The sequence below is a fragment of the Bidens hawaiensis genome, unplaced genomic scaffold (genome assembly GCF_021521415.1).
Source record: "Bidens hawaiensis isolate Kalapana, Puna unplaced genomic scaffold, B.hawaiensis_p1.1 tig00013187_1, whole genome shotgun sequence".
Taxonomy (NCBI): Eukaryota; Viridiplantae; Streptophyta; class Magnoliopsida; order Asterales; family Asteraceae; genus Bidens; species Bidens hawaiensis.
The window spans coordinates 145944-218032 of NW_027492113.1; the positions used below are offsets into that span (position 1 = coordinate 145944).

Sequence of the window (72089 nt, forward strand, 5' to 3'; positions counted from 1 at the left end):
GAGGTGCCCCCCTTCTCAGTGACGAGCTCACGGTGTCTGTTTTGCAGGTCATCAGAAGAACAACCATCTTTGCCGGACCTAACCCTCGTGGGAAACATCTATTTAACCCCCAGATTATCCGTAATCTGCCCGGGGTCGATTAGTGTTTCTTCATTGGCGCCATCCGTGGGACAAAGCTAGAACTAATTTTCAGTTTTTTCAAATTTCTGGAAAGATGGTTAAGGTTACTCCGTTGCCAAGGCCAACGAGTGACCAAGAAACCCTGGTAACCACAACCCCAACTACTGGGGGGAACACCGGCGACTACACAAATTTTACGAACACTACCCCGGTTACTCAAGCCGGGGCAAGTGCAGTAAATTTTACGAACACTACCCCGGTTATCCGAACCGGGGCAAGTGCAGTGAACAATCCTTCACTGGGATTCACCAATGCCCAGTTGGAGAGACAACAGACGAGGCTCCCCCGCCAAACACTCGATCAAGTTAAAGCGTGGGCCGAAGCACGTCAGAAGGAATTCCAAGCTGAATTGGATGAACGCTTGCGTTCACTCCAACAGGCTGACGAATTCGGACTCACTCAACAGCTCAACATGAGTAGTGAGTGCGAGTACTCGGACGATGATCGGGAGGAATCTGACACCGACGAAAACCCTCGCCATAGGGCAAAAGGGAAGCGTAAGGAAACGGACTTCCAACCGAGAAGGAATTTCGGAGACACCTTCAAACCAAGGAACGCGGGGGGAAACCCACGCGACTTCTCCAAAACCTTTAGACCAACTGCTGCAAATGCGGGAACATCCAAGTTTGCAAGGGACATTGCGGAAGCAATCGCCCCGAGAAGTGCCAAACAGATGTCCAACATCGGCACTTATGATGGTATATCTGACCCAGACGATCATTTGAACAGATTCATAGCGGGGGCAACCGTCAGCAACTGGACGGAACCCACGTGGTGTTATATGTTCCAGATGACGCTGGTTGGAGCGGCTAGAGCATGGTTTGACCGTCTACCGGTCCACCACATCTATGATTGGGCAGACTTCCAACAGAAGTTCAGCCAACACTTCAGTCAACAAAGAAAGTACACTGAAGAGCAATGGACGATCCTCAACTGCATCCGAGAGGAAGATGAATCTTTGCTAGACTTCATCACTCGCTTCAACTCAAAAAAGCTAAGTCTGGGCGCTATTAGCGAAGATCTTGTTCGCGCGGCTTTCATCAAGGGCGCGAAAGATCCAGAGCTCATCCGCACCTTAACGGGTAAAGACGGCATGCCATCCACATGGGATGCCATCATGACAGCAGCTAAACGCTTCGTGGAAACGGAAAGGCAACTGGGTAGAGATCTTCCCCAAAGCACAAACCTCTACACCCAGAAAACAAGAGAAAGCAACGTCCTTACCGCCCGACTAAACAAAAAGAGGAAGCTAGGTATTTGGCAGTCAAGGGTAAACTTTGACACCTCATCCGGCTCGCACCCTCGGTTAGGCGGAAAGGACAACATGCAGTTGTCGAACCGGAACTCCAGATGGACGCCACTCACCAAAAGCGTCAGCGAGATATTCGCCACTGAGAGGCTCCCATGGCCATAGGCTCCAATTATCCGACAGCGTCCAAACGCTGATCAAAGCAAATTCTGTGACTACCACAGGACAAGAGGCCACACCACCGAGGAATGCTTAGACTTTAAGGACATCGTCGAAGCATTTGTCAGAGATGGGACGCTCACGCACCTCGTGGCGTAATGAACGCTGAGCAGGCTAATGCGTGTTGAACCCCAGTTGGGAAAAACACGAAACTGCAGCTTCAATGTTGGAGACTACATACTGCGTAAACAACGAGATTCCGAACCAAGTGCATATCGGCTCGAAAGGCTCGATGACACTCCCATCCCAAGAACATGGAAGGGAGCTCAATTACACAGGTTGCATGTAGATCAATTCCAAACTTGTAAAGAAAAGGCACAGAGCCACTTCTAATGGAAATGATTCTCCTTATCACATTGACGCTGATTATCTTACATTTATATTTATAAACTTTCCACACTGATATGCCGGTATTCACCGCATAAATAAGTGGGGAAGTAAGCCGTTGCGTGTGGACGGCGGCAAAACCCGCATAAACACAATAAACGGCAAAAATTTCTAACAGATGAGGACAACCTTCACGCAGGTCAGTTATAGGTAAAGTTTGGTCATCCCACTAAATGAAAGTGACGGTCCTACCCGCACAATCATAATAGAGGAAACTGAACACTAACCTATTGACTACCGCGCGTCGAACGGTTAACTTATTCAAAACACTGATGCCGGTATTCACCGCATAAATAAGTGGAGACGTCGTTGCGTGTGGACGGCGGCAAAACCCGCATAAACACAAAAAACGGCAAACCTTCACGCAGGTCAGTTATAGGTAAAGTTTGGTCATCCCACTAAATGAAAGTGCCGGTCCTATCCGCACAATCATGATGGAGGAAACTGAACTTTAACCTATTGACAACCGCGCGTCGAACGGTTTACTTATTCAACACTGATGCCGGTATTCACCGCATAAATAAGTGGAGACGTCGTTGCGTGTGGACGGCGGCAAAACCCGCATAAACACAAAAAACGGCAAACCTTCACGCAGGTCAGTTATAGGTAAAGTTTGGTCATCCCACTAAATGAAAGTGCCGGTCCTATCCGCACAATCATGATGGAGGAAACTGAACTTTAACCTATTAACAACCGCGCATCGAACGGTTTACTTATTCAACACTGATGCCGGTATTCACCGCATAAATAAGTGGAGACGTCGTTGCGTGTGGACGGCGACAAAACCCGCATAAACACAAAAAACGACAAACCTTCACGCAGGTCAGTTATAGGTAAAGTTTGATCATCCCACTAAATGAAAGTGCCGGTCCTATCCGCACAATCATGATAGAGGAAACTGAACTTTAACCTATTGACAACCGCGCGTCGAACGGTTAACTTATTCAAAACACTGATATGCCGGTATTCACCGCATAAATAAGTGGAGACATCGTTGCGTGTGGACGGCGGCAAAACCCGCATAAACACAAAAAACGGCAAACCTTCACGCAGGTCAGTTATAGGTAAAGTTTGGTCATCCCACTAAATGAAAGTGCCGGTCCTATCCGCACAATCATGATAGAGGAAACTGAACTTTAACCTATTGACAACCGCGCGTCGAACGGTTTACTTATTCAACACTGATATGCCGGTATTCACCGCATAAATAAGTGGAGACGTTGTTGCGTGTGGACGGCGGCAAAACCCGCATAAACACAAAAAACGGCAAACCTTCACGCAGGTCAGTCATAGGTGAAGATTGGTCATCCCACTAAATGAAAGTGACGGTCCTACCCGCACAATCATAATAGAGGAAACTGAACACTAACCTATTAACTACCGCGCGTCGAACGGTTAACTTATTCAAAACACTTGGAAAATTGCTAAGTTAAACTAAAGTATGCACGAGCGAATCATATATTGTTTATGCGGCAAAACAAGTGCCAAATTAACCTATAATATGCATGAGCAAGTCATATAACGGTTATGAAGCAAGTCATCCAGTGAAAGTGGCGGTCCTACCCGCACAAACATTTATATTTCATAAAAAATTCAAACATTACAAGAATGGCCGGGTATCTACCCGCCTACAGAAATATAAATCTATCATAACGATGGGAAGGGATCTCAAGGTTCAAACTTCAGGACCACTCCCTCCAAACCCACTTGTACCCGCACCATCAGTTGGCTGTGGCGGTTCAAGGAAAGTCTTGAGGATAGTTAGTCCATCATCAGCGGCAGCAACTTCGTTCACCTTCTCCACCACTGGATGCGGGAAAGCAGAATACTGGTTCACTGCTTGGTCATAAGCAGCTTCAGTATCTACATCGTAAAGAGGGAAGTTGGAAGGCGGGATGCCTTGTTCAACAAACCCTAGACCAAGCAGGAAGCTAGACTTTTCCCCATCCTCATGAGAAGCGTTGAGGGCTGCGCTCATAGCATCGTCATATGATGTGTCCGTGAAGACCCGATGCACAACCTACAAAACAAAAATACAAGTATCAAAACATTTTCTAAGTACAAAGAAAAGCGTAAAGACGTTATGAAGCTAAGCTTACCTGCGATAACGCTTCTCGTAGAAGCCATTCCTTGGTAACCAGAGCCTCCTAGAGGGCAGCTTGAGCTTGGTTACGGGCGCGTTCGGCTTCACTTTTGTTAAGGTTGGCAAGCAACACTTCCTTAGCAGCAGCCTCTTCAACGCCCTTTAGCTTACGCTCAGTATGGTCAAGCATACCCTCTGGTCCAAGATCTCTTGAAGCTTCTTGGCGCTTTCCATGGCCAAGGCGTCATGAGCCTGCTGGAGCCTCTCTAGTTTGGCTTTGAGCTCCTCATTATCGGCGCGCAGAGGCTCCGCAACAGCTTCAGCCTTGGTGGCCCTCTCGGTTGCGTTCCGCGCAGTTTCCTTAGCCAACCGAAGCTGTTCGTTAACAGCTTGGGTAGCCTTGGAACGGGCCTCGAGACGGGCCTGAACTTCAACCTCAAGGGCCTTGAAGGCCTTCTCCTTCTCCGCAGCAACGGCGGAGAGTCTCCTGTTCTCCTCCCGGATAGCCCGCGCCTGAGCTACTTCTTGGATACGAGCCGCCTTTAACTTGTCGTTTTCACGACAAAGCAACTCGACGCGCGGCTGCATCCGGGCAAGGAGAATTCGAAGCTCGTTTGTCAGCCTACCCTCCTGGTAGCTTGACATAGCTTCTCCCAGTGCACCACTGGGGCCGCGTGACGCGCCCACTCGACGCAGTCCACAGCCGTCCGAAGGGTTGTTCCCCGGCGGATGTTCCACCGTGGAACATACACCTCATTCGAATCCGACACTGCAAAAACAAAAAGCAGTTAGGAAAAGATGATAAAAATATAAAAATGCCAAAATAACCCTACGCACCTGTAGGGTCGACAACAGGCCGGTAGCCGCCAAACCCATCACCCGAACCTAACGGATAACCATACAAGAGGTCGGGCAGATGGGAAGGAGGCAGAGATTGGCTAGAAGCCCCGAACATACCTGCTGAACCGGCCGGGGACGAGGTAGTCGCCGGTGCCGGAGGCACGGTTGAAGCTGCCGCGGTAGAGACCATCGGAGGTGAACTCACTGGAGGTGAACTCACAACCGTGGCCGCCGCTGCGGAGGAGCCCGCGGAAACAACCACCGCCGGCTCAGTGAAGGATTCCGTGAAGATCGCACTGACAGCCGGCGGGGATGATGTTACAGTTGGAACAGTTGCCTCAACGGGATGAGCAACTGAACCAATGCTGCACACAGGCGCAGCCGCCTGGGTCATCGCCTCGGGTAGGTTGACCAAACCTACCGTCATGGGTCCAGAGACGCTCCCTCCCGCTCTACTCTGGAATGCGGTAGCATCCACGCCTGCATGAAGACAAGATATATAAGTATAATGGCGGAAAGATATACAGTTAAAGCAAATGAAGTTTATACTTACGAGTCCTATTGAGCTTGAAGGTGCGAACAGGCGGGGACGAACCCGATGGAGCCGGCCTCTTCGCGCCGGTCACCGTCGTTGTGCTGGGCTGCCCGGAGGTGACAGCTGTCTCAACCTCCGGAACAGTGGTCTCACCACCACCAGGGTTCCCCGCCGCCTCCTCGCTCTCGGTCTCTGAGTCAGACCGGTTCCCCTGATCGGCGGTGGAGGCAACATTCGCCTTCCCCTTCGCCCCAGCCGCCTTCTTCTTCCTCACGAAGAAAGGACCATCTGCGGATTCCTCATCAGAAGATGACAAAATTAGAGGAATTCCAGCAGAGGTTTGAGCATTGAGAGGGCGAGGGTTAAATAATCTTTTACCTGGCCGCGTGGCGCTCAGTATCTCGTGGCCTGGCGGGTAGGCCTCCACAAACCGATCCGCCGTCTGCTCAAGGATGGGCAACTCGTTCTCATCAAGAGCACGAGTACCCAGCCGAGCGGGACCACCAGCATCCCGCGGATGCAGGAGCGATTGTAAGTCATTCCCCTCTGAAATAAAAAGAGAAACACTTAGAAGAAAAACCCTAAATCAGCAAAGAAGACGGAGCATACCGTAAGGGATAGAGTTCAAACCGTATTCGAGGACGATGGGAATCTGTGGCGCCTCCGCCCCAGCATCTTTCCACACCCGGCTCATACCGAGCATCACCATCCCAGACTCCGCGAAGCGGTAAACCGGAGTCTGGATCTGGGAGATCTTGGCAAACCAGTCCGCCTCCTGGTAGTTGGAGGCGTGAAGGCTGGAAAGTGCTCTCCCGTTCTTGAATGTCATCGCAATAGGGACGACACGGGTAGAGATGTAGAAGAACTCCCACTTCCAAGACCGAAGACTGCGCTCGGTAGCACAGATCTTCAAACCCTTAATCCGGGTAACCAAGGTGTACCAGCCTTGGATGCACCTCCAGGAGTAGAAGGTCATCAGGCGGTCGACGTGGGGCTCCACACCAAGAATGAGGCACACCCATTCAAAATGACGGATCTTGGCGATCGCCATTGGATGTACCTCCGTCAGGTGCACACCGTGTCTTTCCAAAACACGGTATACAAACTTCGTCAATGGGAACCTGAGATTCCCATAGACGAAGAACGCAGCATATACCCCTATCTTGCCTTTGGGGGCATCGTACACCGTCTGATGAGGCCCAGGAAACTCAGGCTCGAAAGGCTCGAGCATGAACTTCCTGACCATGTACTGATAAGCGTCGACGGAAAGAGCACACTGGCACTCACCAGCAGTACTCTTGTCATCCTTGTCTGACGTGGACGAAGGATTCTCGAGGTATACATCGGACTCCTCGACAGTAACCTCAGGATCATGAGTAGAAGACATGTTTTGGATGTAAAGAAGAACGATTTCAGGAGAATGCTCGACAGAAAAGTTAGAGTATTCGCCGGAAATCATTTAGCAGAAGAAGAGAGAAGTGAAACTGTGAGTTGAGATGCATCCTCTCCTCCCTTTATATACTCATTGCAATGAATGCGATGAATTTAATGCGGAAGAGAGAGGAAAACGCAGGTGCAATGAAACTATGACACGTGGAAAAAGCAAGCTGGCAACAGCTGTTGACAGGACGTGCGCCGTAAACTTCGCACCCACGCGCCCGAAAACTCGCGCCCACGCGCCTGAAAAAGCGTCTGGAATGACCATATACTGTCACGTCGCCATAACTTCCTGCACGTCCTGAAACTGTCAGAAGAAACCGTCGGGCAACGTTTCAACAGTTTGGACTGTTCTTATCCTTTCACCAACTCTACGAATTTCAAAAAGATTCAAAAAGATTCAAAAGTAAGAGGGACTACACCCCCTTACCTTGGTAACCAAGTAACCGTAAGACAGGTGCGGGTATAGTGTCAAGGCAAAACCCTTCACATACTTAGCACCTGCAGGGAATTGAAGCCAAGAATACCTCGGCAACCAAGTAACTATAAGACGGGTGCGGGTACAGTGTCAAGGCAAAACCCTTCACATACTTAGCACCCGCAGGGAATTGAAGCCAGGAATACCTTGGAAGTAAAGTAACTATAAGGCGAGTGCGGGTACAGTGTCAAGGCGAAACCCTTCACATACTTAGCACTCCGCAGGGAATTGAAACCAAGAAGGATCTTCTGGGCCATGCTTGCGGAAACGGAAATAACATCCCCGCATAGCGGGAACGTCGAGAACTAGATTGTTTGAAGCTCCAAGATGGAATTGGTTGTTTAATATAATTGATCACTATGTTTAAAACTACCAAAACCTCATGGAGAATCTACACAACTGGAACTCAACGCTCCTGACTTGCGAGGAGGTTACAGACCTACCCGCATCATACCCAAAGATAAAGCAGAAAAGTCGGGAATTTCTGCACGTGACATTAGGACTTCCGCGGGAAGAATCCCCATGGAAAACCTTAAAACTAAACCCTTTTCAAAACCCCTTGCTTAAGTCCAAAAGTTCACCTCACTTATTAACAATTCATGAGAAGAACATTGGACTGGGGGGACTTGAAGAGGTAGGTCCCAGCAGAGCCCAGTTGGACCCGCAAGACTCACCTCAAAGAGGGACGTCTGCGCAGTTGGACCCGTAAGACTCACCTTCAAGAAGGACGTCTGCGCAAAGACTAAACTCGCAAGACTCACCTTGAGGAGGGACGTCTGCGCAAAAACCAACTGGATCCGCATGACCCACCATGCTCAGAGACGTGACGTCCTTACGCGCAGTACGCAAGCTGTTCCCGCAGGAAAAGCCTCCCAATGGTCGACGTACTCCGCCTGTTCCCGCAGCAACGGATACTAGCCATCAGGGAAGGCTACCCGCGCAGCAAGGCTACACGCACAAGGCACTAACTCTTAAATAATTCAGTAATGTCACCTGAAGAAGGAGTGAGCAAGCCGGGAATACTCCCGCACAAAGCCGGGAAAACTCCCGCCCAAATGAGCCAGTCCGTACGCTACTGGAGGACCTTTTGTACTGTACCTGCCAAGGTATAGTACAAAAGATCTGACCAAAGCAGCGACAGCTCGCTGACAACAGTACGACTAGCAGCACGCTCTACTACTTTATGTCACTATCAGCCGCTGCCTACTCACCAACCCCTGTCGGGGCACGTCCATAGCCTGCAGTTGGTGGAAAAGGAATAGTACACAGCCGGCCTGGTCACTATCAGCCGCTGCTTACCCACCAACCATCAGCATGGCACGTGCGTAGCCCACAGTTGGTAGAACAGGAATACTATTCAGCCGGCTGTACCTGCTTGGAAACCTACCTTCGGCTATAAATACTCCAACACCTTGGAACGGTATCATCATCTTATATCTCCATATATTATCTGATATCTGCTCTAGTCATTTCTCTTAATATACACTTATATTCAAGAGCAATCTAGTCTGATTCTCACGCCGGAGGGTGGTCACAAGGAGGTACCCCCCCCCCTTCTCAGTGACGAGCTCACGGTGTCTGTTTTGCAGGTCATCAGAAGAACAACCATCTTTGCCGGACCTAACCCTCGTGGGAAACATCTATTTAACCCCCAGATTATCCGTAATCTGCCCGGGGTCGATTAGTGTTTCTTCAACCAGTGTCAAGATATTGTCTGCTTTGCCCTCGATGGATCGCCCGTCCGGAACCTCACGGTTTTGTTTTCCCCCGACGAATTGCCCGCTCAGACAAAACGTGTCTTGGCAGAGAAGGTTTAAGGAATGCTTCGTTCTCATTCTCAACCGATGTGTTCCACATCGGTTGAGAGGGAGAACGAAGCCTTGTGGGAAACCTTCTCTACCAAGACGCGTTTTGCCCGGGCGGGCTATTTGTCGGGCGAAAACATAACCGTGAGTTCCCGGACGGACGATCCATCTTGGGCAAAGCAGACAATATTTTGACATGGTTTACTTGAGCTGTTATTAGATAGTAACAGCCTAGTAAACCATGTCAAGATATTGTCCGCTTTGGCCCGCCCGCACCAGCAAAACTTATCTCCCAATCCATCGGGGCAAAACGGACAATATCTTGACACAGTTTCCTTGAGCCGTTATTAAATTGTAACAGCTCAAGTAAACCGTGTCAAGATATTGCCCGCTTTGCCCCCGACGGATCGCCCATCCAGAAACTCACGGTTTTGTTTTCACCCGACGAATTGTTCGCCCAGGCAAAACACGTCTTTGTAGAAAAGGTTTAATGAATGTTTCGTTCCCAGTCTCAACCGATGTGTTTCACATCGGTTGAGAAGGAGAACGAAGCCTTGTGGAAACCTTCACTACCGAGACGCATTTTGTCCGAGCGGGCAATTCTTCGGGCGAAAACAAAACTGTGAGTTTCTAGATGGGCAATCCGTTGAGGGCAAGGCGGACAATATCTTGGCACGGTTTACTTAGACTATTACAATATCTTAGACTGTCTTAGAAGCAATAATTGCATATAGGTTACTATTTGGGGCAATAATTTTAAAAGTTTTTGATGGAACCCCAATTTGGTAAGAACAGTACTTTGATAAAAACCCCCCAAATTAGTAAAATTTATGAAATTATTAAAAAGCTAAAGTTGTTAATATCTATTTTGTACTTTAAAACAGTTAAACATGATATACTGATGTTGATACCTCACAACTTTCCAACATAAGCAATTATTTTGAAGATGATTTTATCATTCTTGATTTTTCATGTTTATTACTGCAAGTGGAGTCTTGTATAGTTTGTTATACAACTATATTAATTTTGACCTTATATGCCACTTGCTTGTTACTTTGTACACCAACTTTATTAAAACATTTGTAACTAATTCTTGTTAGGCGGTTATCCGATGATGAGATCGATGAATGCTCCGAGTTCAATGCTGACATCATCGAAGAGAATGAAAAACGAGATGGGATTTTCGTCCGGTTCACAGTTGTCATCTGGCATGCTGCCTCGGATCCCTGAAAACGAGTCTAAAATGGAAATGAAAAGCACCCGTAACGATGGTGGGTTTGGGTCGAGTTCGTGGGATGATTCGGATATGTTGTCCGATAGTTTCTTGAAAGATTTTGGCGAGATTGATCAAAGTAGCGTACCGAGTATGAACGCGTCTAACAATCAAGTAAGACGGATTGTAGCTTCTATGCATAGCGATTTTATTTCAGTTATAATCGTTTATTAAACCGGTTTATTAATACTATTGTTTAGCTTAATGACGTGGGAAGAATTCGTCCTCCAACTACACTTGTTTCACATTTAAGCTTGCCTGCAAGTACTGCTGAGCTGGATAAATTAATGCAGTTTCAAGATTCGGTGCCTCTAAGGAGCCGAGCAAAACGGGGTTGTGCGACCCACCCGAGAAGCATCGCCGAGAGGGTACATTTTCTTAAATATATGGCGTGTCGGGTCGGTTGGATGCAAAGTGTACATAGTAAAATCCCAGCCGTAACAGAGCTATTGGTAGGGTCGGGTTGGTTGGATAACGGGTCAAAATCGGTTTGTGTCACAAGGAGTAATTTTTAGTACGAGTCAAAATGGGTTTGTGTCAAAAAGAGTAACTTTTAGTACGGGTCAAACTTGGTTTTTGTCAAAACGAATAGCTTTAGTATGGGTCAAAATGGGTTTGTGTCAAAACGAGTGACTTTAGTACAAGTCAAATGGGTTTGTGCCAAAACGACAAATTTTTAATACAGGTCAAAATGGGTTTGTGTCAAAACGAGTAATTTTTTGTGTGAAAACGAGTAATTTCTAGTACGGGTCAAAATGGGCTTGTATCAAAACAAGTAACTTTAGTACGGGTCAAAATGGGTTTGTGTCAAAACGAGTAATTTTGTGTGAAAACGAGCAATTTATAGTACGGGTCAAAATGGGCTTGTATCGAAACAAGTAACTTTAGTACAGGTCAAAATGGGTTTGTTTCAAAATTTGTGTCAAAACAAGTTTTCGTACAAGTCAAAACGGGCCCAGCTGACCTGCAAACACTAATTCTACATTTCAGTTGACCTGTTGACTTTTCGTATAACCAAATACTTTTTTTTTTATATATATTTTCAGGTAAGACGAACCCGAATAAGTGAAAGAATGAGGAAACTACAAGATCTTGTCCCAAATATGGATAAGGTAATATTAATTTAATATTATTATTAACGTTAAGCGGATAATTAATGTCTTCGAGTTCAATACTTGCAGCAAACAAACACCGCCGACATGTTGGATTTGGCTGTTGACTATATAAAAGAGCTTCAGAAAGAAGCCGAGGTATAACTTAACTAATTTATTAATTTGACCGAATGACTAATCGTGTTTTTATGGTCGGAACTATTTACAGAGGCTTTCAGACCGTCGTGCGAAATGTACATGCCCGCATAAACGGGAGCTATAACGAAAGTTTAAGCATAGGTAATGTAATGTTTTGCTTATGTAAATGAGAGTTATTATCAGATAATTATAAATAATACTATGCACCTGTATTGGTGTATAAATGTTTGGTAATAGGGAACTATATTGTTGTAACTATATGCTTTGATCATCTTAATTGTATTACATTATCTTGATAATGTTATGCAGTTAACCAATCAAATTTGTTGATATTTGTGGGTGATTTGTTAATGTTACATATAGTGTTACTAGGGGTGTTCACGGTTTCGTTTAGAACTATAAAACCGTCTAAACCAGTTATCGGTTTGTTTGTGGTTTATACTTAATAGTGTTTTCACATTCATTAATTCCATTCTACCACTCAAGTATGTTTGGGATTGATTTTGAAAACAACTTATTGGCTTATTGGTATTTTCGAAAAGCAATAAGTTTAAAAGGTATTTGGCAATCAAAAAAATCTTTCTTATTTTAGCTTATTGAAAGGTTAAAAAGTTGTTTTTTAAAAGCAATAAATCCTGGCTTTTCAACATGGCCTTTTGAGAAAGCCCATAAGTCGATAAGCTGTTTTGAAGCTCAATCCCAAACATGTTTAATACTCTTGTACCATTTTGCAAACACAATGTATCTGCGATTGTTAATCTAGCAAGTAGGAAGAAAAAGTCGTTAAATCGTACCGAAGTCAAAAGCATTGGTAATGATCTGGTTTTGTTAGATTTTAAATTTCAACAGTTTGGTTTTGATCTACGTTGATATAAAGAATTTTACTAACGATTTGGCCAATAACCTAACCGATTTGGTTAGGTTTTAAATTTTATTTGTTTGGTCTCGGCTTACTATAATAATAAAACATTAATAAAGGTTTGGCCTAAAAACCATTAAAACCTAACGATGAAGCCCCCCACCGCCTTCCTTCCGGACTCCATTTTTGTTTATTACGAACACTGTCTTTTGTTATTATCGTAAATAAACTAAACCATAAAGCAATTTCATAGTTCAGATCACATATGCACACATATACAACATTTTATATTATTTACGACGCCATTTGGTTATGTATGTACCAATCGGTATAACCAATGAATCAATAAGAACCAATTTAATCATTTAATGCTCAACGCAATTATGAAAACATTGTTCTCAAATATCTTGAAAAGTAACTATCAGTAAAAAGGTGACTTTGAGGTCTCATATCTTTTATCTTATATAATACAACTTGTACTGAATAATATAATTTTACATACTATATTGTCGATTGCGATCCTACAATGTAGATAGACAAACAAGATATTTTATCCGAGCTCATATATATTGTGTGTGCGCTCACACGTATGCGTTAAGATGTGGAATATTTGGACCACTTCTCAACTATGACATTGTCTTGTCATGAAGTGGTACTTTTTTGGACACATGTGATATGTCTTAATAGTGGTAGTTAAGATACATCTATCTTTACTAAACAATTCATTCATATCTTATTAGTTATCAGGCTTTGATTTTTCCACTATAAGCAAGGGATTATGTTATTAAGTAGGTTGTAAACGTGGCATTTTTTTATTTTATTTTATTTAGTCTTGAGTGTGGTATAAACATCTTTTTCTTAAAGATAAACTTAATAATGCTTAATCAAGAATATGCAATTCTAAGCAAATAAAGTGGGTAATGACCTTTTTCCAAAGTGTAAGATTTTTTAAACAAATATTGTAAGTTTTTTTTTAAAACAAAATACATAAATGATTTATTCTTACATTTATTTGATAATTGATTGTGTGATATAGTCAAACTTTTTAAGACTGGTTAACTCATACACCCTTTAAATTCATACATTATCTATCATTGGGCTTAAACACATTATTTACACATCTTGGTGTCTTTATATTACATTTCCTTTCATAACTAATTTCATGTTCAAATTATGTGAACAACTAAATAAACACCGATGTCGCATTATTCAAATGCCCCTGACATTTTACATTGGTCGTATGGCCCATGCACGCCTTACAACATAATAAAAAAATGGTTACACGGGTCGTACAATATGGAAAAAATAATGATACGACTCATATGAGAAGCAGGTTATACGACCAGTATGATGTTTTTAACTGTGACGGTCATATAACTCATTACCCACATAACTATTACAACCGGTATGAATGGAAAGACTCTGACGTGTAAATATAAATTAACGTTACAACTCATATGATGTAACATACGCACTGGGGTACTTTATTAGGGTGGCCTTTCTACACTCAAATTATATATTGGATCTATGTCATCATATATTAATATTTTTTGATTTTTGATTATAAAATCGTTTTGAAGTGTACTAGTAAAGAACAATATAAAAAGTTGGGCCGGGTTTGAATTAGCCCAATAATCTGAATCCAACATGTTCGACCCTATTGTAAAATTATAATACATAAGTTTCAAAGAATCACAAAAGATAATATGTTAAAGCACAAATGCAAACAGTTAATATTATTCACTTACTTAATTATAGCATCTTCAATAGGATAGTTACGGATGAAGTGAGTCGAAAGTTCGTAGAACATTTCGTACGAACACACATTGGCGCACCTCTTTTTCTCCTCTTGTCGTCTCACATAGATTGACGTTCATCTTTAAGAATTTCTTCCTAGTTTCTTCGTAGCTTCAACTCTCTCATCCACGTCAGCATGATACATTTTATTTGTGATACATATATAGAATCAAGCAAGGATAACAAAAGGGAGCTGACCGATGCATGGTTCGAGTTCGACCATTGACATACTTGTCACATTTGGAAAAATAGTTCAAGTCAAACCCGAGCATATATCTCTTCTAACATTCAAGAGGCATCATAAAAAATATTACTTGATCAAATTGTCATAAAAATTATACCTCTTTTATAAAATATTGTGTTATGTATAAAAGTAAATAAATAACCACCTTTCTCAAGCATCTTATATTTATAAAAACTTATACCACTTTTATAAATCATATATATTTATAAACATAAAACCTAATCATAAATACCAAAGTGACGATGGAGTTGAGATCGTTAGCTAAAGAATCTCGCGAAAGTAACACTAAGAAGCATAAAAAAATAGCTACGCGTCTCACAAAAATAATCTATCAGATGGTAGCAAATCGTTCATCTATTATATATGGTATAATATAATATAATATAATAATTGTATGATAAAAATAATAATAAAAATTGGATTTTGGGATGTTTATGAATTGCTAGTTTTAATTAAAGATTCATAAACATTTAATGCCTATTGATTTTGCTACAAAAATTTTAACTCCTATAAAAGTATGTTCATTTTACACGTTCAACATAAACATAATAACAATGTTCAACATGACAAGGTCTTTGATTTTAGTCATCTGTTTTTTGTGGCTTATGACCACATGCAACTTTTTGCTTCCTTTGTATCAAGTATAAGTAATTAGCTCTGATCAATTTAACAAAAAAAAAAAAAAAAAAAAAAATTAAAATGAAAAATGATATATATATTTCTAAATTTGTAGGTACGACGTTACTAACAACACAAAGAATTTGTACCGACACTCACTTTATACTCTTTTGTGACAAGTTTGAATGCGCTCGTGTATGCCTCGAGATATATAGATGGCACTCTGATAGCATATGCAAGAATCTATTTGTTTGCCGTTGTTACTTTGAATGCCCGAACAAAGCACTCGACGATTCGTCAAGCCTTTCCACTCCATTACCGCCTTAAGTCCTCGTACCATTCTCTCGACATTATGATCACAAAATATAAAGTGTTATCTGTGCTTTGATAATAGAAACCACGAGGTAAGCTTTGGTTGGGTCGATTGACTAATGCACTTTTGGTCATGTAATTTTTTTTATCTCAGTTATTTTGAATAAAAAAGTTATTTTAAATAAAACAATCAATTTGACTTTTGTATGATGTAACTTTGACTTCAAAATTTTTCTTGAATAGCAAATGAATAACTCTTAATCCAAATTCGTCCTAGACCTACAAATTGTGATTCTTATTTACCAAATTGCCCGTGAATAAATTGGTTTTGAATTAAAATCATACCCAATAAAATACCCCAATTCATTACGTCTTTTAACTGTTTTCATAGATACTAAATTTAACTTTCAAAACAATCGAGATGCAATGTGCTAAAAACAATCAAAGTGAATAAAAAACATCGACTAAATGAAAAAATCCATAACAAATAGCAATTACATGAATATGAAACATTACATTAGCATCCATGAGTTTAGGCTGAAGTAAAGTTGTACAATGCTAAACCAAACTCATATATAGTTATATCCTCTCTATAGGCTATATTGTCAACAAATATACAAAGTCCTAATTAAACCAACAAATCCTCAAATTTCACGACAAAAGACATGAAACATATGGATAAAAAATACAAGTAAAACAACATCCCTAGTTAGGGACATCAATTACATGTGTCCAAATTTAAAACTCATGATACCAGAATAAAATTAACAAGAAACAACACACATAATAAATTTAGCATAAATCAAGAACTTTTAATTCTAAGTTTAATCGATCATATAATTGAATAATTATAAAACTGTTAATCAAGCAAATTAATCAAGCAAAGACAATACAAAAGGTCTCCTAATTTTTCTCCGCCTTAGGTCGTCTAAATTTTTGGGCCGTCAATGGTTTTAAGCTATACTTAATTTAAGTCTTTACCAAACCAAACTCAAGTAGCATACTAACAACTTAGCTTACCCCACACCCCTACAAGAGAGCGAGAGACCGATGTAAAAGCATATTGAGCTCGTTCTCTATAAATATGTGACCGAGTGTTGTGAATTATATGGTATGATTATGAGTATTTGTGAGTAGAGAATAAAGAAAAGTTATATAAAAACGTTAAATTTAGAGTTACTATTCATACCATATAATTTTCAATATGTTTTCTAAAAGATTATGAATGGAGTAGAGAAAAAGGATAACGATAAATAAATGTATAAAAAATTATTTAATTGAACATAAAAGAGAAAATGTAGTGATTTTTAGTTTAATTACATAGATACTAATAACTAGGAATGGGGAAACCAAAGTTTATAGTTGGCAAAGAAAAAAAGTTATACCACACCAAATTGGTTGTTTGGACACTAGGTAAAACTATACGACTTGTATAGAAGCTATATGAGTCATACAGATCCAGAATTATGTCAGTTTGCGCTTGCACTGGATAGTGTCAGGTTTTGTTTCAGTGTCTCATATAACCCCAATATGACTCGTACAAACATTTTTTTTTAAATATTTTTTTAGCAAATTGGAATTAAATAATTATATCTTCTATGTATTGACCGATAAAAACACTTAATGTCGTTAAGTATTTTTCTGAATCTCAAATCGATGTTTAAGGACTTTTAATCAGAAGAAAGATACGAGTCAACTAATGTAATAGTTATTTCCAAATGATAATTCAAATAGATTAATTATTGTTAATTAGGAATTCAAACACCTTACTTGAAACATTATTTCGTCGTTTTGATCACCGTTTCGTTTCATTTCATAGCAAAGGTTACCACATAAATATTGTCTTTGCTCTAAAGAAACACACCAAAGTTTATAATTGGAAAAAAAAATAAAAAATAAGAATAATAACAATAATAATAATAATAAAAACAAGCTTTAAATTTCAAACCTCGAGTATCTCAACGGCTACCAATAATAAATAATAACACAATCACAATCTCCAAATAATAATAATAATAATTTTTAAATAAATACCCACCTCACCTTCCCTCCTAAACCCTACCATTTTAAATCCACCCAATTCCACCACCGTATCACCGCCGTAAAAAATGACCTCCGACGACCAATTCCACTTCCCACCACCATTCACACCTCCACCATGGATCTCAATCACCCAATTCCCAAACCCATCTCCCAGACGCCTCTCAACCCACTTCACCCCGCCGACCCGACCCGTGAAACAGCTCGCGTGGGTGTCGTTACAGGGGAGAATCATCGGGGCCGAAGAAGCGACATCTGCGAAGGCGATCGGAGGTGGTTTGAGCCCCGAAGAAGCGGTGGCGTGGGAGATGTTTAACCCGATGCAACGGGTGTTGGTTGTGGCGGTTATTGCGGTTGCGAATGCGAATGCGATGAGGAATAAGTTGGTTTTGAAGTTGAAGAAGTCGGTTGAGATTCGGGTAAGTTAGTTAGTTAATTCAGTTACATTTCTGTTTAGTTAATTCTCGGAGGGTAATTGAAATTGGGGTTTTGTTTTGAATGATTTAATTATTGGAGTATTTATAGTTCTGAAAGTAGGGTTAAGAATTCATTTACTTGATTTAAATTAGGGGTGTGCATAATTCGGTTTGGTTCGGTTTTAGGTTTAAACAGAACCACTTCGGGTATACAGTATTTAAAATCGTTCGGTACGGGTTGGGTTGGATTTGGGATAAAGTTGAACCAAAAAATCGAAACTTTGGTTTTGGATTTTTGAAAAATGTATGGTTTTTGTTTTGCTTGTGTTTGGTTCGGTTTGGGTTGGGTTGGTTCTGAGCTAAAACTGAACCAAAAGTCGAAACTTGGTTTTTGAACTTTTGATAACAGATCAGTTTGGGCTGGTTTTGGGCAAAAATTGAACCAAAAACCGAAACTTCGGTTTTGAATTTTTATTTGGTTTCAGTTTTTTGCTTGAGTTTGGTTCGGGTTGGGTTGGTTTTGAGCTGAAACTTCGGTTTTTGTATTCTCGATTACCGCTTGGTTTGGTTGGGTTTCGGTTTTCTCGGTTTGAGGTTGATTTGGTTTGTGTCGGTGATGGCTAACTTCAAACATGATTTTTTTTAAAACTGTTATCTTATTTGGTTTTGAATTCTCGATAACAGTTCGGCTAAAAATGTTTTCTTTTTCAGTTTTGGTTTGTCGGTGTTCTAGGTTGAGTTCGGTTCAGTTTTGGGCTAAAACCAAACCAAAGAGTGAAACATTGGTTTTCTAAAACTGTTTGTTTTCGGTTCTGGTTTCAGTTTGGTTCGGTTTCGGTTTTCACAGTTTTGCATTTGAACTCGAATTTGGGCCTAAATCATGTTGTTAATTAATTAATAACTGATCCGAAGTATTTGAGTTACATATTTATCAAACTCATATAAATTACTTAAAATAAAAAATGAAAATATATAAATTCAGTTATGTTTTTTCGGTTTTTATTACACACAAAATCAAAACCGAACCGTAACTCTGTAAGTTCGTTTTTTTACAAAATAAAATAAATGTATAAAACAAAACCGTCGGCTTGTGTTTCCTATTTTTGTTACTGGATCAGGTTTCTGGTTTTGATCGCTTTTTTCGTTTTCTTGCACACCCCTAATTTAATCATATTATGATTTGGCTAATAGTTTATCTGTACAGGTTAAACCCCTAAAATTTCATCTTTTGTCACAAACTATCTGCAGGATCAGGTGCTTTTAGGTATGCAGGAAAAGCTTGACAAGCTATGCGAGCAGGTTAACTATTTCAAAGATAAACCAGATATCACATCCTATAATTACGAGTCTTCGGGTTGCAAGTGCCCGCATTGCAATTATCATCAACCACAATCAGATTACAAAGAAGTAAGAAAAGAACTTAGAAATGAACTTGTTTTATTTATTAACAAAGTTGTTGATAATATACTTATTAGTTGTTACTTGTTCATTCATATAATCATCCAGGTGGATATAACTAGCAAATCTGTTTATAATGATAATGATGATTATAATAAGATTCAGTCTAAAATGGCTAACGACGATCAAGAAGAACGACGTATGTCTGATTTGTCGGATTGGGCTCCGAGTGTTAGCTCTTCAACAGATGTTCAGGTATGAATAAAGTAATAAACTGATATGATAATTACAGTTACATACATAGTGAACAGATCAAGTGAAAACTAAAAATATACGAGAAATTCGAGAAAACTACTTCCAACCAATAAACTTTTAAATTATTTTTTTAATTTCGATTTATTATAATTAGAAAAGTAAAAAAAGATAAATAAAGAAAAAAGTTATATATCTCATGAAGTTACATATATGTAACTCTGTGAGCTGTTTATTTAATTTTATTCTTTATTTATCTTTTTTTTTACATTTATAACCTTATAATTAAAAGTAATGAGAAAAAAAAAGATTAGTTGATAATAGTTTTCTCGGTTTTCTCGTAACTTTGTGGTTTTCTCATGAGCTCTCCCCTACATACATACCGAATCTAATATTATCGTGTATCTTTTATAGTGGAATATTCCTGTTGAACATGATTTTGTTAAATTGCAAAAAGAATGTGAAGAAAAGACTGCTACAATCCAAGAATTATCTGATTTTCTTAACTCAACAGAATCTCATAACTCAAGGGTACAATTCAATCCCATTTATCATATGGATTTCAAAGTTTTATATTTTGTTAATAATATTTTTTTTAAACAGAGAGTTGCGGAACTGGAAGACGTTATTCGTAGGAAAAACATGTTGATCACAAAGCTTAGGAAAGACATGATGGTTCTTGAAGACAAGGTTAGTGTTATTTAACATTTTATAGTATTTTTATTATACAAATCGAAAAGTGAAACCGATGTAACAAATTGTTACATTACATGTTTGTTACATCGGTTTCACTTTTCGGTTTGTGTAAAAAAAAGTACCAAAAAATAATTCTAATAAATTTAACATACATATGATGCATCGGAAAAAAAATTCAAAAACAAAAAATTGTTACATCGAATTCTTAAAACTCAAGGAGTTTTCAAATTATCCATCCCCTAGATATATTAAATAAAATTATATGATTAATAGGCTCGCAAGCCGGCTTGAGATCGTTGAGTGAAGCTTGGACTCATGCTCAATTATATAAAGAGCTTATTTTAAGGCTCGAGCTTGTTTAAGCTCGGCTCAGTCAAGCTTATTCACAAGCTGATCTCGAGTAGCTCGCGAGTGACTTGGCTCGTTTGCGCCCCTAATCGTTTGCCTCTCATGTGAGGGGCATCTTTGTCATTTTACTTTAAAAGGTTAACATAAGGCAGTTTCACTTTGCTAGTTGCTACAAATATATGCAACTTACTTTATTAAACTTTTAACCAAATGATGTAACTTATGATCTCTTACCAAACCATATACACTTTTGATTGCATATATTAGGTGATGCGTCTCACAAGACTGAGAAGACCATCTTCCTCAAAGTCAACTTCCAGTTCAAAAAACCTTCCTGTCATGTCAGACAATATAATCTATGACATGGACAGCACGACCGGCCCGTCTGATGATTCAGATTCCTCTGTCAAAACTAAACATCGGACTCCCATGACACATCACATAAACAAGGAAGATAATAATGTTGCTGTTTTGAAAACTCAAAAACCGACACATTCGGCTACCTCTAAGCTTACGGTCAAATCAAGTGAACAACCATTACGACCCGCGATTCCCTTGAAAGAGAAGTCTTTAAATCAACAAGCGGATTCGGTCAACTTGTCAAAGTCAAAAGAGTCAAAGTCAAAGGAGTCAAAGTCTGTTTCTGGTGGTTATAAGAGTAGAAATGTGACAAGTTCAAAGTCAACAAAATCTAGAGTGCCCAAAGAACATAGGAGGTGGGCTTGAATAGTTTTTTTTTTTTTTTTTTGGTATTTTGTGTTTTTTAAGGTTAAAATGTGAAGAAATAATTACATGGAGTTTTGGTCAAAGTTACTATGATTTTGTTTCATATGTGAAAAGTTGACCTGGAATATGATAAATGGTAGCCAGCTACTTGTAATGAATTGATGTTTCATAATTTGATATTATGATAAAGGGATGTTTCACAAATATCACTTTTTTCAATTATTAAATAAATAATTTTCACTTTTATAAGTCATTAAATTACTATTATTAGTATGATTTTTAGTGTAATACGGTGGCGAGTTTCTTGCTGGCTTCGTTTGGTTAGGTTAATGAATTTTCTTTTTGTTGGTCGTTTAAATTTTGTTTTTTTTTTCCACTTTTTTCAATCATCAAATAAATAGTTAATTTATTTAGAAGTGATACTAATCGATAAGGCTATCTAAATTGTATAAACTGAATTAAGTCGACTAGTTTAGTTGGTTTGAGATTTATATGATTTACATTCGTGGTTTACAGTTTAACGGTCTATGTTTGGAACTTTAAAATGATCTTTTAGCATTATTGTTATTATTATTATTATTATTATTATTATTATGTTTTTTTAATGTAGTTATGCATATTGGTATATCTATTATATTTTTTTAACCATATTTATAGTTTTATAAATTCTAATTATGAAAAACAAATTTGAAGGGAAATAGTAAAAATTGGATAAAATTTTACTGTCAAACAACTAAAAATTGGTGAATAATTTGTTGCTACAAGGTTGAGGAGATTAATTAATCAATCATACTCTGTGTTTTTGTGTCTTGTATTAAAGGTTGTAAAACACCATAATTAAGAAGCTTGTTAGAAGATGCCAAGGTCGAAGCCTTGGGACAACCCACCGACGATCAAGTCGGTTTATCTTTTTTGTAAGTCTTTGAACACCGTTCGCTTTATAGAAAAGAATAACCAGGTTGAGCTCACTTCCACGTGTGTGGATTCATTAAAGACATATATTATACGACACATACTGACATACGGACTTAAAATAGCGAGGAAAGAAAATCCAAGCTCAAACAAAACTCATTTATCATGTTTTAGATTTTCAATACAATAAGTTGTCATGTTAAATGTAAAGCCAGAGGTCTTGTTTAGACAATACAATAACTATTGTTAGCCGACAATGAGAAATGCTACAGAAATGTTATGTTGTCGGTACCTAATTATGTGATGTTATAACCCAAATTTTATTTGTTGTTTTCAATAATTTCCAATATCATAAACTTTTTTTATAAATATTGAAATTTATAAAATATTAAACAAAATGAGTTGAGTGAAACATATATAAAATAAATCATGATTATTTTCTTTCAACATAACTTAAGCTAGCCAATTATAAACTTGGTTTAATATAGTGTTTTTTTTATTATTACCTCACACTTTATTTTTAAATAATAATCAACTAGGATCCTTATGCTTTCATTCGTTTCATCTAACTTAAAATAATAATGATAATAATATCTATAAAGATAAAAGATTAGAGTAACTAATAAAAGTTGTCATAAACTACAATTTTGGAAAGTTAACCTTTTTTTATAAAAGGTGATTTTCTTGTATTTAGATTATTATGCTCTTTAAATTTGGAGAGTCTCATTGTCCTACTAAGGTTAGACTATGTTTTCTTAACCGGATCAACCTGGTTTCATAGTTTGGCTTGCGCGTTTCATCGGGAAATCATACCGCCGGCTGCCACTTGATAGTCATTGTGCTGCCACAAGAGCAGGATTCTTTAGCGTAACTACGGTGGGACGAAAACCCAGGTGGACTCGGAATCCAAAATGACAACCTTAAACAAGGTCTAACTCAAATATTTCATTGTCAATATGCACTCAAAATGACACAAGTGGTGATCGAATTTGAGTCTCCACTAGAGAACTCAAATCTTCTCACTACTAGGCCACAAGTGACGCAACCTTACTATTTTGGAAATGAATTTTCTAGGGACACTCCTCCTATACGCCCTCTATAGGGCTATACAGGACGTATAATGTCCTGTATACCCGTATAGCCCTATACGGAACGTATAAAACCCAGTATACTCGTATAGCCCTCCGTATAACACTCACCTGGACATATATGTTGTGTCTGGGTGTTCATAGTAGGACCCTTTAGAAACTTAACTAAACTTTAGTTATTTATTTACTTATACATTTATTTATGTATTCAAATTGTAGCCACGGTATGCACACGGACCCGCATGTAGGCTGCTCGTTCATCTTACGTCATATTAATTGAACCAAGGCTCCTATACTTTCTTTTGAATATTCTTTTAATAGTATTTATTAATTGTATTAATAATATTTCGAGAACATTGTCTTCAAAGTTTCAAATTCAATATCAATGGCGTCTTTAGTAGTCAAACTTCAAAGTCACTCTAAACGAATTCAAGTTTACAAACAATAAATTTTGCATGACTTGTTGCTAAGTCTTAATTTGAAGTTTCAAAATAAATTTTAGTTTTTGGGGTGATGTTTAAAAATAAAAGCAGTAAAGAATTATTATATGACTTTATGATACTTATATGACAATCATATATTTACTGTGTGATTCTATATGATATACAATCATTTGGTGGATCAACTCTACATTACATAAACCACAAACTAGCGAGAAGCTAGAAAACAAACAAAGCAAGGTTACAACTCAAATTTACAACAATCTTTTCAAAGCAAATTTCTAAATGATGACCGATTTTTAATCCAAAGAAAACCGTATATTTGATGTCCTCCATCGTATTGGAGATGCTAGCCGTCTTGTTTTGAAAAATTACCTCATTCCGGGTAATAATTACACCGCAAAGCACCTTATTTTTCTTAAGTCCCAAATTGGTGTGTTCATTAATGGTAAGCAAATCCTGAACCGTGAGGGCGAAAATCAGATATTAAGTAATAACTACATTACCTATTGTCTTCTTGTCATCATCTATACTTTTACCATAAGGTCATGCGTAATCAAAACTAGACAACCCCGGATATTTTACATCATGTGATTCCTAGTTAAAATTTCAAAGTTTTATAAAAAAAAGTGTAAAGGAAAAATGTCCACAACTCTCATACAATCATTATTTTATTTCCCGACGTTTTGGGCCAAAACGCTAGGGGAAAAAGTCCCACTACGGATGGTATAAGATAACATGTAGTTAGAGGCCAAACAATATCTCATTATATTAAGTTGTTAGTTTTACCGAAGAAGAGGATACTAAGAGAATACTCGAATTAAGCATTTAATTAGGTGTTTCTATCAATCTATTTTGATATAAAGTGTAAGCTTCTAACAAGTGACTATTTAAATATGGTATTTTCCTCAAATGCATCTCTATCGGCAATTAAAATTCTAACAAATGTTTAATGGACTGAAGTGACTCGTGTCTATAGACTTAACAACCCTCTTACATTATTATAGTATCACTTATTTTCACGACTAAAAGTTGACTTTACAATAATTTACTTGATCTCCTATTCTATGAGTATTCTAAAAGCGTGTTTAGGATTAAGTTTGAAAAATGTTTATTAGCTTATTGACTTTTCAAAAAAAACTATTTTGAAAAGCCATGATTTGGGACTTTTAAAAACTGCTTGTTAACCCATTTCAAAATGCTAAAATAAAAAAGATTTTTGTGATTGTCAAAGACATTTTAACTTATTGACTTTTTGAAAACACTAATAAGGCAATAAGTATTTTTCAAACTCAATCCCAAATATGAATTAATTAGTCTTAAATTTTCATTTACTCTCAAACCCGGATTTTAGAGCATTTTTATTCCTTCCACTATCTGAACATAACCATATGAATATAATAACATTTCTTATTATGTTTTCTTTCTTGTTCTCTCACAGTTATTTTCAAAATATATTAAAAAATTATAGAATGCTACAAAAAATTTTCAAATATACAAAAAAATCATTACATTTTTTCTCTCCTCCACTCACAATACTCTAAATCACTTTTTATATTCCTATTTACAAAATATAGTATATGAATTAATTGTCAATGCTCTAATATAACCATATGAATATAATAACTAAACAAATATCACTTAAATATCTCCCAACTAGACCCACAAACCATAGTTTACAACTGTTAGTTAGATATTAAAAGTTGGGTGAACAATATAGATATTTAATTTTAACATGTGAAACCTTCATCTCATTGAATATTGACTTATTGACTTATTGAATATTCTCCTATCAAATTGTACAAATGATTCTACATGTGAAACCTTCATCTCATTTCCTATCTCATCAATCATCATCTCCTTTTTGACATTTTTCCACATTCAAATAATATAAGTTGCCAATCATTTCATTTTCCACATTAATTTCAACAAAACATGCCCATGGATCGATCAAGTTCATGGGGAAGCCAATCAAGTTCCGCATCCGATCGATCACGGTTCACAAACGCCCTGGTTTTATCTATCGAATGTTTAAAAGGAAGTTCTAAAGCCGAGGAATGGACACGTGACATGTTACAAACGGGTGACATAGTCGAGGAGATTAAAATAGGTAACATGAGCATGACTACACCGTTTAAGAACGGGAAAAGTGGTGTCCAGAAGATTTTACATAGCTCGTTTAAGTCGAAGGACACGTCTATACAAGTTCGAGTTAGGCGTGGGTCGGATGAGGTTGTTGAGTTGATGGCGTGTATCGTGCCGAATAGAGAAGGGAAGAAACAGTATATGTTGAGGTCGATTGATGACCCGAATTATACCGTTGGGTTTGTTGATCGGACAGAAGATGATTGTTTGAGGATCCAAGGTTAGTTAGATGTACATAGGTTCAAAGGTTGTCCATGAGTTGACTATTTTATGTCGTTGACTATTCATATCTTCTTCTATGATGAAAAATAGTTTGATTGCTTTTTTTAATCTAAAGTATTTATTTGGATGAATAAATGGGTAAATGTGTGATAAATGTTTTGGATTTTAAATTAATTAGCTCATAATCTTTGTAGCTATTTTTTTATAATTATTTTATATGTTGAATACGGGGGTGTTTGGGATTGCTTATTTTCACCAACTTATTAACTTTTTGAAAAGTTATAAAATGTTTGGGTTTGTTTTTGGAGTGAGAAGGAAAAGTTAATAAGTTATTCCTTTGTAACTTGTTAACTTATTGAAAACTTATAAGGAGGTAAAATAAGGAATTCCAAATACCCTAACGACTAAATGTGTTCATTGGCTCGGGTTTTAATTTAATTTAGTTAATTGGGTTTGAAAGTTTTGAATGAAAACCTGATGTAGTTTGGGTCCATTTTGACACTTTCAATAAGTCCAATTCTAATAGCTCTGAATTTTGGTTTCTTCGAGTTTTCAACACATTAAAATGAGTTAAAAGGACGTATTTCGGAACCGAAAATTTGTTTGAAACTATAAAAATCGAGTAATACAATTGTACGTAATACTTTGAATGTGATATATAAGTTGGAATTACCTTTATGCACCGTGCGGCGTGCACAAATATATTATGTGGCTTGTAGTTCTCAACATTTTATTAGTTCTGAAATTAACACAAATATAGTATACGGTTTCTTGTAGTTCTCAACATTTTATTAGTTCTAACAATTAACGTTGACCCGATGACTTATCACTTATGTAGAAATTCATGAAAATTGCATTAGATTTCCTTAGCAATTGCCTAGTTACATATAAGATTAAAAAATTTACAAACTAAATTAATTAAAAAAAACAAGTTAGGACATTTAATTTCTTTTTATACCACTTCTTGACTTGTTTCATTTCTTAATTCTTACTACTTTTGTTTTTTCATAACTTGTTTGTCAAACAGTCACAAACCAAATCAACTTATTCTCATACAAACTATTGTCATTAATTTCAAACTCAAAAGTTTAACAATAATGCAGCTTCTAGGAACTCAAGAATGGTGAGTGCATTAGCAGCAGCCAAACTCCATGATGGATATGTTGCATACCCATGGCACAAAAGAATGCAAGAACTACTTTCTATTCCCAATTCAAGTTGCTTTCTTTCCATCCTCTTTCTTCCAAAAGCCTCCGAAACAACGGCGTATAGGTACAATGACATGGAGGACACACTTGCCCGAGCCAACGCCTGGCATACCGCCTCTCAGGCTTCTGGAGTCCCCATCCTTTTCATGAACATCCAAACCGAATCCCTACTTACCAAGGTAACAAACTAAAGTTATTATTATTAAACTGGTCTTATTGGTTAGCAGGGTATTTAACTATTTATTGTGTGACATTTTGATGATAGATTTCGGGAGAGATGGCGTCTTCTAGTGTGAATGCGGGGTCTCTGTCAGACTTGATGAATCTTGCGAATGTGAGTTTATATGGTTTTGAAGATTACCATGGGGTTGATATTGGTGTTGTTCGAGCCGTTAGGCTTTGGTATGCGCCTATTGGTGGAGAGGTCCCGGTTGAGATTAAGATCAAAGAAGGAGATGAGAAGCTCGGGTTTGCTATAGGTCGAACCGAAGAGGTTAGTCCCATGAACCGCTTAATACTAAATATTAGAGGTGTCTATTGTGTCTAAACGTCAGTTTTAACCGGGACACACTTAAATTCGTGTCGTGTTGTGCAGTGTTTTGAACCGACCCATTTGATGTTTATTTGCAAATATAAATAATACCAATGGACTTATTAACAATTTAAACAATCAATTAATCCAACTTCAAATGAATATTCTTTATCTCCAACTACTAGAGGTGTAAAAAAAACCCGAATCAAGAACCAGACCTGAAATAAAAACCCGGAACCGGTTTGATTTATACCCGGGTTTTTAATACCTGAACTTGTACCTACCCGTAGGTACGGATGGGTATGCATTTCGGTACTAAAAATCGAACCTGAACAGGACCGATTTGTACCCGGTAATACCCGAAAACCCGAATCGGTTCCATACTTCCATACCCGGAACCAGGTTTTTTCAATACCCGAAACCGGGTATTTCAAATATACGATCTATACCTGAAAAAGACCCCTAAAAAGTGCAACATTTCTAAAAAAATCAATCTATAACCAAAAAATACCTGAAAAACACCAAAAACAACCCGAAAATATGGTTTTTTTAATACCCGAAAATAGGGTACTCATATACCCGGTTTTAGAATACCAAGTTCTATACCCGACCCGAACCCAATGCATAGGGTATGGTTTTTAGAGACAACACCGGGCCCGAACCCGACCCGATTATTACAATGCCCGATTTTCCAATACCTGGTCATACCCGAACCCGGTTCCATACCCGGAACCGGGTATTCGAAAAATCCGATTTGTGCACCTCTACCAACTACTAGTTAAAAAAGTTGGTTTATATATTTAGCTCGAGATTGAGGAAAATCAAAAATTAAAATTTAAAATATAAATAACTTATTTCAAAAAGCCTTAAACAGATCAACGGATCATCGAGTTTATTAAAAAGGGTCGTGTTTAAGTTGACCCCTTTGTAAAACTATTTAAAACCAGATCGTTTTCATGTATTGTTACGTGTTATGTTAGAAATTGTCGCCCTAAATTACACACAACCAAAAGTAGTCCAAAACAATGCCTATAGATTTGACTTCACCTAAACATTCATAAACTATTTCACAGGGATTCATTCATGTAACTTCCATTATGGACCAAGACGAAGACTCGCCTTCAACCCGTTCGGGTCTCAGCAGCCTCTACATCGAGGCTAAAAAAGCATGGAAACAACTTATAATATCAAGAATATCAAACCAAAAGGTCCTCCCTTGGATGGTCTCGCCAGAAGGATCCATAAGATGCTACGACACCGTTTCACTTAGCCAAAAACTCTCGTTACATAGGCACGCTAAGGTACCGATCTCACTCCACGTGTTCGCGTGGGACCAAGATGTGGCTATGTTAGGCAATGCTAACCTTAGGACCCAAACTAGTGCACCCGTTGCGTTGCATTTACCTCAAGAGACTCAAACTGCACAAATCGCAAATGTGCATCAAGTTGTTCAGTTTGGGTCTGGTCCGCCAGTTGGAGGACCAGAGGTTAGACCGGTTAGAGATACTGCGGGTGAAGATTCGTTTCGGTTTCATAATTTTTCGGTTCCGAATAACTGGTTATGAGTAATTGAGTGACTTTTTGTGTTACTTTGTATATATAAAGGTTTGTTGAGTTTGATCTTATATTACTTATAAGATGATAAAACACTGATTGGTATAAAACTATAAACAATTTAAAATGATTTTGAAATTGGTGTAGAACGTAAAGGGTTAACTATTTATTGGTATCATTATACAATTACATATATATTAAAAACCATATTTTTTCTTCTTATTGTATTCACTATTCATCAAATTTTCAAGCTTCATCTCTCAATAAATATAAAGATATCAAAAGTTTAATTTGTTAGTAAATATAAAGATATCAAATTTCAATCACAAAATTAGACAGCTCATTTTCCATACACAGGACATGGTACATGTTCAATAGTTTCCAAACACGTACATCCTGTTATGTTATATTGCTATGCCATTTGAAATATATGTTCATTAGCCAAAAAAATTCCTAGCTTTTAATAATTGGCAGAGTAAAAGCTAGGAATTATTTTGGCTAATGGACATATATAATTTCAAAAGGCATAGTAATATAACATAACAGTATGTATGTGTTTGGAAACTATTGAACCTAGAGTATGGAAAATGATCAGTCGAATTTTGTGGCTGAAATTTGAAATCTTTATATTTACTAAGAGATGAAACTTTTTGATATCTTTATATTTGTTGAGAGATGAAACTTGATAATTTAATGAATAGTGGATATCTTTGATATGAGATGAAGCTTTCACAGATTCCAGAGCTCTGCTGTTGCTGCGTTGCAAGAAGCTTCTGAGGCGTATTTGGTAGGTCTATTTGAGGATACGAATCTTTGTGCGATTCATGCTAAGAGGGTCACCATCATGCCTAAGGATATGCAATTGGCTCGTAGGATCCGTGGTGAGAGAGCTTAAGATGTGTGTTATGGGTGTTACATGGCTTGTGAAATTATGGTAGATTTGTGTTAGGGTTTCAGTTTCTTTGTTTAATGAGGTCTATGTTTATAACATTTCAATTATTGTTGTGGGAATTAATGCTAATCTATGACCTTTTATTTTCAAATTGAAATTGTTAATTGGGTAATTGGGTGCATATGGTGAAATGAATTGTGTGTGGTTGTATTTTTATTTTATAATCAATTTGAACTAATTTTGTGTATTGGGTATAATGTGTGTTCTTTTTGAGAAGAGTGAAGAGGGGTGCACAAATAGGTTTATAACTCAAAATTGGTTTATGATTGGTTTTGGTTTTGGTTTTGCCTGGTTTTGGTTTGGTTAATTGATTCGATCGATAAAACCACGATGTTTGTGAACCGTGATCGATCGGATGCGGAACTTGATTGGCTTCCCCATGAACTTGATCGATCCATGGGCAACTTATTAATTAAGATGAAATGATTGGCAACTTATATTATTTGAATGTAGAAAAATGTCAAAAAGGAGATGATGAAATAGGAAAGGAGATGAAGCTTTCACATGTATTAAAAACCACATTAAAAACCATGTAACACCCATAACACACATCTTAAGCTCTCTCACCACGGATCCTACGAGCCAATTGCATATCCTTAGGCATGATGGTGACCCTCTTAGCATGAATCGCACAAAGATTCGTATCCTCAAATAGACCTACCAAATACGCCTCAGAAGCTTCTTGCAACAGCAGAGCTCTGGAATCTGAGATCAGTTTTGAAGTCCTGAGCGATTTCTCTTACGAGTCTCTGAAACGGCAGCTTCCTGATAAGTAATTCAGTGCTCTTTTGGTACTTTCTAATGGAACCTGTGGGGCTTCTTGACTCCGCCTGTGGCTGGAGCTGACTTTCGGGCGGCTTTGGTGGCGAGTTGCTTACGTGGAGCCTTGCCGCCAGTAGATTTTGTTTGGTACGAGCCATTTGTTACAAGTTTGGAAGGAGTTAATGATTTGGTTTATGGATTGACGGGGTTTATTTATAAGGTGAAGGGTTTGGATGAGCGGGAGGTTTTGGTGGGATTAGGATATGAATATTTTGGTGGGTGATATGAGGCGTTGGATTGGGTTTGATCGGACGGTTTAAAAAGGTGGTTGGTGGGTGGATTCGATCCGTGTTGTGGTCTTTTAGCCAATGAGATGTGAGTATTCAAAAGGGAAAATTTGCATTTCGATTATTTTATTACTTCGCAGTTCGAATTACATGTGTGTATTTTTAATACGGGTATTCTTCAAATTTACAGAGTTTTTGTCAAACTATGTTGTTTTAATCGGACTCGTGCTGTCTTTGGAGTGTGGCTTGGTGTTCATCTGGAAAACTATATTGTCAACTGTCATTTGACAGTCGTTGCGTCACCACAACTCTACAAGAGAATAACTTTTTGACGTAACACACGGTGGACTAAAACTTAAGTGGGGTCGGAATCCAAACTAACAACCTTGCACAAGACCAAGCTCAAAAACATCCTCCCAAATGTGAGGATCGAACTTGGGTCTTCACTGTAGAACTTCGGATGTATTATTTTTAATGGGTTATTTTCCAATAAGGTTTATGTTATTGAAAATAATAATAATAATAATAATAATAAAGTGTGTGTAAAAACTATAGTTTAGAAAATATAATAAGTTATGTTATAGGTGCGGAACCAACATAGTGAAACATATGTAGAGTGTATAGGTTGAAGGCCTTGAGTAGAAGTTATATCAAATTACCAAGTTATAATTAAAATACAGTCGTTATTAAGGGTGTCGACAAATTTCTACTTGAACACATGCCTACACTGCATATACAACATTCATTTCAACAAATAGTTTACACAACTACTTTGGATCTTTCATAATTCATCACTTGAGTTAAATCCACTATAACAAAACTAGTTTTCTATAAACCTTATAGTTTCTTTATCTTTTAAGGACCAATCAACATGTCAATTCATTACTTTAACTTTCATTACACATGATTTGGCTATTTTAGAATTCAACCTTTATTACTCACATAAAAGTTATCCTTTCAGGATTATATTATTCATTACATCCCACTGATGGTATATGCTATATACTCAATATATCATACTCAATTAAATCTCATAATTTGTTACTACAACATACACTTTCAATACATACTACCATATTAAAGCCAACGTTGCCAAATGGCATAAACTTATTTCAAAAGTAAATCAACACACTAATCAATTTGATTTATCACACTTCAAGATTAATACATGTCTTCTAAGGGCTAAGAATAGGGTATTCACTCATATGAGTTATTTTTCCGGCCCGTTGACTTCATGCAGTCAAACTCACATCTTCTTAATAATTAAGTTAGATCATACACTCCGCACTTGAATCAAACGGTTTGTTTTAATACAGCATCTTCATAAAATTCCCTTAGTACTATAGCATTAGTTGTAAGGGTGATCGGCACATCTAACACTCGAACTTGTTTCCAAGATACAATATGTTCCTTCATTTTTTACGCATTAACTCTAATCTTTGATCTTTACATTTGTTTTATGTATCACCGAAGTGGCTAAGTATATTTAGTTCAAACTTTTTTATTCGTTTTATGTATCGGTTACTCCTGAACAAATAGCCTTTTAGCCCATGCTATCACTCAATTGTTCTTCTAGATCTGCCATTGCCTGGATTATAGCAAATAAAACAAATTCCAAAATATTGAAAACAGTTTTTCAAAATCTCAAAAATCATTTTTTTTTCATTTTGGCTTGATTTGTGTCCAAAACGGACCCATGTAGGCATGTATACCTCTAATTATATATGTAATTCAAAGAAGAAAAGGATTCAAAATCATAATATAAAGTTATGAAGATAGCATAAGAGCCATCTATGTAAAATTATTTTCGCTTTTGATGAGTAACATATAAGATGAAACTTTTCTTTTGAACGAAAATGATTGAACTCCTGACCTCCAATTCCATATTTTAATCACATACAGGATGAAACTATCTCAAAAATAGTGAAACGCACCAATCTTCAAAGACATAACTGATCATCACTAATATGGACAAACGTTTTATTCAAGGATACATTTTTAAAAATTAAAAATACCATGTTGTCAACAAAGTGTGAAGTGACTTTGAGTCCTTCTTGAAGTTTGAAACCCGAAAGAAAGTAACTTTCAGTCGTATTTAGCTTCAAAGCCCATTTGGTTAGCCCATTTTTCAATCAGGTATCAATGTACCATAGAGAAAGCCCAATTTCACTAGGCAAAGCATTACTCATATTTGTGTCACAAGAACTCACAACTTACAACTATTCAATTATGACAAAATATAGTCTCATCTACATCTAGCAAAGCATTACTCGTATTTAGTTTTTTAGCAAATTTTAGTTTTATTTGGCAAATGAGTTGATAGTTGATAGGTTTAAACAATACGAACATATTAGCTGTTTCCGCTTCTGGTGTCCAGCGGAAGTGTGTTTTCTTCAAGGAATTTCTCAATGTTGACACGAATGGGAACGACCTATCCGCATGGTTTGCCAAAAAGCGGTTAAGTGCGACTAGTCGTCCATTCAGTGTCTGAGCCTGTTTGATGGTAGTAGGTGATTCCATTTTCATAATGGCTTCGACCTTTTCAGGGTTCACTCTGAAGCCATCTTTGGTAACGATGACTCCTAAGAACTTCCCTTCTTCCATCCCAAAGGAACACTTGCTCGGGTTGAGCTTCATGCTTATTTTTCTGAGCGTGTTGAAAGTTTCTTCGATGTCTGTCAACATCGCCTCTGGCTCAAGGCTTTTGATGACCAAGTCATCCATGTAAACTTCTAAGTTCCTCCCGATTTGGGCATGGAACTCTTTGTCCATCAGGCGTTGGTACGTGGACCCAGCATTCTTAAGTCCGAATGGCATCATTTGGTAACAAAATGTGCCATCGGGCATCCGAAATGCGGTTTTGTCCTGATCGTCAACGGCCATGTGGATTTGATGGTATCCCTTATACGCATCAAGGAAGCATTTAAGGCAAACAGTGCTAACGAATCTACCTTAAGGTCAATTTCGGGTAGCGGGTAACAATCCTTGGGGCATGCTTTGTTTAGGTCTTTAAAATCTATACACATGCGCCATTGTTTGTTGGATTTCGATACCATGACGGGATTTGCAACCCATGTTTGATATTTACTAACGCGTACGATGCCTGCGTCAAGGAGTTCCTTGACTTGGGTTCTACACGCGTTAGCCTGTTCCGCATCCATTACGCGACGCTTTTGTATGACCGGCGTAAAAGCCGGGTCACACTTGAGCTTATGCTCCGCCTTACTTCGGGGTACACCAGTCATGTCAGCTGGTGTCCACGCGAAGATGTCAGCATTTTTTTGCAATAAGCGTTTGAGTAAGGTGCGCGTGGGATTAGTGATCGTTGGGCCAATGGTAACGGCCTGGTCAGGGTACTTGCCATTAAATGCCCATTCTTCCGGCTCGGTAATGGTTGGTTTAGCCATCTTTGGTTTGGGTTTAGATGAGACAGATGCGATGCATACCTGGGGAATACCCGTGATCATCGCGACACCCTCAGCTGTTGGCCATCCCATCATGCCATGGACCGAAGACACCACGGCATTAAATCTTGCCATCCCATCTTCCTGAAGAGAATGTCGTATGTGTGGTGTGGCTTCCTCATTACGACGAAGTCCACGTCTTCTGTGCGGGAGTACTTCCCGTCCGTGAGAGTGAAGGGGAAAGATAGGATACCCAAGGGGGTGTTTGTGCTGCCATCGAACCCTTCCATCGAGGCGTAAACCGTTTCTAGGCGTTCTTTGTCGTCATCGTCTAGCTTGTCGAAGAACTGCCTGTACATGACCATTGACGAAGCGCCGTTATCAGCAAGAGTGCGGGATGTGATTGTGACATTCGTCAATTTCGGGTCACTTTTGTTATGTAAACCCGACCCGTTTGTAACCCGAACATTTCAAATATATAAAATATTGGATCTTGTCATTTAAAATATATAAAATATATAAAATATATTTTTTTTATATTATGCATTGTTTGACCATTTAAACATACCCATTTTTATGCAAACCATAAAAGAATCTTTATACCCAACCCTTCACTCCTTCCCTATATATACACACCCATCTTCTTCATTTTACTCTTGCTACATCTCCAAAAACTCTCTCAAACTCCATAGATTCAAGGTTGTTATTTCTTATGTATTCTTGAAGTTTTGACTTCTCAAGTCAAACTAACTATAGTCTTTCATTATAACTTGTTCATCTAACATTACTAACTCTTGAATATAGTGGTACAACATATATATAATACACACCCCTTGTTTCCTTTATTTGTTACTTCACCGACTTTGGTTGGTTAAGTTTCGAATGTCATAAGGCAAGGCTTCATGGAGGACTTCGTGTTCTTGATATATATTTACACACACATAACTTATTATACATATCACTTATGACTAACTTCTAACCCTTTAGTTTGTTCATCTTATTTACAAGTTCCATGGTGTGGGTTTGTATAAGACTAACCTCGGTTTAACCGAAACTAGTCCAAACCGGAAACCGAACTTTTGTTTACTAGTTTTGTTAAAATAGTTGTTTAAACATGTTTATTGCTAGATTTGAGTTTCAAAAATCATTTTTACAAGTTCTTTGATATTAAGCATATGGAATCCATCTATGAACTCGTTGGGAGATGGAAACCGAACTAAACCGAAACTTTTGCTTAAAAGACTTGTAGTTAACTTTTTTTGTTGTAAAATTTAAGTTTTCTTCATTTATAAACCAATATACAAGTTCTATGATATTTGGGCATGTAGAAACCATCTATGAACTATTTGTGAGATGGAGACCGAACTATACCGACTTTTACTCGCTTAAGACACACAAGTGTGGTTTTAGTTATCAAGACTTGTATATTTCTTTAAAAAAATAGTTTACAAACTGATTTTAATTATTTTCTTAAGTACTTGGAATAGTTGGATCCAACTTGATCTCATAAAATAGCTTGGACCGATAAAACCGAACACTCGCTTAACGTGCGTTGTTAGTTCTAAACAATAGATCTACATACTTGGTTAAGTGTTAGTATGTTTTAATGAGTTATCTCATAACAATTAATATTTTAGAAAGTTGACTTTGGGTTTGACCATTTGTCAAGACCCGAACCGACAACCCGAACACTCGTTAAAAACCCGTTTTAGTATCTTTAGCCTAATGGAACTTGCATTTTAGCATTTTCCCCACCTTATTACTTAACATTGGTTAAGTAAATATTAAGGTTAGATACTTTAACCCGGTTTTGAGCAAACTTACATTTTTTAAAAGGGTTATTATTATAAATTCTTAAATAGTTACATTTTAAACCTTGAACTTTAATTGATTAGTTTTTGCAACAATTATTTTATTTAAAGATCTTCAAGACAACCTTTCTAAATCAAAGACTTTCTTTTATTTAGGCTTCATACGTTAAACTCGTCGTTCCGGCAAATCTCCAAATAATCAATCTTTCAAGTTTATTACTTGAATTTGAGTAACTTCATACCCCGTTTTCTATCTTTTATTTTGGGGGTGACATTTCAACTTATCTAAACTAAATGTTTTATACTTGGGTCTTAAACCACAAACGTTGTTGTATACCTTACTTGAATAATTGCTCGATTTGGTGTTCTATGCTTATTTGACTATGTGTTTATCGCTTTTGGATGGTGGAACTATAAATCCTAGACCATTTGGCAACCCCTCATGGCAAGGTGTCGTTAACGTAATGCAATTAACGATAACTATAAAATCCTAAACTATTTGGCAACCCCTTATAGTTGGGTGTCGCTAACTTGTTAGCGATAACTATTTATCCAAGTTTATAGCTATTATTTATGGTTTTGTATACTAGTTTTGTGGCTTTTCATACTATATATCTATTGTTCAAACTTATGAATTGCTCACCAACCTTTGTGTTGATAAAACTTTATCTTATGAAATGTTACAGGTTTGCATCTAGGTTGATTATGGAGTTCGGTGAAGAAAACGTCACAAATACCGTTAGGATATTAGCAAAACTGAACAATATTTGATTTGCTATATTTTGTTATATTTTGTTGTATTTGAGTTATGAATATTTGGTTATGTGACATTTTCGATGATGTGAAATGAAATGAGTTTGTTAAATATTGTCGCTTTAAATAGTGTCATGCGCTTATGAGCAATCGTTGCACCCCGGCATGTTCCGCCACCTTTGGTCGGGGTGTGACAGTGATGTAGTGCCCCAGCTGGCTTTTGATGACTATGGGGCCTTCTTTGTTGGGCCCTCCTGGCACACGCTGGAAACGCACTTCAGCTTCCTTCCACACACTTGGCTCTGTTGTTCGTCGTTTTCTTCCTTTGACGTTGCCATGAACCATGTGAATGCTGATGTCTACGGGCTTTCGTCCATTTGCCCTTGTACCGATTGTCATTCCTCCCTCCGTTCTTGATTGACGCCACGAGGTGCGTGAGTTTCCCATCTTTGACGAATGTTTCGACGATATCCTTCAAAGATGTGCATTCCTCCGTGGTGTGGCCTTTGGTCCCGTGGAAGTCACAGGATTTGCTCTGATCAGCGTTATGACGCTGTCGGATTATTGGAGCCTTTGGTCATGGGAGTTTCTCGGTAGCAAATATCTCGGTGACGCTTTTGGTGAGTGGCGTCCATCTGGGATTCCGGTTTGACAAGTGCGTGTTGTCCCTTCCGCCTAAGAGAGGGCGAGAGCTGGATGAGGTGTCAAAGTTTATCCTTGACTGCCAAATACCAAGCTTCCTCTTCTTATTTTGTCGGGCGGTACGGACGTTATTTTCTCTTGTTCTCTGCGTGTAGAGGTTTGTGCTTTGGGGAAGATTTCTACCCAGTTGCTTCTCCGTCTCGGCGAAGCGTTTAGCTGCCGTCATGATGGCATCCCACGTGGATGGCATGCCGTCTTTACCCGTCAACGTGCGGATGAGCTCTGGGTACTCGGCGCCCTGGATGAAAGCGGCACGAACAAGATTTTCGCTAATAACGCCCAGACTTAGCTTCTTTGAGTTGAAGCGAGTAATGAAGTCTAGCAAAGATTCGTCTTCCTCTTGGATGCAGTTGAGGATCGTCCATTGCTCTTCAGTATATTTTCTTTGTTGACTGAAATGCTGGCTGAACTTGTGCTGGAAGTCTGCCCAATCGTAGATGTGGTGGACCGGTAGACGATCAAACCACGCTCTGGCTGCCCCGACGAGCGTCATTTGGAACATGTAACACCACGTGGGTTCCGTCCAATTGCTGACGATTGCCCCCACTATAAATCTGTTCAAGTGATCGTCTGGGTCGGATATGCCGTCGTAAGTGCCTATGTTGGACATCTGTTTGGCACTCTTTGGAGCAATTGCTTCCGCAATGTCCCTTGCAAATTTGGACGTTCCCGCATTCGCAACAGTTGGTCTGAAAGTTTTGGAGAAGTCACGTGGGTTTCCCCCCGTGTTCTTTGGTTTGAAGGTTTCTCTTCGAGTGGAAGTCTTCTTTACGCTTCCCTTTCGCCTTATGATGAGGGTTTGCGTCACTGTCAGATTCTTCCCAATCTTCATCCACATACTCGCAATCGTTGCTCATGTTGAGCTGTTGTCGAGTGCTTCCGAATTTGTCATTGGCCTGTTGGAGTGAACGTAAACGTTCGTCCAACTCAGCTTGGAATTCTTTCTGACGTGCTTCTGCCCAAGCTTTAACTTGTTCAAGTGTTTGTTGGGGAAGTCTCGTCTGTTGCTTCTCCACCTGGGTATCAATGAATCTCAGGGAAGGATTGTTTACTGCACTTGCCCTGGCTTGTGTAACCGGGGTAGTGTTCGTAAAAATCGTGTATTCACCGGTGTTCCCCCCAGTAGCTGGGGTTGTGGTTACCGGAGTTTCTTGGTCACTCGGTGGCCTTGGCATCGGAGTAACCTTAACCATCTTTCCAGAAGTTTGAAAAAACTGAAAGAATTAGTTCTAGCTGGTCCCACGGATGGCGCCAATGAAGAAACACTAGATGACCCCGGCGGATTAAGGATAATCTGGGGGTTAAGTAGATGTCTCCCACGAGGGTTAGGTCCAGCAAAGATGGTTATTCTTCTCGACCTGCAAAACAGACACCGTGAGCTCGTCACTGAGAAGGGGGGTGTTCCTCCTTGTGACCACCCTCCGGCGTGAAAATCAGACTAGATTGCTCTGAATATAAGTGTATATAGAGAGAAATAGCTAGAGAGAAGATAAGATGATGATACCGTTCCAAGGTGTTGGAGTATTTATAGCCGAAGGTAGGTTTCCAAGCAGGTACGGCCAGCTGTATATAATATTCCTTTTCCACCAACCACGGGCTACGTTCGTGCCACGATGGGAGTTGGTGGGTAGGCAGCGGCTGATAGTGACATTTTGTACTGGAGCGTGCTCCTCCTCGTACTATTGTCGGTGAGCTGTCACCCTGTGATTGGTTCATGGGCTGCTTTTGTCAGATCTTGTCTATTTGTCCATACCTTGGTAGGTATAGTACAAAAGATCTTCTAGAAGCGTAAGGACTGGCTCTTATATTCCCGCCCTGCTCATTCCTTCAGGTGACATTGCTGAAGTATGAGTTAGTGCCTTACGCGTGTAGCCTTACTGTTAGTGCGGGTAGCCTTCCTTCTTGGCTTGTGCCCACAGCTGCGGGAACAGGTAGGGTACTGTACCAAGGGAGGCTTTCCTGCGGGAACAGCTGGCTTACTGCGTGTAAGGTCTTTTCTGAGCATGGTGGGTCCTGCGGATCAAGTTGGTCTTTGCGCAGACGTACCTCTTCAAGGTGTGTCTTGCGGGTCCAACTGGTCTTTGCGGGGACCTACCTCTTCATCCTCCCACAACCACTCTCTGCATCGCATACCGGTAACTATTGATACAAAAACCATTATCATTATCATTACCATCACCACCGCTGTCTTTTATCAGCCCGCTGTCTCACTAGTCGCTCAAATTTAAATAATACATGTGAACTTTTTTTTTTATTTCTAATAAAACAACATATTTTAACTCTAACCCATTTTGGTCATAACACGTTTAAATCTTAATCAAATTATACCCTTTTCGAACAATCCATACCCTACCCGATCTACGACCCACACTATTTTTTAAGCCTAGTGTTAAAACTTAAAAGTAAAGTTTCAATTTGAGTTGCTACCTTGATTTATTTAGTTTGTGTTTACTTGTGTTAGGGCTTGAATAAGAAACAAGTTAAAGCTGAGGGGCTGGATTTCAAGGATAAAAGAAGTTCAAGGGCTAAACAGTACATTTGTCACAAGTAAGATATTTTTTTGATTGATTTTTCTTTCATTTTTATCTTTTTCATTCTCATTTCATGTTGGTTTTGGTATGGGGTTTTAGTAAAATTTTTCTCTTGATACTCTTTGTTAATTTTCAATATATATCAACTTATATTAGGCAAACATGTATCATGTTGTGCCGCTAGCCTCTTTTTAAATATGAAAGTTAAACCTTTTGAAATCTACATTTATAAATATTTAGGGTCATAACATTAGTAAACATGGCCTTTAAAACCCAACTAAGTAGCTCCACGACCTCAGACGTAAGAATATCGAAAGTATAAAAAAACAAATAAACGGAGAAACACATGTTGGTTGGACTCTCATTGTTTGAGAGATTGTAATGTTTTGAGTTGTATTCTTAGCCCTTTCTAATCACATATTCACAATTGAATCTGTAAGTTGTTCAAGATCGTTGTTGTTCTGGCGTTTATTTCACATAGTACGTGTTTTTAACACATAGTTTACTGTATCTTGAGTTAATTACTCTTTTAACATTTCACCATGTGTGTTTGGTGGGGTAACAATCATACCAACACATCACTTTCATCTGACAACTCTTCTACGGCTACTCCATTGTCTATGTCCACCACTTCAATTTGATCCCAGCTAAAAGGACATGGCTTTTTATGTACTACACACATAAAGTGTGTAACTTTATTCAAAAGGTCCTACTAACAATAAAACATTTATACGGACTATCTAACAATAATAAAAATAAATCAAAACATTTGTTAATTCGGTTGGTATTAGGATGGTGTTCCTTACGTTGTGTGGCACTCAAGGACTAGAAAGCCATGGACATTCCCGTTGTGTGGTGTTGTCTGTGACTATTTTTTGCTTGAGTGTTCGTGATGGCAGAGGTGATAACGAGGCACACCCTTTTAATTTACTTCTTTTTTTCTTTTCCTAATTTACATAAAAAACATAAGATGTTATTTATATGTTTGTAAAGAGTGTATGCATTTTGTATATATTTATAAAAATGTGTAAAGTTGTAAACAATTTGTAAAAGTAAATATTTTTATCATAAAACTTTTATTATTATTTTCTTTATAATAAAATTTGTAAGTCTTGCAATGTTTCTCTAAGAATTTGTAGAGCTTATAAACTTCTAAGAAAATAGTAACGATTACAAATTTACAAACTTCTTATAATATCTAAACAGTCTAACAAACTGTAATTTATTATATATATATATATACACTATATGAAGAAACTGTAAATTTAAATAGTCAAATGGGTTTTTTCATATCTTATAAATAAAAATAATAAATTTGGTTATAAAAACAAATAGAAAAGTGTGTGATAACCTGGAAAACATAAGACTACATTCACGGTCGTTCATGTGAATCTCTAAAAACCCGAGACGTGAGACAAATAAAAACAATAGACTCTGAAAATATCCTTTTTTTTTAAATATATCTATAAAACAACTTAAAATTAATGTATAAAGACATTAAGGTTTAAAAGTTTTTTGCCCTAAGTGAGAGTGGGCCATGGGCGGTCGTCAACCTTACCCCTCCTTCGGTGCGACCATGGCTAGTTGGCTACCTTGGTGATGTATGGGCTTACAAAGGATAATTGTGTTGATAATGTGTTTCAGATGACATCCACGACGCATACTAGAGTAGATAATTGCGGAACGAAATGATCTTACATGTTCTTCGTAAAACAACATTTCTTTTTTTTTCTTTGTATAAAATAAGAAACCTTCAATTACAAGCTATACAATCAAATTCCAAAACTAGTCCCTACCATACCATGACATGTTTTGCTTGATTATATATGGATATTTATCTTGGTACTTTTTAGTTAAAAACCAAATTTCATATTTCATTTATTTAGTCTTGACCAACTTGTGGGCACGAAAATGAATTTACTACAGGAAAAACTATAACTTTATACAACACAAAAAAGATGGTCTAAAAAGCAAGATTATTATGGAGAAGGAACAAGAAGAAGAATACAAATGCCATGTTCTTGTATAAAAGTTTCTTTTATTAAAAAACTATATCTATTCATATTTAACCACATTATTTAAAGGTCTTATGTGATAAAAAATGTGAATCTTTAAGTTACTTTTGAAAAGTATTTCAATGATCAAACTGATAGAAAAAAAACATTGTTATCATCATCTATTTGGAAGGAAGTGGTCTTCCCTTTCTATGTGTTTGTTTTCATGTTATATCTATATATACAAAAAGTGTGTTCAAAGCAACCGAAAGCTGCCATTGAATTCCATGGAGGGAGATGGTTCCAATCATGTCTAAAGTTCACAAGTACAATTCATGTTACACCTTAACCGACAAACAACACTATACCGGTCGAATGCATTTATTATATACAGTGACGGAACAAGAAATTTTTGTCAAGAGGACAATAGTAAATCAGTAACTGTAGTAATATAAATGGCTTGCGTTATGAGTCGGGTTAGTTATATACCCTCAATTCATTATATAGTTTGTTTGTGGGTATTAATTTTATCGAGTTTGTGATAAAAATGATAAACTTTTATAAGAATTTTCTTAAACAATATAAATAACATTTTATTTGGCTAATTTTGTGTGGTTTATTGTTGCGTGGTGTCTTAGGGTGGTTATCTAGACTCGTGCCAATAACATAAGTGTAAACACAAGACAGTAGTTAGAAGGTCCATGGGGCTTAAACTCTGGCGGTACTTAGAAGCTCAAGTTGATCATATTCAAGGAGAAACAAGAACCATGTACATATAAGTATTTAGTTAGTAGACGGAATAAAAGTGTTCCTTAACAAGACGTTGTTATAAAATTCTTCTAGAAGTGCGATGGACAACTAGATGGAATAAAAGTGTTCCTAAGAAAGTCTACATCTTCGTTTTGGAGGCTACTTTTGAATATGTTACCTACTTGAGTCCATGTTTTGCTTTAGAGAAATGAAAACTATTCAACGTATGCTTGCATATTGTGAAGTCACATATAAGAATTGAATTGGTCGGGACTCGATTTGTGCTTGGTTACCGCTACTTGGTCCGAACTTTATGGAACCTAATGAATTCCATGTTTGGCTCGATCACTATCATCTTTCAAAGAACAAGAAACGACTAGCAAAAAGAGTTATTTTCTCTACTTGGTGGGTAATTTGGAAGGAATGACGCATTTTCAAAGCTAATGATCTACAGTCGGGCTTATCTTTGACTCCATCCTTCCTTTTTCGTATCTTTGAATTGCTACTAGAAATAAGGAAATTAATATCTCTTAGTCCGATTGGATTCAAGACCCATTTCTTTTCATGTAATTTTGTTTCCGTGTTGTTTGGTTAGCCTTTTCTAATCATGTTAAATATTTTAATATGATCTTTTTGCTGTAAAGAAAAAGTAATTACTTAGTATGTATTGTAACATGATAAGAGGCATAGAGAGTTGCTATAGAAAGGATGATGGATCAAATCATTATTTTACATAATCTAACTAGTCCATGTTAATTCATATGAAATCAAGAATTTATTATTACTTTAATAGTTAACAATAAACTATGAAATTAAGGGACTAAAACAAGTTAAGCTGCTCATGAGTCATTTAAGGTCGGGTCTTTAAAATATTTTATTGAACCGAACTTATACAAACTCGAACTTAATAATAGAAACCATTAATAAGTGAACACACTTGCGTACACCCTTACTTTAACTAAATAAATACATAAACAATACAAATAACCAATAAATAATAAGAGGAAACCAAGCCAAGTTCGAGCTTTGACTAGCTGAGATCTACTTGACTCGACTTATTTACACCCTACCTAAAAGTTAATATGTGCCTAAATGCGTACACTTTAGTTTTAAATAAAAACATAATGCCGAGTACCATTTATATAATTTTTATTATGGCCTAATTGCCTGGAACTTAATTAAGTTATCACTATTTGGTGAATTATCTGCATAAATAATGCAGTTTAATGATAATTAAATATTTAAAATAAGTTCCATTATTATCTCGTGATATAAAGCCTAGATGATGATATTAAAATAAATGTCAAAAGTGAAATAATAATAGTATTTAAAAAGAAAGTTGTTAAGCGTGGTAGCAAAAATATGATTAAAAAGCCTACGTGGGATTCCATTTGGAATACATACAACCAACTACAAATAAATAGTACCAGTTGTGTATACAATTATTACATAAAAGTTTATTTGGATTTTCTTTCTGTAACATATTATCTTTTATTTTACTTTTGTCAATATTGTATCAAGTTTTCAAGGGTGTGGATAATGATCAGAAAAAATAGGCTTCAAGCCTTCAATTACTTCTCGGGCTCAAGATTTCTTAAGTGTTCTCCCTATTGAAGGATTAGGCCAATATATGTCGGCTTTGGAGTACCGGGCCATCCTGAAGTATCGGTTAATGATCCCTTTGTTTCCGGTAGATGAGCCGTGCCCGGTTTGCCGTAAGGTTTGTTTGGATTCTTTTGGCGAGCATGCGGTTCACTGCAAAGAGTTGCCTGGGTTTAAGTACAGGTATGATTTGATGAGGGATGTTCTATGCGATGTTCTTAAACGAGCCGGAATTTCGGCTAAAAAAGAAGCCCCCGTAAACTTTCTTACGGATCCTCAAGAAGGAAGATCTACATTACGGCCGGACGATATACTTGTTTTTGGGTGGGTAGGGGGAAAACACGCTTGTGTCGACCTCACAGGAGTGTCCCCTCTTGTTGGGATTAGGGACACTGGATTTGTAGCAGGCCAGACGGCATCGGGCAAGGTTGCTAAACACGAGAGAGCTTGTTTGGAGAATCAACACGTGTTTATCCCCTTCGCCTTTGACACTTTGGTTTCTTAGCTCCGGATGCCGTGGACCTTTTGAATAGGGTTCAGAAAGTTGTGTATAGTAACGTATCAGCCCATAAGAATCAAAATGTTGTTTTTAGTCGGATTGAGTTTGCTATCCAAAAGGGGGTTGCGGCGCAGCTTATTGCCCGCTTACCTACCACTTCATTGTAAATCATTTGGATGTTTCTATGAAATATAAAAATTTGAAGTTAAAAAAAAATTTATAAAACATAACAAAAAGCTAACAGGTATTTAAAATTAGTTAAAAAAGGCATCATGAGCATATAAAAATAACTTATTTCAATTTACAACTAGTGTGATCAATAATTGAATCAAAAAATGGATAAAATCGAACCAAAATTAACTTGGTAACCGAAAATCAAATTAACTGAAAATCATTTATCATTGTTTTATACCCTCTGTTAACTGAAATTAACCGAACCATTAATGTCTTTATATATTTTAGCTAATTTCATGTTTTATATAATCATTTCAATATACCGTATTTATATCATCATTTCATGAATTTATATCTCAACTTCATGTATTTACACCTCAATTTTCATGTATTCATACCTTCAAATCATGTCTTTCTAAATAAAATTTTTAACCCAAGTTTGGTTTTGATTGTTAACTGAATCGAATCAAAACTGACAAACTAATCAAATAAACCCAACAGATTAACCAAAAATGATTGGTTGTTAAAATAGATGACTTTGGTTTCAGTTTGGTTTAAGCTAATAACCGAACTTTGTGTATCTCTCTGCCTTTTACTAAAATTTTAACAATTTAGGAGAGTAAAATACCAGGGGCAAAAGGGTCTTTTTAAGTGGGCAACGTTGGGTGGTCTAGGTAAAGGTATAGGTCCCCACTTGATGACAATGAAGGATCCACGGGATGAACTGTACAAAGCCAGCCCAGACCCCTTGGCTTTGGATATATTTGTCTACCTATTATTATTCTTTTCATTTATTAAAATTTAATTCATTTTCTATAAAAATCTATATTTTATATGATTAATTTATATAAAGTTGTTAATTTTATATATGGCTGAATTTTGTGGTAAATTCCATTATTCTAGTTATATTTAAGTTAAAAATGACTGAATGTTTTTTATCACAATATATAAAAAAGCCATATTTACAATGATCATTTGATGTGTAAATTGTAATAGTATTCTAATTTCTAGACACTTATGTCACAGAGACATATCACTACTTATCTAGTTAAACTTGTAGTTGTATTATATTAAAGGAATAAGCAACCATAGAAACTCAAAAACGAAAAGGGAAAAAAGAAAAACAAAAAGTTAATATTGAGTATGTTAGGTTTGTGAAGGCTCATCCTCCGGGTTTAGCTCGGTTTAGTGAAGACATGATTATTGACTTAAAGAACATTAAAGACACCAGAGGCATGTGGGTCAGCCTTTATTCTCTTTTGTTCGAGTATGTTTAGTTTTCTTGTTTACTAAGTTGGAGCCCTAATGTATCTTGTCATTTTTGTATTTGTAATTCCTCACGAGCGTGAAAGGCAAACCAACACTAATCTATTATGGTTGCATCATTTGGGTGTAGGTTACTCAACGTATCTGAACAACACAAATCCTTGTGTGTATGTGTTTTACTTTTCTTTAGTTATTTGTGTATGTGTGAGAATCAAGATTCTATCAGAGTCTGTCGCTTATTACAAGTTTTCTTTTATCAAACTAATATAAGTTAGCTATGATTTTTATATAAAGTAAACTCAATCCTTTTTACATATCATACATCTTTTGATATTGTAATTTTATATAATGTAGTATTTTATAAATTTGTGTCTTTTAAAGTTACGTGATTTATATGAAAGAAATATTCAAATTTTATTGATCACATGATTCATTTAACAATTCTTTTATTGATCACATGATTATAGTTTTTGTAGTTAAATATTTCAGTATAAGAACAAATTAACACTTAGAAACAAACTTTATCAATATTCAGAAAGATTAAAAAAATGAAAATGTCTAAACATAGACATTGAAGCTTAGAAACCTAACATTTTGGTAAAAGTATGAGATTGAGATCTTTTACGCCGAATTTTTACACCATTTAGGACTTAGACATTTTATGCGGTACGATCAACATGTTTTGTACCCTTATATAATTATATATCAACCTCGTTCTCTTATCAACATCCACATTTTATTGTCTCTTGTGTTGTCGTCCTTTCCATGGTCACGTATGACGTACCCATATTTCTCTTCATGTCATATCATCATTTTAGTTAAGCTTGCTTTTACTTGAAGATTCATATAACCTATATATTTGCACATTTAAAACTTTAGGTTAAATTATTTAAAGACATTCTTATATTTAGATATTGGACCACATACAAGAGAGGACATTTTTGGTTGATATTTATTGATACGTTTGTTAGAAGATTAACCAAAACTTCTATTTCTATATCAACTTGATTCACCAAACATATTCCTCAAACAACACTTCAACTAACGCATTCATAATTTTAGATAAAATGTCTCACTGTTTATATATCATGACTCATATACACCAATGTTTTATACAAAGTTAACCTATGTAGTTAATTTAGACAAGCTAGGGGCAGTATGGTCATTTTACATTCAACCCACTATCTAGACTGATCTACATTTATTAGCTGCAACCATGATATATTTTATTACTCCGCCTCTCGGCACTCATGATGATGAATTACAAGTACAAGACACAAATTTATAATCACAAATTTTGTTCAACAAGAAATACATAAACGGGCTAGATATAGATTAAAACCCAACATTCTGCCCCTTTAATCCACTACCACTAATTTAGTCTTTTGAACGAACCAGACCCAAAACCAATCGAGCCTTCATAACCCCACAATCTATACACAACATAAGGTTTTAAAATTATCCTAGGTAGGTAACTTGTAAAACCAAACTACCAAAAGGCAATATGGTCATTTCACACTGAACCCATCATCTACGACCACTAGAAAACCACAACACACTTCTTCAGATTAACCCGACCCGAGAAAAACTTGAATCTGAATAGCTCAAACCCAAAAAAATCGTGAGAGATTTGAGTCAAATTCCAATTCTGAATTTAAAACTACAAAACCTGAAAAATCCAAACCGAAATACCTAATTTTAACCCAAAAAAAACCCCTATATAACGTAAGGTTGAAACTTTATACTACATTAGCCTAAATAGGTAAGTTACTAAGTTGATAAACCAAAGGACAAAATGGTCATTTCACACTCAACCCACCATCTACGACCACTAGAAAACCACAACACACTCACTCACTCTCATCTTCACATGCTCCCATTCCTTTTATTCCATTGGTAACCATGACAAATTCTATTTGGAAGTAAGTCATCGATTCTTGATAAAACCTACGCCCGTGTGATCTTCTACTCCATTTGGAATCCAAATCCAACCGTTTATTCACACACTATTCTTTTTCCCTATAATAATAATATATATACTATATACTATATAGTTTATACTATACTATATAGTATACACTCTCTTCATATTCATATGTTCTCTATTTTTTCCACTCCACAAATGACCACTACTACTACCACTACCAATGTTACGGTCTCCGAAACACCCGAATCATCGAAATTGGGCGATGTAAGCAAGCAAGAGATTCAGGCAGCTATTGCTAAAGCGGTCGAGCTTCGGGCAGTTCATGCGGCTTTGTTACAAAGCAATAGCCCGGCACATCTTCGGTTCCCTTCGGCGTCTCCTCTACCACAACTCTCCGCTCAGGATTATCCGGTTTTTACTCCGGTAAGTATATCCTTTTAGAACGACAACTATATTATAATGATAAAGTATCTAGACTCTAGTAAGTAGCTAGATAAAACATACCTTTAAAGAATAATAAAGTTAATTATTATGAATACAATTAAATTCAAGAGGAGTCATGCACTCATTAGGTTGATTATTAAAATGTGTGACAACCTATAACAACATAATTTCGGGTCAGGTCACGTCGGGTGGAAACTAAAATTGATAACTTGTCATTAGGCCCAATAATTTATATATTTTAATAAAATTATGAAGAGTATATCGACTTGATGATAAAAAAAATAAATCGAACTAAGGGCGTGTTTTTTTATATTCGATTTTTACCTTTCAATCGCAACTCACACACCTCTTGTTGCTACAAATATTCTGTACGAACTGTGTGATTTTGTGTCTTTTAGAGATCGTATACAAAATATCTGTCAATCGTATTTTAACGTATTAGTTTTTTTTCTTTTTTTTCTTTTTGGAAAAGGACTTAGTTTAGAATCATGTTATAATTGGGACTTATTTTTTGAAAGATCATGTGGTCCTATGGATCATAGTGATAACTCCATGTCATGGTAGCTGTTAAAATTTTGTCTAGACATTTCTTTTTTAAAATGATTATTATTTATAATACCCCACAATTTATTAACAAAATTGACATTAATCCTATAAAATGACAAAACTTAGGTTTTTCCGAAAAAGAAAAAACTAACGGATGGAATCAAATGTATGGAGGCTAGCTACAACGTTGTGTTAAAAACTTAAAAACATGTATATAAAGTAGATTCTCTTTTATTTAATTAAAAAAAAGTTTGTTTGTTAACAGTTTTAAGTTTCTGTTACACAGCTTTTCAGACTAAAGTTGCTTCAAAGAGAAAGATTTAACCTTTTAAGGCTTTCATGCATGCAAATGTGCAACATGTTACATGGACCAACACACACTTTTGACTCTTTATTTTTATTTCTTTTATAAAATTAACACCTATGTTATATATTAGTCCTAGACCGTTTGAATCAATTTATGTTTTCATCCATGAACTCAAAGCAAAAACCCTTAATTATTCATTTTGGAAGTAGTCAACATACAAATTCACTGAGGAGGCGTCATCGATACACACATCATGTGACATCTAATCTCACACTGTTTTAAACGGTCTCACACCGTTTTAAAACGGCCGTCCGGATAAAAAGTTCGGACGACCGTTTTTACTATATACTTTCAAAGGTTGACAGCCGACTACTCGTCGAGATAATGGTCAATCTGCTGTTTGGACCAGTGATTTTCAAAGCTTGACCCCCTCATTGTCATAACAAACTTCTGGATACTGCACGAACGACCGTTCTGACTAATAATTTTCAAAAATTAATTTATTTTTTGTCAAAATAGTTGTCTGAGTTTTTGTAGACTGTCGTCGGGTGGTGTTAAATCATATATGGGTGGTGTAGCCATATCATAACACCCATTAATTGAATGCAATTTACGTTTCTTTTTAGAGAAAATATAGTCAAAATCTCTCCAAAGATTTTTTTTTTTACATTAAAGTCATTTTACATGTTAAATTTGAACCAGTAAAGCCCGTTATTATATTTACATGTTTATTTATTTTTCATACATGAGTTATATATATATTTATCCCAGTTATTTTGTAAAACTATTTGGATGTACTAGTTTACACAATTTTTTGTAATATATTTCATAAGTAAAAGACAGAAAGTATATATGTTGATTGTTATTTGCTGACTTACAATAATAAACTTTTTAACTTAACAGAATGAACTCAACTTATAGTCTTATACTCCTTGATCTTAACAGAGTTATGATGATATACCAAGAACCCAAAATTTCCCAACATGTTGGGACGAATGTAGCGCAAACGGAGGCGTTAACAACGACGATTTAAGGTTCTTATCCGACTACAAAAACCCGAACGCATCATCAAGAACATTACTCCCACCCGAGCTAGTAAACATCGTGCCTCACACGTGCCCATCCGATGATCAAAGCTCAGTAATCGCCTCTTCAAACCACCACATCACGTCCGAGTTCTCTAGATCACGAAGAAACAGCCTAGGCGATTTTCGATCAATCTCATCGTGTAACAAATGCAAACCCGCAACACTTAGCACAAATAATAATAATAATAATATTAAGTACTCGAATTTAGTGGTGCCTATGACCGATTCACATTCATCGGTCCATTCACATTCGAAGCCCAAATCGGGTATGAGCCTTTCGTGGTTGTTTCCGCGGTTAAACAAGAAAAAACATAAAAATAATAATAATGTGGAAAACTCCCCTAACCCAAGAGACTTGGATGAATGTTACAAAGATTATAAAGACTCGGGTATTATGTCGCTCGAGGCGTTAAAGGAAGAACTACTCGAGGCGTGTGAGAGACGGGATGCGGCCTTAATGGAAGCTAATGAAATGAAGTCATCAATTAATGGTTTGAAGGAAAAATTGGAGTATTTGGAAAGTTATTGTGAAGAGTTAAAGAAGGCTTTGGGACAAGCAGTGTTACAAACCAAGGATTGTTATAATAATAATAATATTAATAATAATCGTTCGCGAATTAACGTGGATTTACACAACGATAACATGCCGGTTAGTAACGAGGTAATGGTGGAGGGGTTTATGCAAGTGGTGTCCGAAGCAAGGTTATCGGTTAAGCATTTTTGTAAGACATTAGTAGCACAAATCGACGAAGGTGATTCGGTTTTACTAGAGAACTTGAACATGATACTTCAACCTCATAAGATATCATTGAATTCTAAATACTCTAGAGCGGTTTTATATCATTTGGAAGCGATAATAAACGAGTCGTTGTATCAAGATTTTGAAAATTGCGTGTTTCAAAAGAACGGGGGGCCGAAGTTATTGGACCCACAACAAGAGCGAAAAGCGCAATTTTCGTCGTTTTGCGCGTTGAGAAACTTGAGTTGGAATGAGGTTTTGAGAAAGGGGACAAAGTATTATAGTGAGGAGTTTAGTAGGTTTTGTGACCAAAAAATGAGTGGGGTTATTACATCATTGAACTGGACTCGGGCCTGGCCCGAACAGTTGTTGCAAGCGTTTTTTGTCGCGGCTAAGTGCATATGGTTGTTGCATTTGTTGGCGTTTTCGTTTAGTCCCGCGTTGGGGATTTTGAGGGTGGATGAGAATAGAAGCTTTGATGGGGTATTTATGGAGGATGTGTTTGCGGATAGACAACGGGTTCAGAACCCGGCCCGGGTTAGGGTTATGGTGATGCCCGGGTTTTATGTGCAAGATAGGGTGTTAAGATGCAAGGTACTTTGCAGGTATAAGACTGGTGGTTGATTTTTTTTTTTTTTGTTGATTTTTTTTAAGTGGTTGTGTTGTAGTGAGAGCTAAATGTGTGGTATGTTAAATGTTGTTGAATGCAAATGTTGATATTCAAATAATTAAGTTGAGGTTTAGAATGGTAATATTTAAGTCTTTAACTATGAAAATAGGTCGATTCAGGTTGGTTATTTAAATTTTTCGTCATTGTGTTTTGTTTAAATATGTGATTTTAGTCAAATAGTTTCAAATTTGCAATTTTTGTCCATGTGGTTTCATTTCACCTGCAATTAAACCCGAATTACGTGAGGGGGGCTTGCAAATTACTACTGGGTTTATTTGGGGAGAAAAGGGACAAAAATGCCCCTCACGTGAGGGGCACGCTAATGGTTTAACGATCAAATCTAATGGGGTTAATGAATTCGGGTTTAATTGCAAGTGAAATGAAACCACAAGGACGAAAATCGCAAATTTGAAATTATTGGGCTAAAACCGCAGATTTAGACACGCCAAAGAGACAAAAACTGCAGTTCACTCTTTAAATTTTGTTGGATTACAAGCCCTAGTTTATTATGACCCGCTTATAAGAAAATGGGTCGATTTAGGTAGGTTAAGCTAAAACATTTAACCAACAAGGAAACATATCAAATGAATAATTACTAGTTGTCAGAAATTTATTCAAGTTAATAAAACCTTCTAAATCACTTTATTTTTATATTAAGAAAAGACTAAAGATTATTAATGATAACGTGTAAAAACACCTAAAACAACCATCAAATTATCAAAAACAACTTATTGTGTATGTATGCATTATACTTGTACCTTTTGTTCATATTATATTTTTGTCTTGTTCCATTATAATTATTTAAGATTTGATGATAGTTTACAAAGTGATGTTCAATTATTTCTATAATATTTCTTTTTCATTTGGGTACTAATGTAATGTATGAAGGTTTACATTCGGTTGGGAAGTTATTCAATATTGTAGAGAGGTGGGATAGTGAACCTACATAATGAATATTCTTAAATAAGTATTTGGTTTTAAAACAAGATTAAGTTAAAATGGCCGTTTAAGAAAAATGTATTAACATAGGTTCACTTGGTATATTTATTTTTATTATGGTTGGTGGTGACGGACTGTGGGTGGTTTTTTTGCTTAATAAAACCATATTTAAGTTAGCAAGTGTTATAAAAGTGAACAGTTTTGAATTTGAGTTGACCAAAGTGGGCTCTTCTTTAATTATATTTGTTTCGTTAACATTATATGAAATATGGAAAAAGAAATTGAGCGCTACCCATAAGTTTCAAGTCTAGATCCAGTCAAATGGTACATTGAACGTTTAGTTTGTTTACAAGCCTACTTGAAGGTACAAACTAGTACTAAAACGGGACAAAATCGCCTTCAAGAGAATAAAATAAAACATGTTTTTATCTGCTAACGGTTAAAGAAACTTGCTAACCATTTTTAGGAACTTGAGGAGAGATTTCACAGAACGCTTTCATTTCCGCTTTTGAAGCAAATGCATCAATAAAAAGAACATCGGCTCCAGCATCAGCAAAAGCCCCTCTTCTAACGATAATGCTTGTCGGGAATCAGCTCTTGCTACAATAACAATATCAGAACCGCTCTCGTTTCTAGCATCAACTGCTGCTGCAAAAACATTTAAACAATTATTAACAACATTAGATCCTTATAAATTCAAAGACGTTATTATAATACTATGATTAAGAAATGAACCTGATCTTCAAGAATGATTCCTGCAAATCCCGCTTTAATATATCCCTAAACGGTTCTTTTTCCGTTCATGTCGTTTCCATAACCGTTACTGGAATGGATGCAGCTTCAGTGATTAGTTGACCTTGGTTAATCATTTCTCCATAAAAAATTAGTCCTGTGTCTGGTAAGCCTAACCGAGCAGCAGATATTCCAAAGCCTGTTTAGAAAAATATCACACAATTAAAACTTCTGACTTCAAAAACTCAAAATAGATACATGACAAAACTAGATACACAAGCTTCATGTTTATGAAGTTTACTTACATTGTTTGAATGTTCCACTAATGTTCACTCATGAATCCAGATTAAGTATTTGCCTAATGAATTTGTTTTACAAGTATTATTCATTTTTTCTCAGGACGACTCAGATATGAGGGTGACCCTTGCTCTATTTTAGGTCATGCTTGAGCCAATTTAAGTGACTTGTGATCCAACCACTAGTACAGAAGAGGCCTAAAGATGCGGTCCATTTCCCCACAAGGGCGGGTCAAGGACCGCACCTTATACCATCGCACCATTTGTTAAAATAGAACCGCACCTTCTGCTGCATCCAAATATGAACTGCTTAACTTGAACCTCTTAATATGAACCACCTGCTGGTATGCTAGTATCCAAAAGATGGTGTTTTGGTGACCGCACCATTTGGTTCTTTTTTATTTTATTTTTTAGTTTCCAGAAAACAAATAATATTATAAACAACATAATATGAATTTCATGAAAACCCAAAGATAATAATATACAAAAAGTTTCATTGTCACACACACACATATATATATATATATATAAGATTGATTTCTTTTGAGAACCGCTTTGAGCTTTAAGAACTTGAAAGAACTCAACGTAACAATTTAAAAAAAAAAAATTTACACATGTGTAATACGTAAGTGTAAATAATGTACAAAAAATTACAGTATTTTTTTACACACCGAATCAACTTATTACACATGTGTAACTAACATTTAAACTTGTGTAATTATCAAAAATACTTATTCTCTCTCCTGATTCATTTTTTAATTAAATTTAATCTCAGCAACATATTTCATACCATTTAATTAAATATGTGGTCCAAAATTGAGTTCTTAAAATTTTACAACTCATCAAGTTCTCAAAATATCCATTCCCTATATATAGATATATATAGGTTTAAAAATAAAAGTAATACATAATAACTTTCAAAAACGACATCTTCATTCTAACTACTTGAACCGGTGTCTTCATTATCGCAAGTCAAACAATAGAAATTACCTAACAAAACATATTACATTAGTAAAATGAAGCTTAAAAATATGTAAGTGTTTTCGATAAGAAAATGAAAGTGTTCGTTTATGTTCGTTCGCTAACAAAATAAACAAACGGTTCACTAGCATTAATGAATGAACATAAACGAATAAACATGTCAGCTTCAAATTAAAGTTTCCAAACAGATCGGTTGTTTACTTATCAAGGGTATTTATGGTATTAGGCAATTTTGGGTCACAAGCTTCAAGGTTACTACAAACTGAGCACATAACATATATTTTATGATCCGACTTCTCACAAGTCAAACTGCAGGTTTTAGCACACAAGATCATTTCGGGACAGTTTGTTAATGGGTCATTAACTCAGCAAATTATGACAATTTTAGTCAACAGCAAGTTATCTTTTAGGTTTGAGTAGTTGGATATAAGCAAACATTAAAAATGGTAGAATTTGGGCTAACCTTGAGTACCTCAACAGTCCAGCCCTCAAGCATTTGTACTAGTTTGTGTTGGTCCGTAGATATTAACTAGATACGATTATCAAAACATTAGTACTTGCGTAAAAATATGTGTGCGTACATACATATTGTTATATAAACCAGTTTTTGAAAACTAACCGCATTTAAATAACCATCTTCAAAAAGATTTGATTTTACCACTTTAGGCTTGTAATTGTCTTCATCAACCTAAATTAACAAAAAAGCTGTTATAACACTAACAAATCAAACTAAATGAACAAAAGATATGAGAGTAAATGGGCCGGCTACCAGTTGATAAAATGAACTGCTCGCGAAGTTCTCATTGTGAAATTGTAGTGAGACACGACCCACTTGATCAGTCTAAAATAACAAACAAATTGTTATAATATAAACAAATCAAACTAAATTAATATATATATATATATATATATTAGAGTAAATCGATTAACCTTTTGTGAACATAAAGTTAAAGTGTCCGCGGTGTCATTGTCATTTATTTGTGGCGAGTCACTTGTATGACTCGGTGAAGAAGATCTCAACTCCACTCTCGGGGCACTAGGTGACTTTTTTTTCGAACAGTGATGTTAATATAAGATGTTATTATATCTTGTGATCTATATATACTCTTACAATCACCTAGGCTATAATCTTCTATAACACAAATATATGTGCCAGGGGATTGGATGTTCAACAGGCAAGTTAACACCCTTTCGTTATTATCTCATTTCAAGAGAGACTTGTATAAATTTTATTTTCATATCATCTAATATGTTCTTTAATGCTTTGTTTCAGGTTTCTCTAGTAATTAATTATGACCTCCCAAATAACTGTGATGCTGCAATTTTTGACTTTTGAATATTATTGTGAGCTTTGCTTGAGGATGAATTTACATTTCTTGTTAGTCGTATTGTAAGCTAAATTAATGTGAGCAATTTTTAACTTTAGAGTGTTTTTATTTAATTTTCTCTATAAAGGGTATAATAGTAAAAATTCAACTTTCTTTTCTTTTTCATCTATCTCTGGAACACATAAATTGATTAATTTCATTTCCTTTCATTTCTTTTCCCTACTAATTTCCTTTCCTTTCTTTTCAATTGTTAAATGAAACTCGGGAACAGAGTGTTAGTACTTCTTTTCCGTAAGAAGATTCCATCGAGAGTAATGAGAGTCACTGTTGGCTTGAATTCATTCATCAAATGAACGGACATTTCCCTTTTTTTGATTAAGTTCGCTTGTCGTGCCAACAAACTCATAAAAAAACACACATATTAATAATAAAAACTTCATCTCTACAATTTCATAAAACTCTTTAAATACGAGCCACAACCCACAAGACCCACGACTACTAACATCTCAACTCACAAATTCAACTCTATTTAATTCCCACAAAGAAAAAGAACCATAAAGGGCAATACGGGATTACGGTCAACAAAGTTGATCTCTACTTCTTGTTAGAGAATCTAACACTTGTGACTTAGTGATAGGAGGTTTAGGCTTCTTGTAGAGGCTCAAGTTTGATCCTCACATGTATCCCTTTTGGTGAATTATGACAATAAATATTTTGAGCTAGACCTTACGCAAAAGTTGTTTGTTCGAATCCCGAGCTCACCAAGTGTTCGTCCAACCTTCTGTTAAGCCATAGAGTTCTACTCTTGTGGTGGCACAACGACTGTCAAGTTGTAGCCAACGGAGAACGCCCAAGCCAAACTCTAAAGCCAGCATGAGCCCGATTCTGACCGGTAGGGTTGTCACTTTTACCCGAAATCCGAAAAAACCCGTACAATAAATTTTAATCACTAAAGTTACCAGAATATGTCTCTAATCTACTATTGTCATTCTAACTATTATGTATATATTGCTTATTATTAATTTATGAATTCCGTTTATTAGTAATAGCAACCGTAATCGAACAACCAAATCACGTCCGATTGAATACGATTATGGTTCAAGTTTTACTCTTCTTTTGAATTGTTTTTTCAAGTTAGGTTAGTTTGTTATTTGATTATATGTGTTATAAGAAAAGAAGAATACGCTGCTTTAATTTTAGCATTATAGTTTTTAAATTTTTTTGGTATTGTGTTTTTTTCTAGGATACTCGAAACCCGATTAACCCAACTCGAAAAACCTGTGAGAGTTTCGGGTTGGGTTTTGTGTCAAGATTTAAAACTTTGAAACCCGAATAACCCGAAAAACGAACCCGAAGAACACCCCTACTGACCGAAGTGAGGTTAACGGGGCTCTATAAAATTGAAAAGAGCGGTCGAGAAAGAAGTAGTGGCACATTCGTTAATTACTCAACCCCAAAGGGACACACATGACCATTCCATCACCTCACAGCTGAGGTCAGTGGGAGTATAAATATAGTCACATGGATCGCGGTACGCTCTGGTACGAGAACGCGATACGCGATCGCAATTCGCTAGGTCACTAAAATCCGGATCGCTTTGGTACGATGTACCAATTACACTAGGTGTTATTTTTGTACATGAAATTTCATAATAACTTCAAAATTCAAAACATGTTGCAGTAATTTATATAAAACACACATAATAGGGTGGAAACAATTAACATCAAATACAATATATTAATAAGGTCGTCCAAAAAAGAAAGAAAAGATAAATAAAATTAGAAAAGTAATCCCTAAATCAAAAGGATAAAGTAAAAGCAAAAGTAAAAAGATAAACACGAGAGAGCTTATTTGGAGAATCAACACGTGTTTATCCCCTTCGCCTTTGACGCTTTTGGTTTCTTAGCTCCGGATGCCGTGGACTTTTTGAATAGGGTTCAGAAAGTTGTGTATAGTAACGTATCAGCCCATAAGAATCAAAACTTTGTTTTTAGTCGGATTGAGTTTGCTATCCAAAAGGGGGTTGCGACGCAGCTTGTTGCCCGCTTACCTGCCACTTCATTGTAGATCCTTTGGATGTTTATATGAAATATAAAAGGAGCCAATAAAAAAAAGGATAAATACTAAAAAACACAACAAAGAGAAATAAAGTAGTCACGCATTATTGTTTTCTTCCTCGTGAAGTTTATTGCTCTCCAGTTTCAGTCTTCCTCATAAGCAACGTTGGATTTTATTTCAAATTCTGTAAGTTTCCAAATCCCGTTTGAAGTTTTAATTGAGTTAGTTCGTGATTCATCGCGATCCTAAACGCATCTGGCCCACCATCAAACCGATATGCTTGCCACGTGTGTCATCCAGCTTATTGATATGATCAAGGTCTGTTTATTATGCATTTCTAGTTATTAACTTGTTAATATTATTTTAGATCTGATGTTAGGTGTAGATCGGACTTTTGTAGGTGTAATTGTTTGATTTTTTGAGCTCATTAGTGAATAATAATAGCTTGAAGGTGTTAGATCTTATGTTAGGTTTTCATACACGTGTCAGGTAGCCCGTTGATATGATCAATGCGTGCTAGGTGTAGATCGGACTCTATTAGGTGTTATTATTCGATATTTTTAGCTCATTATGCAGGCATTAGATCTTACATCAGGTTTTCATTTGTTATGTGTAATTTTGACTTATGAAATATTTATTAATTGTGTTTGCTACATGTGTTATCGAGCTCATTGATATGATCAAAGTGTGGTTATCTAGTGTAATATATGCATTTTGAGTTCATATTATGAGTTTAGATCTGTTGTTGAGATGTAGATGGAACTCTATGAGCTCGTTAGTGATAGAAGCTTGCTACATGTATGATGTGTCAGTTAGCTTATTGATATGATCTAGGTGTGTTTATCCAGTGTATTATATGCATTTCAAGTGTTTTAAGTTGTGAATATGAGTTTAGATCTGTTGTTAGGTGTAGATCGGACTCTCGTAGGAGTAATTGTTTGATTATTTGAGCTAATAACTGATAGATATTATATTAGGTTTTTATTCGTAATGTATATACTGTGTGATTTTGACTTCCGAGTTATAGTAATAGAATTATCGTGCTTGATACATGTGTTATCGAGCTCATTGATATGATTGAGGCGTGTTTATCTAGTTCTTAAGTTGTTAGTATAAGTTTAGGTCTGTTGTTAGGTGTAGATCGGACTTTATTAGGTGTAATTGTTTGATTTTTTGAGCTTATTAGTTATAGATCTTATATTAGGTTTATTCTCTGTACATTTGACTGCGGAGTGATAAGAGTTATCATCGCTCATTGATATGATCGATGCATGTTTATATAGTGTAATTTATGCAGTTTAAGTTGTTAATGAGTTTAGATCTGTTGTTAGGTGTAGATCGAACCCTATTAGGTGTAATTATTTGATTATTTTAGCTCGTTAGTGATAGAACTTATATTAGGTTTTTATTCGTTATGTATGTACTTTGTGATGTTGACTTATGAGTAATAAAATTATCTCATCTAGTGTGCTTGCTTCGTGTGATATCCAGCTGATTGATATTCAAATAATTCGTGTGTTTATCTTATTATGTAGTGTAGTATAGGCATTTTAAGTTGTTTATATGAGTTTAGATATGTTGTTAGGTGTAGATTGGACTCTCGTAGGCGTAATTATTTGATTTTTTTTAGCTCGTTAGTGATAGAAGCTTGCTACACGTGCCATTTAGCTTATTGATATGATTAAGGCCTGTTTATCACATTATCTAGTGTATTCTATGCATAATTAGCTCTTAACTGTTTAATTTGCGTTTAGATCTGTTGTTAGGTGTAGATTGGACTCTTGTAGGCGTAATTATTTGATTGTTTGAGCTCGTTAGTTATAGAAGCTTGCTACATGTGTCATTTATCTTATTGATATGATCTAGGTCTGTTTATCGCATTATCTAGTGTAACTTATGCATCATTAGCTCTTAACACTACGGTATAAATGAATGGTAATTCAAACAATAAATTACCAGTTTGGTTTATTGTGTGTCATAGGTTTGAATTAACTTATTGTGACATCCTAACCTATGACACACAATAAACCAAAAGGTAAAGTTAACAAATTTTGTTCTTTTACATTATATGCAATAGCTAGTTTAAAATTATTGTCGCGTTGTGACCGGTTTGTTAATCTTAGTAGACGTTTTTATTTGTTAACTGCTACCACCAAATTAGTACGACACCACAGCCTTACCACCACCACATCCAAACATTACTCAAGTCTTAGTGTTAAAACACACACTCATCGCCGCTCAGCATTACAAACTTTCTAAAACCTAAACAGGTGACCATGATGATTGATGATCGGTGTAGAGTATTGGCCAGCTTGTTAGGGTGTTTGTATTATAAAACCTAAACCGTGCAAGTATTAATAATAATAAAAAAAAACACACAGAATCTAACAAACTTAATAATAATAAAAATCATCCGGTCCTTAAACTACATCATGATGAACATTCATATCTAACCACAAAATAGTACGTAAATGCCATTAGATTATCGTCCATATTTATAGAATATGAATACAAAATTCCAATAGTGATCAGTTTAAGTTAAAAACTGTAAAATAAAAACCTTAGATATTACCTTCATGCATGAATAATCCAAATCCGAACCTTTCCAGTAACTTCTAATGCTGCTTCTTCCCTTGTACCAACCTCATTCCTACATCAACAAATAGCGCGTAGAGGGAAATCTCAAACAGTATGACGGCCACTATCGCTGCTATGTAACATCGGTTGAGCATATCTCCCCCAGCAATCCTCCAACGTATAGTGCACAGAGCGAATGGTGCACTATAATAATCCCAACTATAATAATACCAAAAGCCAACTTATTTTATCTTGGAAAATTGGATTTAAATAATCCAAACTATTGACAACTGACCAATAATAATCCCAACTAGTAGTGTGACCCCTGGTAATTCCTTCCAACTTTGAATTTTGTTGCTCATAACAATCATAGTCTAACAAATCATTAACTTCGTTAGTTATATTTTTTCAAGTTAGTGTGAAATTGTTGCTCATAACAATCATAGTCTAACAAGTCTAAATAATCTTGACATCCCTTATAATTTTTAAATAGGTGTAACCAGTAAATCTGTTAAATGATACAAAGCGAAGATGGTGAAGAAGAAATATGTGTTCATATATTAAAAAGGCTAAAGTGCACGAATAAAGGTTTAGTTAATCTCGATACATTTATATCACTCATTTATAATCATTTATATATGCATGTATATCTTATATACATTCAATTATTCAAACTAATAAAACACATGAAATGAATAATTATACAAAATGAGTATTCTACTATTCGTAATTCTTAATTTCATCTAAGGGTTATATGAATCATTTTGATTGTGATACAACACTTAAAAAGTATTTAAATATGTACTTGATCACGTTGCTTAATGTATGACACTATATGATCATATCTCATAAAATGTCAGATGTTAACTCATAGGCATATAGACCCAACAAGAAAGATCTACATATTAAGTTGATGACGGTTTACTTGAATTCGGGATTAATTGTCAAATTGAGATATGATCGGTAAGTTTGATGATAAATGATTCTACGCATTTTCTGATGACTAGGGCTTTCACGAGCAATTCCATAGCCATAAAAGCCACTAACCAACATTACGCATTGTGACACCCCGTAAATTAAGTCGTTTACCGTACAATTACAGAACATGATTTCTCTATGTTAAATCCCTTAAGATTAAATTTTGTTAAGTCTAATCACAACGAGTTTAGCATAAGAACTCATGCACGATACATGGCATTTAAGTAATTTTAGAAATTACTGGAACTTTCGAATTTTGTCCGGTGAATAGGAGCATTGGTGATAACTTTCTTACCCGAACGTATGTAGCGAATCTATAAGGTGTGATTATATATCATACGAATATATTTTATTATTATTATATAAATTACCAACAACGAAAACAAACTGAATCTTCGAGCGTTTATCATCACTTAAACGAACCTAGTTCGTGAAATATCACCGACACAAAGTCTTACGAACGTTGGAGACGGAGATAATAATATCACACACAATATGCACAAATTTATATTTTGTAATTTTACAAGAATATGACTTTTCAATGAAAAATTGGAATTTAAGGGTAGTATTTACTAGGCTCTGAGTGTAAGTTTGCTTTTTCTTTTTTTCTTTTTATTCTCCATATACAATAAGGCATAAGCCATCATCATTTCTTCACCGTCCTTTCTTTCGTCTCTATTTTTTTTCCTCTAAACCTTTACGAAGAACTAGGTCATATCTTATAGAGCTTGATGAAGATGAAAATCTGGAATAATACACGTTTACATGGTTGAAGGAGACACACAAGAGGGTATTCGGGTCGGTCCAGAAATAGTCGGTTAACTCGGGTCTTGGCCCGATACCCGACCCGAAACCGAAATGAACTGGATACTTGACCCGATAAATAACTGATTGTTACACTGCAGGTTCGGGTTTCGGTCTTTTTCTGTCCGGCCTTAATTTTGCACACCCCTAGCTATACAGAATACTGAAAAACAACAACAACAACAAATAATAATGAAATGTGAACTTCTTTAGGTTCAGCAATATAACTTTAAAACACACAGTAATAATAATAATAATTGTGTAAGTTTCTAACTTTAAAAAAGTTATTACTTCATAATAACTCTTTTCCTGTTTAGGTAAGTTTCTAATTGATGAACTGGATGCATGTGGAAAGATAAAAAATAAAGTAGCATCCAATTCATCACGTGCTTTAATTACTTTTTTTGATTAATGATAATAATCGACCGCAAACATTTCCTACGTAATAATAATAATAATAACTATCCTATATATATATACAACCACACACGACACAATACTAAAATCTCAACCGAATCAATGTCGACAAATGTTCTTGCGGCGAGCTCTGTACTAGAGGTGGACGCGACGGATTTGTACGAAATACCAGTTCCTGCGCCAGCGGATCAGGATGATCAAGTAGAAAGAAAAATAAGGTCGATTTTTCATACTCCGTATTTTGTAAAATTAGTTACTTATAAAACTATAAAACTCTATATCTAATATACATACCTTCAATAGTTTATATACAATAGTATGTATATTATTTATGTACAATAACCAATATTATTAAACAATAATTATTACTATTATAATAATAGTAATAATAATAAAAATAAACATCCCAACGATTACATTAAACAGTAATTAATACATAATTAAAGAGCCTTAAAATACATGTAACTATTTAGTGTTTAAATAACACTTACTAAAAGTAGATTATATTTAACTATTTCGTATAGGTTCGAGTTACAACTATCGTATGCAGATATTTAAATATAATCTACTTTTAGTAAGTATTATTTAAACACTAAATAGTTGTATTTTTAAGGCTCTTTAATTATGTATTAATTACTGTTTAATGTAACCGTTGGGATGTTTATTATTATTACTATTATTATAATAGTAATAATTACTGTTTAATAACATTGGTTATTGTATATAAATAATATACATACTATTGTATATAAACTATTGAAGGTATGTATATTAGATATAGAGTTTTATAAGTAACTAATTTTACAAAATACGGAGTATGAAAAATCAACCTTATTTTTCTTTCTACTTGATCATCTTGATCCGCTGGCGCAGGAACTGGTATTTCGTACAAATCCGTCGCGTCCACCTCTAGTACAGAGCTCGCCACAAGAACATTTGTAGACATTGATTCGGTTGAGATTTTAGTATTGTGTCGTGTGTGGTTGTATATTTATATAGGAAAGTTATTATCATTATAATTATTATTATGTAGGAAATGTTTGCGATCGATTATTATCATTAGTCAAAAGTAATTAAAGCAAGTGATGAATTGGATGCTACTTTATTTTTTATCTTTCCACATGCATCCAGTTCATCAGTTAGAAACTTACCTAAACAGGAAAATACGCATTACGAAGTAATCACTTTTTTAAAGTTAGAAACTTACACAATTATTATTATTGTGTGTTTTAAAGTTATGTTGCTGAATCTAAAGAAGTTCACATTTCATTATTTGTTCTTGTATTCTAAAATGTTCACTTACCGAAAGAGGAACTAAAGTTTTATGCTTGTCACCACAATCCTCTTAATCTTGGTGAATTTGCAAAATGGGGGTAGTTGTTTAGTAGAATAGTAAAAGAAATAGTTATGGAGTGCAAACTTGCTTTATTTTCCTTATATGCTATATTGATGATGCGTAATCCAAATAGTTTGATAATTTGTTTATCTGCAAGTATAAGTTTTAACTAATTATGCAGATGAGTCTCTAGACGAATATGGAAAATTGCGGCAATCGAGTTATATGGTATTAGATTTTGTATGTATGTAGATAGCACTGTAACATAACCGAACAAACACTAACAAGGAAGTGTTTCGTGATAGTTCATTTAACTTAATTAGGGCAGAATCAAAATCATACTGGTTCGATATTAACAAAACGACCTAAAGTTTTTGTTGAAATATATAAATATTTCAATTCAATAGCAAAATAATATTAAATACTTAAATGCAATTGTTAGCTATAATTGTTGGTTTTATTTTACTTGTTTCATGTGTTTATAATGAGCTGGACTTGGACCGAGCACTCTTGGTAAGGAGACTGATTTGGGCGAGTGAATCGGCTTGCATATATGTCGTCTTCTTCAATGTCTCTTGGGTTTAAACCCTAAACAATAAATTGAGTCTACATCAGAAGTTCGTCATCAATCTCGCTCAACATCATTGTGTATTCATGTCTGATTTGTTCGAGTTTGTTTTTTGTAGTTCTTTTTGATTGTAAAAACGTTTGGGTTAAATCATAAAAGGTTTGGGTATTCTGAGTGTTAAATCTATGATTTGTGACAGTTTTAATATTATCAATTCAATTTTATTGTATATTCATATGTGACACTGCTGTTAGTGTTTTGTGCTTCAACCACCACACGAAATTGGGAATTTTGGGTTGGAAGTTGTAGGTTTGTTCTACACATTATCTGATTCTTTTCTTTGGTGTTGATATTTTAATGATTTTAGTATGGTAATATGGTGAGATATATGGATATGAATATGTAAAGGGGCTTTCTTTGTGTATAGTCAGTTATAGCTCTTAATTTTGACGTTATTTTACTAATCTCGTGAAAATAACGTTAAAAGTGGCGGAAGGTTAATCAGGCATCATGTGGTGGCGTTGATAGCCGAAAGACAAGGGTATATGCACCACCGATCGGCCGGTGTCCCGATGATTGAGTGCTATGTGCATTATGTCCAAGGCTTGATGCAAAACTACTATCGAGCCGGGGTCTCATTGGAAGCAGCCTCTCTATCCCTATGGGGTAGAGGTAAGGCTGTCAACATTTTACCCTTCTCAGACCCTACCATAGTTTTGCTATTGGTGGGATATACTGAGTACGATGATGATGATGATGTTAGTCTCGGTTATAGACAGTGCTGCACTGCTGTGGTCACAAATTATGTGATTATTCACATTTTTTGGTTTACATATGGTTTGTTAATTGCTTCAGGTGCTTCTGCTAAGATCATGAGTTTTATCTAAATCCAATGCCTTGCTTGAGCTCGATTGTGCAGTGTGAAGTTGATGCATAGAAATACAAAAAGATGTAGAACTGAAAAATGTACACAAGGCTTATTAAGGCTTGAAGAGCCTACATGAGCATCCTATACTACTCGAGCTTGGGTTGAATAACTAAAAGAGCTTTATTTGTGGATCGGCTAAAAAGTGTTCAACTCGTTTGAACTCAATGATTAAAAGAGCTTTTATTTGTGGCTTAGCTCGAGCTAAAAAATGCCAGCCCATTTCAAGTATTTATGTGATCCAATCTCAAGTAGCTCGCGAGCGGCTCAGCTCTAGCTCGAAAAAGGTCGGTTTGTTTCAAGATTTTTAATGATCGAAGCTTGAGTAGCTCGTGAGCGGCTCGACCCGAGCTTGAAAAATGTCGGCTCGTTTTCAAGCTTTTTATCGATCCGAGCTTAAATAGCTTGCGGGCGGCTCAACTCGTTTGCACCCCTAGGCCCTAGCATAATTATACATCTATTTAAAATACATATTTATGGTTAAACCGGGATCAGCTTGCTGTGGAGACTCTTTAGGAGTTCTAAGCCGGAGTCGCCAGTTGGTACGCCGTACGAGATGACTGAATAGCAAAAAACCACCGCTAGCTGGTCCCAGCTGTACGAAGCCCTTAAGCCCCCAAGTTGTAAACTCCATTTATAGTACCCCCCCCCCCGCGAAGGCCAACTGGTGGTAAAACCCAGATTCCCACAAGATCGAACTAGAGATCACAAAGATACTGGTCTTTATTCATTAAACCACTCATGTCCTCCCCAAAATGTTATATGTTAGATCAAACCTGTAACTTCATTGAATTATCCATATTTTCTAACACTATACCATATGGGAAATAACTACCTAATCATACCATAGACTGTTATCGTTCTAGTAATATAAAAAAAATATTAAATAACGACACTCATATTATTTTCTAACACTATACCAAACATAGTTATCTTTATCATTCAGGTATAATTATGTTTCAACTTTCAGTTTAGTAATGATTTCATTGTTCTTCGAAGGTCACAAGTAGATGTATTATTATTATTATTATTATTATTGGGGTATAAATATAGGTATATATTTTTTTATAAGTTTTTAGGTTCACTAATGAGGTATGATTATTAATCATATATTGTTCATTTATTAATCACTATATATGCTTAATGTCACTCTGCAACTTTCACAAACATGTTCCTGAGGTTAATTTCATTCGGCAACTTTATAATACAACTATTTAGGGCATTATATTCATATTAACAGTTTAATTTTCTGGATGGAAGCTGTGTTAGAGATTGCTTACTGAATTAGTTTTTTTTTCTTTTTTTTTTGTTAATAGTGCTTTGACTTTGTAAGTCAAATGGAATTTGGGTTAGAACATCAGTTTTGCACTAGGATAGCTGGCTTGGTATTTAAAATCAAAATGTGTGTTTTTTTTTTTGCTTAAACTTTTTGATTTGTATTGAGACTGCTTAATGAATTATGGTGTTTTTTTTTTCTTTTTTGTGTATATGAGCTATGCTTTAACTTTGTAGATTAATTGGTTACTTTGTAACTAATGGATTTCAAGTTCATGATAACTAATGGGGGGGTTGTTCCGGGCTTTTTGGGTTGGCAAAACACCCTACCACACCTGGTCTAACCTCATATGTTTTTATTTACGGAACATACTTAAATATTAGCATTTTTATTCGTTTCTAGCATGATACAGGCTTTTGTAAGTTCGTTATTCTATGTATATTTACTTATTTAGGGTTTGTTCCATTAAATACAATTTAATCAAATTTTGTTTATATTAAGGATGTAAGATTATCGGTTGATTATATCATTAGAACATAGATTATAAATATGTTGAGTCATAAACATAACTTAGACATCAAATTAATTAGACTTAATTGTGGGAAAACGATCTTAGATGAGGATGATAAGGTCATAGTGATTCCCGTTATGATACTTTTGAGTGGTGGATGATTGAGAGAGATCTTGATTGGCATTCATAGAGTTTTATATAATACATACTAAAGATCCATTATTATGATCGGTTGTAAAATTTGTTATATCTCTCAGTTAAAATATCTAAAGGGAAACCATGAAGGCCCTTTTAACTTATTTTGATTACTTTGGCAAATACAGATACGTCTTGATGAAGGGTTGGCTTGAATTATTCTTATTTTGTTTTTTGTTAAAATTATAGAGCTAATAGATAAGATCTAAAAGAAAAAAAGGAATATTGACGTACAATTATTGCATGTAACAAATAGTCCAATATAAATGAAAATCACGTTTGTTATATGTTAGCCACATGTAAAAAGACCATGATAGGGAGTAGAGTTGCAGAAACAGGTTTAAAACTTAAAAAATCGGTTTGGGTTAAACTGTTTTGGTTTGGTTTGGTTAACAAAAGTCAAAACCGGTTAATGACCGGTTTCGGTTAGGGTTAAAACCAATTTCTTGACTAAGTTATGATCCGTTCCGGTTCGGGTTTTAACCGATTTTTGCTCGGTTTTGGTTTTGTTAACCGGTTTAGAACCGGTACTACCGAACAGGTACTGGTTTGGCATCATCGTTACCGAATCGGTACCAAAGTTTTGAGTTCCGTTATCGGTATGGTACGGTACGGTACCAGTATGTCTCATATTTTACATTCAATACCGGTACTGGCACTGAACCGATACCGAACCGAATATTTCGTTATCGGTACAAAAAATTATGATTTTCGAGATCGGGATTTTCGGTACTGGTACCGGTACGGTATCGATCTCATCCCTATTATACACTACCACTCTCTTCATTGCCTCAAGGAGTCATTTTATAAATTTATATTTTAATTAAAAATTATATATAAAAAATATATAATTTATTAATAATTATGGGCATCTTGAGAGAATGAGTATGCGTTCGTCGTCCTCATCGACCCTTCTTGTGGCCCGCCCTGGAAGTGACAACGGGGTAGAAGGTTATGCAATCGCTTTCTCCATTACACTAAAAGCAAAATATAGAAGTGTATGGTCAAACAGCGAGAAGAACGCCAATTAGCCTTGAATTCGTGAAGGATGAGTAAAATTGACGGTTGAGGAAGATGAGGCAGTGGCAAATATGTTAGTTTATAAAAGAATTGGTTTAGGGTTAGGATTAAATCAATTAATTGAAAAGATTTGAGTTAATGGGTTTTTTTAACAAAAGATTAATCAAATCTAACTAAATATGACATGTCTTGAGGATCGAGAAAGATCGTCTTTTGTAGGAATTAGCCTAGGAACATTCAAGAATCAAGAAACCTAAACACACGATACTGGCGACCCATAGCGTTTCACGATGGGTGGGGTAGGGGGCTCCCCATCGCGATGCGTGACCAAAGGGTTTTTGCAGCAAGTTTCAAAAATGACAAATCTAACCCTGGGACTTGTTTAAATGCAAGTTTTGACACCAAAATACTTGAAATAGAGTTTGTAATTAGGTTAAAACATAAATTAATAATTCCTAACACAAATCAACATAAAAATATACAAATGAAAACCCATAGTTTTAAATGGGTCAGGTTTCAGGTTCGGAAAATAGCAAATGTTACACCTTCAACCCAGGCCGGGCCAACCATTTTGGAGGCCCAAAGTGAAGTGAAAATACGGGGCTCTTTCCTATATTTTTCTATCTTGATTGGTGCGTGTAATATTGTGAATTGAGAAGAACTTTAAATTAGAATGAGACATAAAGTACATAAAGAACTTCTAAAAAATGATGGCAGTTAAAGAGTTCGCATTCAATATTTCATATATATTGACTATATTGTCGAGATAGAAATTATTAATATTTAATTTCATAAAAAGTTGGATTTTGATTTAATCTTTTTGGGTGAAAGAAACCAAATTGTAGAAAGAAGTGGAAACAAATATACTATTGATGAATCAAGACAGAATTACAAATTTTGTCCTTTAAAAAAAACCAAATTACGTTTCGTGTCCTTTTTTTAGTTTCTTTGCAGGCGGTGTACTTTAAACATTTTTTTTCCTAAACGTTATGTCCTTTACGCTAACTGGGTTAGAAAAACTCAGTTAAATACCCTCATGTGAGGCGCATGTGAGAACATTTTTGTCTTTTCGTCTGTACCTGCAAACAAAACCCCTTTATCAGTATTAAATAGCCAAAAAACAAATTGAAACTTAATTATATATATTAAAATTAATATACAAATTAAAACATTTCTTCTCCACCATCATCAACCACACCAAACCACCTACGGGTTGCCACCATCCAAACCTCCGACAACCACCACTACCTACCACCACTCTTTCTCCAACATGTGATATATAAATTCGAATCGGACTTGCGAAAATATAAATAGATCTACGATGGTGGAGGCTGGTCGTGGGTCGCCACGGTACTGGTGGCCGGAAAACCGACTGTTACGGTGATGGTGATTCTAGGGAAGTAGAAGTCAATAGCCATGAGTGATTTTTATGTCGGTGACGGCGATTGTGACCACCATCGTAGGATTCAGATATGCGATTTTGATTTTTCAGATCTGCGATATGCGATTTCGACTTTCAGATCTGCAAGGATTACGATGGTGGAGGCGTAGTATTGTTCCGATGGACGGTGATGATGGCGATTGAACGATGGTGGAGGCGTAGCGGTATTCGGTGATGACGGCGGCTGGACTGTGGTTGTCTTCAGAGAGAGAAAGATGAGAGTGAGAGAGAGGGAGAGTTGAAAGAGAAAAAGTTTATATTATGTGTTTTGATCTCAGATTAGGTATTGTTGGTGGTGGTTTATGGTGGGAGTGGAGAGGGTTTTCGTTGTCGGAGAAGACGGCGGCGGCGGCTTGCCAGAGAGGGAACCCAGTAGCAAGCATGGGAGGAAAGGACGAAGGGGGAGACGGGGGTGGGTTGGGTTTTGTTTGACTTCAAGGGGTTTTGTTTGTAGGTACAGATGAAAATATGAAAAGACAAAAATGCCCTCACATGAGCCTCACGTGAGGGTATTTAACTGAGTTTTTCTAACCCAGTTAGCGTAAAGGACATAACGTGTAGGAAAAAATTGTTTAAAGTATACCGCCTGCAAAGAAACTAAAAAAAAAGACACGAACCGTAATTTGACTTTTATTAAAGGACAAAATTTGTAATTCTGTCATTAATCAATGGAAAAAGCTTAAAGAAACCAAATTGTTAAAAAAAAACCTTAAAATGATGGACAAATTAGGAAGAATCGAACTTGAGACCCTTGGGAACCAAAATGAGTTTCTAACCACCTAACCACAACAATAACATGTTTAAGTCACTAAATGTAATTAATACATACAAACTTTGTTTTTTTTAAATTGGGGGCCCTTTTAAATTGGGGCCCCGAAGCCCTAGCTTTGGTTACTAAAGCTAATGGGCCGGCCCTGCTTCATCCCCACAGACATTGACGAAGCTTCATTGAGGCT

At 36.2% G+C, this 72089-nt stretch overlaps 4 protein-coding genes and 1 long non-coding RNA gene across 6 annotated transcripts in view; 4 read left to right on the forward strand and 1 right to left on the reverse strand.

Annotated features, from left to right (window-relative positions):
- LOC143543598 (transcription factor bHLH130-like) overlaps positions 1 to 12058 on the forward strand; it is a 13592-nt gene extending 1534 nt beyond the window's left edge. For both annotated transcript variants that reach the window (XM_077035881.1, XM_077035882.1), the window contains exons 2-6: positions 10314 to 10600; positions 10687 to 10854; positions 11533 to 11598; positions 11668 to 11736; positions 11807 to 12058. In XM_077035881.1, the coding sequence (XP_076891996.1) occupies positions 10314 to 10600; positions 10687 to 10854; positions 11533 to 11598; positions 11668 to 11736; positions 11807 to 11860 (644 nt within the window). In that variant the 3' untranslated portion in view covers positions 11861 to 12058. The remainder of the gene's footprint in view (positions 1 to 10313; positions 10601 to 10686; positions 10855 to 11532; positions 11599 to 11667; positions 11737 to 11806) is intronic.
- A 5616-nt stretch (positions 12059 to 17674) lies between these two features.
- Positions 17675 to 21587, forward strand: LOC143543614 (uncharacterized). The gene is made up of 6 exons (XM_077035894.1): positions 17675 to 18025; positions 19271 to 19429; positions 19529 to 19675; positions 20087 to 20203; positions 20276 to 20362; positions 20984 to 21587. Exons 1-6 carry the CDS (start codon positions 17675 to 17677, stop codon positions 21440 to 21442), a joined length of 1320 nt encoding a protein of 439 aa, XP_076892009.1. The 3' UTR covers positions 21443 to 21587.
- Positions 21588 to 25659: 4072 nt separating this feature from the next.
- Positions 25660 to 29608, forward strand: LOC143543599 (uncharacterized). The gene is made up of 4 exons (XM_077035883.1): positions 25660 to 26247; positions 27353 to 27636; positions 27723 to 27950; positions 29063 to 29608. Exons 1-4 carry the CDS (start codon positions 25818 to 25820, stop codon positions 29552 to 29554), a joined length of 1434 nt encoding a protein of 477 aa, XP_076891998.1. The 5' UTR covers positions 25660 to 25817; the 3' UTR covers positions 29555 to 29608.
- Positions 29609 to 49126: 19518 nt separating this feature from the next.
- Positions 49127 to 52813, forward strand: LOC143543600 (IRK-interacting protein-like). Its single transcript, XM_077035884.1, has 2 exons — positions 49127 to 49380; positions 51200 to 52813. The coding sequence occupies exons 1-2, from the start codon at positions 49153 to 49155 to the stop codon at positions 52703 to 52705; spliced, it is 1734 nt and encodes a 577-aa protein (XP_076891999.1). The 5' UTR covers positions 49127 to 49152; the 3' UTR covers positions 52706 to 52813.
- Positions 52814 to 56318: 3505 nt separating this feature from the next.
- On the reverse strand, positions 56319 to 56737 carry LOC143543586 (uncharacterized). The gene is made up of 3 exons (XR_013137099.1): positions 56630 to 56737; positions 56469 to 56540; positions 56319 to 56387 (listed from the first exon to the last, which is right to left on the reverse strand). It is a non-coding gene; the product is annotated as an uncharacterized LOC143543586 (long non-coding RNA).
- Positions 56738 to 72089: the final 15352 nt, after the last annotated feature.

Excerpts from the sequence above, each read along its gene's own strand:
- LOC143543614 (XM_077035894.1), top strand. The coding sequence starts at position 17,675 with ATGACCTCCGACGACCAATTCCACTTCCCACCACCATTCACACCTCCA. Across the intron at positions 19,430-19,528 it reads CACAATCAGATTACAAAGAA|GTGGATATAACTAGCAAATC; the intron begins GTAAGAAAAGAA and ends ATAATCATCCAG. Across the intron at positions 19,676-20,086 it reads GCTCTTCAACAGATGTTCAG|TGGAATATTCCTGTTGAACA; the intron begins GTATGAATAAAG and ends TATCTTTTATAG.
- LOC143543599 (XM_077035883.1), top strand. The coding sequence starts at position 25,818 with ATGCCCATGGATCGATCAAGTTCATGGGGAAGCCAATCAAGTTCCGCA. Across the intron at positions 27,637-27,722 it reads CCGAATCCCTACTTACCAAG|ATTTCGGGAGAGATGGCGTC; the intron begins GTAACAAACTAA and ends TTTTGATGATAG. Across the intron at positions 27,951-29,062 it reads CTATAGGTCGAACCGAAGAG|GGATTCATTCATGTAACTTC; the intron begins GTTAGTCCCATG and ends ACTATTTCACAG.
- LOC143543600 (XM_077035884.1), top strand. The coding sequence starts at position 49,153 with ATGACCACTACTACTACCACTACCAATGTTACGGTCTCCGAAACACCC. Across the intron at positions 49,381-51,199 it reads ATTATCCGGTTTTTACTCCG|AGTTATGATGATATACCAAG; the intron begins GTAAGTATATCC and ends TGATCTTAACAG.